Source organism: Urocampus carinirostris, chromosome 15 (genome assembly GCF_059441175.1).
Source record: "Urocampus carinirostris isolate Australia breed hairy pipefish chromosome 15, RoL_Ucar_1.0, whole genome shotgun sequence".
Taxonomy (NCBI): domain Eukaryota; kingdom Metazoa; phylum Chordata; class Actinopteri; order Syngnathiformes; family Syngnathidae; genus Urocampus; species Urocampus carinirostris.
In genome coordinates, this window is record NC_142363.1 from 26,723,012 (window position 1) to 26,779,887 (window position 56,876).

The following is a 56,876-nucleotide window of genomic DNA, read 5'->3' on the forward strand; positions in this document are numbered from 1 at the left end:
TTGCTGATTCCTTAAAAGATGGACATTGTGATGTAGCCCCACTTTTCACACTCAATCTATTAAATACTAAACTTACTTTTTATTGAAGTGGAAAAATAAACAAGTTTTTGAAAAAATTATACAACAAATTATTAACTACTCAGAGGCAGCATACCAATCACACCACAGGAGGCGGGGCTACTGACGTGATGTTAGTCTTTTGAATGAATGGGAAAATTATAGATTATTTTTTAAAAAGTAATAGAAAGACACATTAGGTGAAAGAAAGTTATTGGAATTTGTAAAAAATTAAGACCTCCAAAATTTACATGAATTTATTTTCCAAGCGAGTGTCATTTAACGGAAGTGACGACAGGAGTAGAATCTTTGGCGCCAAAGGACGATTGTGCCGACCGCGGATGTCAACAAAGATGGACGACGCACGGAAAATGAAAACGAGAATTTGTACGGACTTTAAAATGCGAGGGCTTATTCTCCGACCGTACGTATATACATTATTTTTATTGCCTGGTTTCAAATGTTTAATGTTCCTATTTTCTTTGAGTATTCTGTATTTTTTAACAATTTTCGACGGATAGGCTTTCGAGCTCTCGAACTTCATTTTTGTTTTATTATTTCTGTTAATTGCTTATTTTGTCATTGTTTTGTTACAAAAGTAGTATTTTCTAACCTTCAAACACAATTTTAACACGATTTAACTCGTGTTCCTTTTGAAAAATCTTATTTCGTAACCACAAAAACGTTTAAAACAATACAGAAACCGTGGATAACATGAATGAAAATCGATAAATAATCTGTAATAATCCGTTATTAGAGAATACACTGCGCTTAAATAGTTAAAATAAACCAAATTTATTGTCATTCAAGTGAGGCCACAAAATACTTGGTGGAGGTCCTGGAGTCTGTCAGTCCCTCTGAGCTTGATGACGTCATCGAGAGGGTTCTGGATGCAGTGGAGAAGCAACCATGTGAGTATTTATTTTCTTTTTTTTTAATTATTTTTTATAAGCTTCTCGGTGACTGCTTCTGTGCAACAGTGTCTTCAAGCATGATCGAGCTCTCCGTGGTGGAGAACGCCGTGCAGGACTGCTCTCAATCCTGTGACGAAACAATGTATGAACCATTCAATCGATTGTTTTTTTTCCTCATTTCTTTTTTAATTCCTGTTTTTTTTATCACATTTCCAGGACGAACGTTTTCAATGTCATTGGAGCCTTCGATGTACCTCGATATATTTACAACGTGGAGCGCAAGAAATTCGTCCCGTGAGTAACTTGTGTTTCTCTCTGTGTTGTTGACACTTTTTTGTTTCCTTGAGCGTTTTTTGCCCTTCTGTACACCAAAATGTGAACTGCACTCATACGGCTGCAATCTATTACCCTGAATGCATATTGCTACAAGCGGTAGCTGGCGGAGTGCGTTTTTGATGAGCCTTGCGGTCCTTTTTGCTGTTTTGTCTACCAAAAAGTGAACTGCACTTATATAGCTGGTATCCATTATCTCTGATTGGAGATTGCTTTTAGCAGGAACTGCCAGGGCGCATTTAGTTGAGTGGAAGTTCTTTTTTGCAGTTCTGTTTACCAAAAAGTGAACTGTCCTCAAGTGGCCGTGATCCATTATCCCCGAAACCAAATTGCTGCAAGCAGGGATAAACAGAGTACACTTTCGTTGAGCCTTGCAGTGCTTTTTGCAGTTTTGTCTACCAAAAGGTGAACTGCACTCATACAGCTGGTATCCATCATCTCTGAGTGCATATTGCTTCGAGCGGGAACTGCTAGGGCGCATTTAGTTGAGTGGAAGTTCTTTTTTGCAGTTCTGTTTACCAATAAGTGGACTGTGCTCAAGTGGCTGTGATCCATTATCCCCAATACCATATTGCTGCAAGCAGGGATAAACAGTACACTTTTGTTGGGCCTTGCAGCCTTTTTCGTCGCAATGTTCCTCTTAAAATTAACAAAAATTGTGTCTGGCCATTTTGTCAACCAAAGAAATTAACTGTACTGAAGCGGTTTCAATCCATTATCCCTGATCACATATTGATGGAGCGGGGGCTTAGTGGCTCTTTTTGGCAATTCTGTTCCACAAAGGGTGACCTGCATTTGTGCAACCCCAATCCATTATCCCCATTTGCACATTGGGGACCAGCAGAAGACACCTTTGTTGGTAGGCACTTCATTCAGGCCTGCCATAAAGCAAAGCTCACGGGTGTGGCTACGATCCATTATCCCATTGCTGAGACCAGGGGCTGGCAGAGCTCTTTTTTTTTTTCTCAGGGCGCTTAAGCGTGCCAATGTGGCCTGCCTTAAATGAACTTCACTGTTGTGGCCAAGATCCATTATCCCCAATCGACTATTGCTGAGAGCTTGGGACCGAATACAAATTTGATATGCGTGGCTGCTCTTTTTTTCCCCTCCATTCTTCCCCCCCCACAAAAATAGCTGCACTGTTTTGGCCAAAAGTCCATTATCCCTGATTGACTATGACATGTTTATCCCAGAAGTAATAAGTCTAACCTTATAAACAATTTTTTTATTCTTTCTCTTTGATTGTTGTCAGCATCAACATGACCAACCATCCAGCTCCGGGTCTGTGTGGCACCGCCAGGGACAAGGCGGAGCTTTTCCGGGAACGCTACGCCATCCTGCTTCAGGTCTGATCTTTTCTTGTCTCTCCGGGCGCCCTCTTCGCTCACTGCTGACGTTTTTATCCGTCTTTGTTTGCAGCGCACGCGTCGCCACGAGCTGTTCACGCCCCCTGCCATCGGAGCCGCTGTAGTGCACAATCAAAATAAATTTCAGGTACCCTCTGCTTTTTTTTTTCATCCCACAAAATTCGCAAAAATTAGTACATCGTTGTTTACATTGTAGGGATTATATTCTTTATTTTAGATTTTTTTTAAACTTTATTTTTCATATATATAATATAGATTTTTTTCCATTACTATTTTTCTGTAAATTGAAATGTTATTTTTTTCACACAGCAAAATTACCTGAAATATTAGAAAATGGTGAAAAAATATTAATGAGAAGATATTTTAAGTTGTAAATCTCTTTCCAATAAACTCGGATTATTTTTGCTTTAAGGATTGTTAATTTTTCCCATGCAACAAAATAATCTTGAAATGGCCAATCATTTTTTGCTCATTTCAGATGTTTTTCAAGTATTTACTGTTTTTTACTTGATTTATTTTTTTAATAATTTTGCTGAAATATTTTAAAATTTGTTTACAATAAGTACCATGCACATATTCATATATTTCAGTTTATCATTTCTACATTTATTTTTGACACATACATGGGAAAATATTGATCACTTGGACGATTATTTATTTACAATTTGAAGGTTTTACTGTTTTTGGATTTTTAACCTTTTCTGCACAGCACAAATAATTTTGCTCATTTTATCTTTTTTCCAATTCTCTTTTTTTTTTTAAATCATTTAAAGAATTGAGAATTATTTAAATTTTGTTAATATACTTATTTCTAAAAGTGAAGAAAAAAATAATAATAAAAAGCCTTGTCGGTTTATTTTTCAAGATTCTTCTTCTCGCTTGTTTATCGTGGTCCTATTTTTCTCCCCTGGCGTTTTGCAGCTAAAGACGATCGAAGCTCTCCTGGGCAGCTCCTCCAAAGTGGGCGGCGTGATCGTTCTGGGCATGATTGCGCAACTCAAAGAGGTGAAGCTCCGCCGCCACAGTTTCCTTCACAATCGATACATTATTGACTAAAATGTCTGCTGGATTTCGAAGGGAAAATTCTACTTGGAGGATCCGACCGGAACCATAGAGCTCAATATGTCCAAGGCAATATCCTTTTTCTTGTTTTTTATAAATATATAAGCCGATCCTTTGTTAAAAGCGCTTTATGGGGGCCTCTTGGCCACAGCTTTCAGCAATAGTCCACTGGGTGTAATGGATCGCGGCCAAAACAGTTCATTTTAGGCGGGCCACAATTTCACACTTCAGCAACTTCAACCCACAAATAAATCTGTTCTCAAAAACAGTCGATCGTGGGTAATAGATCACAGCCACAATGGTGCATTTCATTTTAGGTAGGCCAGAACAGCAAACTGTCTTCTGCCAGTCCTTGTTCGCAGTGATATAGGATTAGGGATAACTGAATGCAGCTGCGTGAGTGCAGTTTTTCATATTCAGAAATGGTGTCTTTTGCCAGTCCAGCTCATGGCCGTGCGAGTGCTGGTCACTTTATGGTGGCCATCGTGGTGAAAAACGGTCACCGTGTACGGCTCCCGCTTGCAGCAATATGCAATAGGGGATAATGGATCACAAACTAGTTTTCCACCTGTGAAGCACTGAGGCCATGAAGCAGCAAGGGATGACAGCTTTTTTTGATATTCAAAGATTCCAGGTGGCATTTCCCTTAATCGGTTCTGCACCAGTTTCATAACGGCCTTTACACTGAATTCAGTTTCGTGTTGGCTGAAGGTAAGATGAATCAATTCTTCCATTTTCAATTGGGTTTAATGTAAATGTGTTAATACAGATTTAGTCCACAATTGTTTCAGGATGGTACGAGGACTCGGTTTTCCACGTCAATGGTTTTGGCACACCCCCAATTGAACCTTCTTCAGCAACACGGTATTGTCATTTTTTGTGTAAAATATCTACTCTAAAACACACAATAATGCTGATGGATCGAAAGAAATCTGCTTAAAAGCTTGTCTGCTTTGTTCGACGTTGCTTCTTGTAATTTGTTCTTTTCGCTCCAAAACTCCCTTTTAAAAATAAACAGACTCGTAAAACTATTCCCAATATGGTAGTTAGGCTCTACCATCTGTTTGACACCTTTCTCGGCCATTAGTAGGCTTATTTTCACAGTCCACAGCCCACGTTTGCCTATACTGACCTGTTAGATAAAACGGATATTTCCTCCAATAGGTCTGAATATCTTCAGCCAATAGTAACTGATTCGAATTATGATTGACACATTAGTTTGGCAAAAATTATCCATCATAAATGTTTACTCTCTTTGTGTGGTTCATTGTGACGCGCCATTATTAAGCATGAGCGTGCACAATCATTGATTTTACTTCTGGAAAGAGAAGTCAAACATTTACAACTCTTTCACAATGTCTAAAAAACGGGTCGGAGTAAAATACACATTTGCAAAGCTTTTAGAGTAGTAAAGCAGTCCACTCCAAAGGGCTACCTTTGGAAACCCCTAGACCTACTCTTGGAAAAGAATTGTAAAATACAATATTTAGTGTTCAGATTGTGATCAAATTTGACATGGTACCAGATAAGGCTTCAAGCTATTGCCTCACCTGTTTTCCAGCTAAGATGATAAGAGCTGTTGGAATTGGCTGACTTAAACGGCTAGCGTGAGAAGTTACTCAAAAAGCCAGTAGAAAGATCCCAAGAGCTAACTAGAATGAGTTGCTAGAGAAGGAAAAACTGAGGGAAAAGTCGAAGATGACAATCATTTAGATATAATTTCCCTTGTGTGTGTGTGTGTATATAATAAATACACACACATTTGCTTACTGTCTGTCTAAATAGGAAACAAAATATTCAAATTATTTAAGCGGTTTAACTGCTAGCAAGATAAGCTACTAAAAAGCCTAGTAAATGCAAGGGCAAATTTTATTTACGAATAGCTGCTAATAGCGATGGGCTATAGCCTAAGATGAGTGACCAGAAAAGGAAGCAGTGGAAATGATGTGCTAGATGCCTGAATCACGGGACTGTGACAGTCGCTTACATGAACAGCTGTTGGACAATGCAGGAGCAGCTAACAATAACAGTAGCAGCTAGCGGCCACTGGTAGCCAACAACCAAGTGGCTAACATGAGTGAGTGGCTGGAGAAGGAATTTGTGGAAAAAAGCAGAGCATACCTGAATCACAAGGCTCCATGACTCTCAAATGTGGTCAGATGTTGGCAATCAAATATTGATTCCGATCTCTTTTGGCAACAAAACTTCTGAAGGCATAAACGTTTTTCATTTTTATCGTATTGCGGTTTCAGGGCGTATTTCGGCAACGTGAATTTTTTCGGGGGTCCTTCCTCGACGGCGGTGGGGGCGTCTGCAAAACTGAAGAAGTTGGAGGAGGACAACGAGGACTCAATGTTCGTCCTGATGTCCGACGTCTGGTTGGACAGCGCGGAGGTCATGGACAAGATCAACCAAATGTTTGAAGGTTGTGTTTTCATCATTTGTTGCTATTACTCATTGTAGGGATTTTTCTAGCTTGAATTTTGAAAATAGGATTGAAATGAATAATTCTTTCCTGAAATCAGTAAAAATTTTGCCTCTAAGGTGTTGCTTGTGCTCCAACATGAATCTTTTCATTACTCTGAATAATGCTAGAATTTCCTACACCGATTAAAAATTAATTTACGTTATTACTTTGAGTTCTGATATGAATTACAAATCCCAAGAAAATGGATTCAAAGAACCAGGTCGATTGAAATAGGACACACAATTTATTAACACAGAGAATTAATGATAGGGGGGGAAAAAGGGAAGGGAAAAGCACTGGAGAATATGGGAGTTTGACTGCTGAACGTTAACTCGGAGTTACTTGCATAAAAAAGTTTCCCGCCATAATTTTAGTCGATTTGGGGAGATTCCCCTGTACAGAAAAAAAACGCTCATTCCCAAGAACCAGCGAACATGGTGTTAAATCTGAAACCGTCCTCTTGTCGTTGCGGAGAGATTTGGACTCGTGCACCATATGGTCTCAACGTGTGGCCCACGTGTTGAACTAAAGGCCGCAGTAGAAAAGAGGATGAGCTATCGATCAGCTCCTCCTTTTATATGGACCAGGGACACTCGACCAGATCATGGCTGTATGGGTGTGGTCTTGGATATTTGATACATTCAGTGTCAGGTGACGGTGTTTGAAGTTGCTGAACTTGTTACAAAGCCATAGAAGTGATACATTTGCATAATGTTCTGTACTTGAGAATGTCCCTCCAATTGACATAATTGCGTATGGTGAAAACATCATTTTATCAATACATAGCCTTAGACGTTTTAATTACATGCAAAACTTCATGTTTATTAGTTTTCATTATGGCACATGGTGAATTGGTACGTTCAGAGACTGTCCAATAGAGGGCGCCGTCGTTCCAAAAAGCGAGTTATTTGAAACAAAGAATGTGGAAGTCAATTTTGTGCTGGACTTATTTGCTCTACATCATCAAGTCTGAAACCACTTAAGTTATTCCTGTCTATTTTGACGAGTATTTGAGCGTTTTCTCTTTTATTTTGTTTTTCAGGACTTTTTATTTTTGGTCTTTAGGATTTTCTTCTATTCCGGGGATATTTTTCTTTTTTTTCGCAATTATGTTTTCTCTGTTCTTTGAATACTTTTCCAGTTTTGGGGAATCATTTTTCTTTTGTTTTTTTCAGGACTTTTTATTTTTAGTCTTCAGCATTTTCTTCTATTCCGGGGATATTTTTCTTTTTTTTCGCAATTATGTTTTCTCTGTTCTTTGAATACTTTTCCAGTTTTGGGGAATAATTTTTCTCTCGTGTTGAATATTTTTAGAATAATTTTCTCTGTTTTTAATCATTTGTAACGTTTCATTTTCAGTTCTCTTGAAGACTTATTTAACGATTTTTTTTATTAACTGACTGCTTTAGATATATTTATCAAATAATTATATGTTCGTGTACTCCCTCTTTCCTAACCCCCACAATATCACAATGTGACCCCCAGGCTACTCGGCGATGCCCCCCACGTGTTTCATCTTTTGCGGCAACTTCTCTTCGGCCCCGTACGGGAAAAGTCGGATCAAATCACTCAAAGGTGAATGCTTCCTCCTCTCTGACGACAACCCAACCCAATGAGACTGATTTTCTCCTTTTTTCTCTCAATTTTTAGACTCGCTGAAGGCGTTAGCTGACAGCATATGCGCCCATCCTAACATCCACAACAAGTAAGAGTTTTTGCAGACTAATTTTTGACTAGGATTTGAAATATTGCACATTGGTTTGGTTGTCTTACTGTCTGTTTGCTTTCTTGGTTTTGCAGTAGTCGTTTTGTGTTCGTTCCTGGTCCCGAAGATCCCGGCCCGGGCGCCATCCTGCCACGGTAAGACTTTAACAAGTGACCTAAAACCATGCAAGTTTAAAATGTCATCTGTCTTTTTTTCTCATTATTATTATTATTATTGTCTACTAAACTCTAAACCTATCACGCAGACATTTAAAGATCACTATCTTAATGACACATTGTGCAAATAACGGAGGCTTCAACTGAGAATGAAGAAAATCTATTTTTTTTTTAAGACAGGGAAAAAAAATATATATATATATATATTTATATATTACAGATTTTATTGTTTTTTTTCTAAAGATGACCAATAAAATCTTGTTTCTGGACACTAATATTGATGGCTTGTTTTAACTACATGGTACAGACGCTGCCATAATTACGAATGAGATAGGTTCCGATCTTTCGTAATTTGTTCGTAAGTTGCTATATTTTGTATAGAAGTATCTTTACAGCTTGTATAAGTAACCTGGATTGTTTTGTACTCAAAAATAAACATTTCCTAAAATAATATGCACTATAAAGATAAATGAAGTGTTTAACTTACTTTAGGAAGACGGGCTTCAAAAGTTAGGTGACTTCCTCCACCGTGGTAGAAAGTGGCCGAGAAAGTGTTCCGACCATTTTCTCAACCGCATCAAGTTTTCTTATTCCACTTTCATTTCAAAAGAAACGGCTCGCTTCCTCTTTACACTTTACACCAACCATATTGAATGGATTCATGAGATATTAAACAATGAAAAGTCAAAGTTCTTAGGGTGCTAAAGCAGTGTTTTTTAACCTTTTTTTGAGCCAGGGCATGTTTTTTACATTTGAAAAATTTTCCAGCACACCACTAACCAATAATCTTATAAAATGACACTGGACAGTATGTTGAATTTCCCTTCGGGGATGAACAAAGTATCTATCTATCTATCTATCTATCTATCTAATTACAAAACTTGGTCGAGCAGCTGTCAATCCCAAAACTGTCAACTCTAATTACCGTATTTTCCGCACTCTAAGGCGCACCTAAAAGTCTTAATTTTTTTCAAAAGCCGACCATGCGCCCTATAATACAGTGCGCCTTATATATGGATCGATATTAAGTCGCAAAGTCTTGCAACTAATGAAAGCAGCCGCTGACTAGATTTTCCCCCGAACGCCAAGTAGTCCGCGGTGTATGCTGGGATTTATATACCGGCGTTTCATTTCCTAACCAATGTGTCAATCATCATTTGAATCAGTCACTATTAGAGGTAAGATTTATGGCCCGAGCCCGAACCCGAACCCGAACCCGAGGCAATTTCGGGCCGGGTCGGGCCCTGAAATGTCAGTCATACGGTCGGGTCGGGTCGGGTTCGGTCCTGCTTTTTTTTTTTTTTTAATTAATTAATAATGTGTTAAATGTTCATTAAAAATATATACTTAAACTATGTATGGATACTAGACCAAGGAATACTTGTTATAAAATAAATAATTTGGATAAAACGGAGAAGGAGCTGTAATCGCTATTTTTCCGACTCCTATGGAAATTCCTCCCCCCCTCCGATTTTAAATGAAAAAAACAACAATTTGTTTACACCGCGGGATCCAATGCAACCAGGGTTTCATTCACAATAAAAAAGACATTACGTACGGATATTATAGTAAATCAAATGAATATTATTTGTGTACAATTAGTTGTGGTTGCGGAAATCATAGCGTACAGTGACGTTGGTGACTTTTCCATCCGCGTTAAAAAAATGCATTTTGTAAAATACGATCGCGCTTTATTGTTTAAATAAACGCGATCTCCCAATGATTATAATTAGCTCGCTTTATTTTGTTTTAAAGCGTATTATATAGAATACGATCGCTTTTGTCGGAAGCGTACATTGACGTTGGTGAGATTTTCATCCGCGTTAAAAAACGCAATCTGTAGAATACGATCGCGCTTTATTGTTTAAATAAACGCGTTATATAGACTAGGATCTCCCAATGATTATAATTAGCTCGCTTTATTGTTTTAATAAGCGTTTTATATAGAATACGATCAGGGGGGGGGGGGGGGGGGGGGATTTGCATAGGAGTCGGCACAACACGTCAACATCCCCTCTCAATGAAAGTGCTGCGCTAAAATCTTAAAGGCGTACTACTACTGCTGCTGTGGATTATGGCCCAATGATCAAGTCGTCAAAATGACGGACGCCTTTAAATGTTTTCGCTACCTCAAAAAAAAAACCGTCAATGACAGATTGCAGTGCAGACACAGAAATATAAAAGATGTAAATGTTTATACAGTTTTATTTAACTTAGGCCTAGATGTTGTAACAAAAGGCAGAGTTTAATTTGTTATCATAAATCACCCCTCCTTATAAATAAAATATGTAATTTCGGGCCCCCTCGGGCCGGGCCAGCAAATCCAGTTAATTAGTCGGGCCGGGTCCGGGTCGGGTTTAATACCCCCCGGGCCTGCGTCGGGTTCGGGTGCTTTTTTTGGGCCCGATCTTACCTCTAGTCACTATTGGCTAAAGTTATTCGGAGGTAAAGAGGGCGGATCCTTTTTATCATTTACAGGCTGGCATAGGCTAAAGGGGCAAAACAAAGCCTGCAATTGGCCGACAAAGATGAATGTGAATAGCATGTTTGGTTGTCTACGGCATAGAGTTTTACTATTTTGTACTGTATTTGTAAATATTTTACTCTCCTGGATTTACTACACTCACGTATATAAGAGGACCATGGTTGCACATTATTATTGAACGCAACGACTTCGGTGAGCTACTCCGGCTATATATTTTCCCAGTATCTTGTTTCAGAGTGATCTTGATGTTTCTGTGATGGGTCTTTTTTTTTTTAAATTAAACTCAATTCCAAGTGTTTATTCTCATATGCACAATAAAGTTGCGAGCGAAAAAGAAAATGGAAACTAAGGAATGGTTGACATTTCTTGAATCCCAAGACTTTAACCTTCCAAATGATATTTGGAACGATGCATTTGAGTGACATCGTACGGACACCGCATCCGCACGTGTTCTCGACACGTCTTTGCAAGCTTTAGGAATGTTAAGGGGTAATAAGTTGGACTGAACTATCTGACTGTTTTGTCCACGTTCCCATTGTAGCGCCTTATAATCCGGTGCGCCTTATGTATGTCAAAAATAGGACCAAAAACTATTTTTTGGGGGTGCGCCCTATAGTGTGGAAAACACGGTAAATTAACTTCTTGTACACACAGTTCAGAAGAGGTACAGAGGAGAAACAACTAAGTGATACCACTACTTTTAAAGAAAATGAAACATAGATTATATAAGATTTTGTTTCTCTCCCAGTCCTCCGCTGGCTGATCACATCACTGAGGAGTTCCGGGAGAAGGTTCCTTTCTCCGTGTTCACCACCAACCCGTGCAGGTAAATGTGTCACAAACTAGTTTTTATACGCATTTCTATGCCGACTTGTGTTATTACGATGTTACGACCAGATTGTAAATATTATTAGGGTTTAAATAGGTCTCAGTCAACAGTGGTTCCCATAGAATTGTGAGACTGTTGCGATAAAGAATTTCCAGAGACGGTTAACTGTCAGACAAATCATCACGATTGAGAAACAAACTTTTGGAAAAAATCCCCTCTGCGTTATATGCTACTATGATAATATTAGCTTATTATTAACTATACCAGCGGCGTCAAACAGGCGGCCCGCAGGCTGGATCAGGCTCGCTAAAGGATTGAATCCGGCCGCTCAGAGAAGCGCAGGAGAGAAACGAGCTGCAGGTTGAAATATGGCGACTCGATGTAACCAAAGCCAGAGGCGTGTTCAGGAGAGTGAGTGATTGCTATCGCGAGCTATCGCTAGCTTCTGAACGGCCAGTGATTATTGAGCGCTCGCGTGCCCGAGTAATCACGGGAGAAAGACCGCTTACTTTGATTTCCAACATGGCGTCGACAGTGCAGAAGATGGAGGATCTCACCCTGACGAGTGCTGTTGGCGATGTAATATATCGTCTTACATTGCCTGGTAATGTTTGTGAACAATGCAAGACAGGTATGACCCTTCCACTGCGTTTAGGATAACCTTAACTGTGTCAATATGCGAACTGTCGCTCATATCAGCCAACTCGCTCAAAGCAAGCTGTAGAACGAAATCCATTGTACTGTCGTCGGCCATTTTGGATCAGTAAGGCAATCACAGTGAGCGATTACAAAACGTTCAGCAGTGCGCGGCAAGCGATTATCAAGAGACTACATGTCTGATCACTCTCCTGAACACGCCTCTGGTGCCTCTCACAAAAACGCTGTAGTTTTATTTTTCTCTCTTTCTGTCTCTCCCCCCTTTTTTTCCTCACTCTTTTTTCTTTCTTTGTTCCTCTATCTCTTTCTCCCCTTCCCTTTTTTCTCCCTCTTCCCATTTCTTGTTGGATTTCTTTCTCTTTCTTTCCCCCTCTCTTACTATTTCTCTATCTCTTTTGTTTCTCTCTCTCTCTTGGTCACTAGCTGTTCTGACCAACTCCAGCTTTTGGCCCCTCTCTTATTTCTTTCTCGTTTTTTTCCCTCTCTTTCTAATCGACTAGTCCGGCCCCCGAGAGAATGTTTGTTCTGTTGTGTGGCCGCCCAGAGTTAAAATGACACTCCTGACCTAATTCTAAACGGCTGCTAATCTGACTTTTTGCACTACTGGCAGTTCTTTATAGCTTGCCACTCCTTGCACATTTGCTCTCTGCACTATTGTACTTACAGTGTTATTGTTACAGTGTTAATGTTACTGTTTACATGACTTGTTAACCTGACTGCCCATTTTGCACATCTGGTTAGCTACTCCTCTTGCACTATCGGCACTATGGTAAAATACTATACGTAGCCATAATACAATACAACTTTTACCTATATCTGTACATTCAAGGAAACTGTGCGGGTCAGATGTATCGACATTTCGTTCTGTATACACGTGTACTAGAATGACAATAAAGTAGATCTGAATCTGAATCTGAATCTGAATACTGTATACCTAGAGAGCAATGGTTAAGGAATCAAGAAATCAACTTCTGTTCCTTTTCTAAAGGTCAAACCCTTTTGAGGAAGAATGCACAGGTGAGGTCAAAGGCTGTAAGGTCTTTGACTCAACTTTTCAGTAATAAAGTGGAACATTGAACAAAGTGCACTGAATGAGAAAAAACTACCCAAATTTAGACACACTCACTGTGAATACAGCAGCTGAGTAGCTGAGTGGAATAAGAATGTTTTAAGATTTTACATTTGACTCGCAGTTGCCGTTAAAAGTTTCCAGCTGCTTCACCTTTTTGCAGCGTTGTTTCCATTTAGCTTTTCGTAGTTAGCATGTTTCATCTGGCAGTGCCTTTTTGAAAACCTCTTGAAAACAGGCATCTGCCTAATTTGCCAAGCTAATTTCCACTGATCCTGGAAGCGGTTACCCTCACAGTCAACTTTCCTTTTTTTTAATTCACAGTCGCCATGTCAGAAATTGGGTGGAATACAAGTCTCACAGAAAGCCTAAGGTTTATCTGGACAAATGGTGATTTATCATATCCTGACAGGCCACATATTATTCATTTTGTGACAGAGACCGCAGACCAGTAAAACCTTTCGCACGGGCCATAACTTGCCCCCGGGCCGGACTTTGGACACACCAGCAAAATAACCATTAGCAATGAGCTATTTTCTCAAACAGTCTGCGGGTTTCAACGTGTTCCCTTTCCAGGATCCAGTACTGCAGCCAAGAAATGGTGATCCTCCGCGAGGATCTGGTCAACAAAATGTGCCGAAATTGCGTCAGCTTGCCCAACAATAACTTGGACATTCCCAATCACGTGAGTGGCCGTCCGCACCAAAGGGGCTCGTTTGAAAAACCGCTCTCACGCGGTTTCTCTTTTCTTCCCTCAGTTTGTCCGGACGGTCCTCTCGCAGGCCCACTTGGCCCCCCTGCCGCTCTACGTGTCCCCCATTTTTTGGGCCTACGACTACGCACTGAGGGTGTACCCCGTACCCGACGTCATCGTCTTCGCCGACAAGTACGATCCCTTCAACGTGGCGCACTCGGACTGCCTTTGCATCAACCCCGTAAGTAAAATCCCCAGTATGCTCTGTATAGTGACCCCTAGTGGTGTCAACATTGAAATACAACACCATGTATTTAAACTCTAAGTAAAAATGCTTTTACTAGCTCATAAACATGATTAAAAGTGACAGTGTAGTATTTGACCACTACATGTAACTCTTGTGTAGAGCAACCAAAACAGAGTGCTAAACAGCACAAGAAATAAACACAAGAAAAAAGTGACCAAAAAGTAGGGAAAAAAAAAACAAGGATGAAAGAAAAAAGGGAAAAATACAGAAAAAAGAGGGAAAGGAAAAGACAAAAAAGACAGAAAGGAAATAAAGGACAAGAATAACATCAGAATATGTAGGCAATGATTTTTTTTTTTTTTACTACTAGGGGGTGCTTATTCATACACTGTCCATTTGAGGTTAAGAATTTTTTAATTATACTACACAATTTTAGAAGCTGAACTATTGGACATCCATTTTACTAAAGAAGCTTAAATAACCTTTTTGAAAAGCTAGTTTGTCAAGGTGATGCTTTTAGTACTTACCCGTAACTCACCAGACAGCTGAGCCCAAATGTAATCCAACTATCTTCAACTATTTTCCACTGTATCCTTCTTTAGCCACGTTGCTGCAGTTTATGGTTGGCCGCTCCTGATTCGTCCTTGTCACCTTGCACAGATGGTCATGCAAATCCAGCATGTACTTTTTTTCCCTGTTTCATTCTCTAGCCACTTGGCTGCAGGCTAAGGCTGGCCACGATTGCTATTGTTTGCTGTTCCATCATTTCCTTGTTTTAGGCCCATGTTGTCTTTGCCCTCCAGTTTCCGTTTTTAGCCAATTGGCAGCAGGCTTTGGTTAGAAAATTTTGTTATCGTTTGTTTTTGGTCTGAAATATCACCTTCGACATTGGTAATGCAAGCCAACGTCAGAGTCCCTCCCTGTTTCCTTTTCTAGCCACTCATGTTAGTGACATGGTCGCTGGCTGTTTTATCGTTTCTGCTTAGTCCTTCAGTGTCAATCACCTTCCATAGCAAAAATCACAGAGTCCTGTGATTCTGGCATCATGAATTATTTTTTCTACTATATCCTTCTCTAGCCACTTACAGGGCATGGTTCTGCACTTGCCGAGGATGTTCTTAGCTGCCCAAACACATTTTTAGTATGCTTTTAGAATCTTTTACTGCCCTTTTGGTCGCTTCTCCCACTAGCTGTTCTGACCAACTCCAGCTTTTGGCTCTTTCGGACACTCCGTGTGTAACCAGCTCACTCAGTTATCTTGCTACTAGCAGGTTTTAAGAGCAGCCTTGTTTCCATTCTGAAATGAATCCATGGTCACGCAAAAAAATCTGGAAGTTAAACTTCCAAAGTTTTTCTTCTAATGTACACATCTCAGTTCTGTTGTAAGCTATAATCTCAAGTTAATTATCACACACTTTCCCTTTAATATTTATTCCTAATAAATGGTTCAAAATGTTTACTCAATCTGTTTTAATCCCTCCATCAGGGTTCTTTCCCCAAAAGCGGCTTCACATTTAAGGTCTACTATCCGTCCACCAGAACCGTCGAGGACAGGTAAGAACTTTCCCCGATGGTTTGTTTAAAACGCACTAACAAATTTTTTCTACTTCCATTCTATCTCCACAGCAAACTTCAAGCACTTTGACCTCATTTTTAAATTGTACAGGACATTTTACTCATTAATGTTATATTTTGGTTTGTATTGTTTTTAAAATGTTTTTCTGTAAATAAATATTTTTAAGAAAGGAACAGGTGTTGAAAATATTTTATCCAACACTTCATTGAAGATGCAGGTTGAAAAAGACAATAATTAAATGCACTAATAACTACTTGACAGTTTCTGATCGTATTTAATAACCATTTTTATTTATAATGATCATTTACATTGTCACTTTATAAAAATGAGTTTTGGTCATATGTTCTTTTCTTAAATGAAAATAAAATGGCAATTCTTTATGCGAGAACAATATCCCCATGAAAATACCTACTGGTAAGTACATAAGTAAATATTTAAAAATGTATTAAAAGTAAAATTGTGATCAATTTACAGTCAAGTACATATCAATGAAAGCTTAAAGATGAAATCATAATTGACACTGTCTGACTTACGAACGAGATAAGCAACTTACGAATCATGTGCTATATTTTGTATGTTTAAGGTTTATAGAAGTATTTTAAGGCTGGTATAAGTATTGTTTTGTACAGGAAAAATAAGAAAATAATATGCTATATAAAGATAAATAAACTTACTTTTGGATGATGCACTTCAAGAGTTAGGCGACTTCCTCCACCGTGGTAGAGAGTGGCCGCAAAAAAAGTGTTCCAACCATTTTGTCAACCGCATCAGGCTTTCTTATTCCACTTTCATTTCAAAAGAAATGACTTGCCTCTTCTTTACACCAACCATATTGAATGGATGCATGAGATATCGAACGATAAAAATGTCTAAGTTCTTAGCGCGCTGGAAATACAGTATAGTATGTTTACACACGAACTAGGAAGAGGAGAAATACAAATATATAACATGCATGTATTTTATGCACAGTGGATATTTCTTACTGTAAATTTCCCACCTATTTTTTTTCTTGAACTACTGTATATTTTTTTAATCTTATCATTACACACCATCGCCTTCGTTGAAGTATGAAGGAACAAAAATCCCCTTGATAAAATAAATAAATGCACGAATAATCGAACTGATTCAACTCGAATAAAAGGAAACAAGGTTCAAAGATATACAAATTAAATGTATTTTTTTTTTCTGCCTGAGAACAAATTCTAAAACTTTTATTACCTGTACAAAATATTTGTGGGACCATTTCAATCAAAGACTAAAAGGGAAAAGACACCAAAAACGTGTCCTCTTGTCTTCTTTAGTTCAAAGATTTATTTTACCTCATGAAATGAACTTATTTCCTCTTGGCGGCCAGCAAGTTAGGAGCAGACACTTTGACTTTGCCTGGCATGTTTCTGGACAAGTCGCCATCCTGCAACCAGAAACCGATTTCACCAATGCAATCCAAACTTTTTATCTATATACGGTATATAAGGGTTGGAATTTCATACCTTGACACTGCGTAGCAAGTCTTTTTCTCTCCCGGTAGCTTCTTTGGATTTCATGAAATTCAAAAGGGCCGTGCGGGCGGCTGTAGGAAAGAAATAATACAGTGCTGAAGTGGTTCACAAACCTCGATTTTCAGTGTACAGACGCTTCCCCACTTACGAACATATTTTTCGGGATGTCGAAAAATATTCGGAGATTGCTGTAAGTTATTTGGTATTTGATTGTTTAATATCTCGTGCAGTCTATATGGTTGGTGTAAGGTGTTAAGAAGAGGCGGGTCATTTCATTTGAAATCCAAATGGAATAAGAAAGTTGATGCGGTTGAGAAAATGCTCGGAACGCTTTTTTCCCCATCCACTTTACCACAGAGGAGAAAGTCGCCTAACTCTTGAAGCCCATCTTCCAAAAGTAAGTTAAACTCAACTTTATTTATCTTTATAGAGCATATTATTATATGAAATGTTTACTTTTTCGTACAAAACAATACAGGTTACTTATGCAAGCCTTAACCATACTTGTATAAACCTTTAACATACAAAATATAGCACTGAAGCAACTTGCGAACAAATTCAACTTGCAAATGATAGTCTTGTTTGTAAATCGGGCCACGTCTGTAGAGTATTTAAAAAAAAAAAAAAAAAAAAATTATATATATATATATATATATATATATATATATATATATATATATATACTGGACTGTCTCAGAAAATTAGAATATTGTGATAAAGTTCTTTATTTTCTGTAATGCAATTAAAAAAACAAAAATATCATACATTCTGGATTCATTACACATCAACTGAACTATTTCAAGCCTTTTATTATTTGAATATTGCTGATTTTGGCTTACAGCTGAAAAAAACTCAAAAATCCTATCTCAAAATATTAGAATACTTCCTCAGACCAAGTAAAAAAAATATTTTATAACAGCAAAACTAAATCAAACATTTGAAAATGTCCATTGATGCACTCAGTACTTGGTTGGGAATCCTTTTGCACGGATTACTGCATCAATCCGGCGTGGCATGGAGGCAATCAGCCTGTGGCATTGCTGAGGTGTTATTGATGCCCAGGATGCTTCGATAGCGGCCTTCAGCTCATTTGCATTTGTAGGTCTGGTGTCTTTCATCTTCTTCTTAACTATACCCCACAAATTCTCGATGGGGTTCAGGTCAGGGGAATTAGCAGGCCAATCAAGGACAGTGATGCCATGGTCAGTGCACCAGTTACTGGTGGTTTTGGCACTGTGGGCAGGTGCCAGATCATGCTGGAAAATGAAATCCTCATCTCCATAGAGCTTTTCAGCAGATGGAAGCATGTAGTGCTCTAAAATCTCTTGGTACACAGTTGCATTTACTCTGGACTTGATGAAACACAGTGGACCAACACCAGCAGCTGACATGGCTCCCCAAACCATTGCTGACTGTGGGAACTTCACACTGGATTTCAAGCAACTTGGATTTTGCTCTTCTCCAGCCTTTCTCCAGACTCTGGCGCCTTGACTTCCAAATGAAATGCAAAACTTGCTTTCGTCTGAAAAGAGGACTTTGGACCACTCTGCAACTGTCCAGTGCTTCTTCTCCATAGCCCAAGTCAGACGCTTCTTCCGTTGTCTTGAGTTCAGAAGTGGCTTGACCATGGGAATACGGCTATTGTAGCCCATTTCCCGGACACGTCTGTGAACTGTGGCTTTTGATACCTGGACTCCAGCTTCAGCCCACTGTCTTTGAAGCTCCCCCAAATTCTGGAAGCGGCTCTTCTTCACAATTTTGTTAAGGCTGCGGTCATCTTTCTTGGTTGTGCAGCGTTTCCGGCCACATTTTTCCCTTCCAACAGACTTTTTGTGGATATGCTTTGAAACTGCACTCTGTGAACAGCCTGCTCTTTGAGAAATTTCTTTTTGTGTCTTACCCTCCTGATGGAGGGTATCAACGATGGTCCTCTGGACAGCAGTCAGATCAGCAGTGATTTAGTTTACTGAACCAAGCTGAGTGTTTTTAAGGCTCAGGAAACCCTCGCAAGGTGTTTCGAGTTAATTAGATGATTCAGGTGATTAGTTGAATAGCCTACTTGTATACTTTTTCATGATATTCTAATATTTTGAGATAGGATTTTTGAGTTTTCTTAAGCTGTAAGCCAAATTCAGCAATATTCAAATAATAAAAGGCTTGAAATAGTTCAGTTGATGTGTAATGAATCCAGAATGTATGACATTTGTTTTTTTAATTGCATTACAGAAAATAAAGAACTTTATCACAATATTCTAATTTTCTGAGACAGTCCAGTATATATATATATATATATATATATATATATAATAGATAATACCTTTGCCTTTTTTTTGAGAGCCTGGTGTCAGTTTCACTTTGTGCCTGTAGGCGGAAAAAAATAAACATGAGAAAACTAATCAAACACTAAAAAGCATAAGACTTTTTTTAGTCAGACAATATCAAGGGCTCAAAACAAGCAAAGTTGGTATGTTTTCTAAGGATTTTAATTTGGACTTTAATTTGTTTCCTTAAAGCCCCCGTGTGTAATATTTGACCACTACAATTTCAGTTTCTCCAATGCAAACAGCGTAGCAGCAGGATGCCAGACAAATATGGCAGCGACTACAGGGCAGGGATTCTGTGTAAAAGAACTACAAATAATCCCAACATATGATTATTATTATTATTTTTATTTATTTTTTTTATAAAAATTGACAATGGTAATATAGTTTGTATTTTGCAGAGTATTCAAACCATCTTTTGTACCACTAGATGGCACTACATATAACACACTGCCCCTTTGATTAGATCCAATGAAATAGGCAGTTTAAATTTTTAAAATATATGTTTTTGGAACATTATGAAATATTTTTATTTAATCAGTACTTGTAAAAGAACACATATTTATAATACTTTTGTTATTGTCTGACAAGAAAACGAATCAAAGAAGAAAATGATGTCAATTATATGCTTAAGGGGTATTTCAGGGTAGTTAATTTTGTTAAAATATGAGTAAATACTAATATTGTCAAAAAACATAATTCGTACTTGAAATTACTTTTATTTATGTTTACAATTAGAAACAAGTAAATCTAGAGAAAAATAAGAAAAGGATGTAAATTACTGTGAACTACAATATTAGTAAATATAGAATTTTTTGTGGTAAACAATAAATATTTGTACAAATTTACAAATATATGAAAATGAGCTAAATTATATCCTCAGGCAGTAGTATAGGAAACTAACTTTGTTTACGTATTGGTATTAAGTAAACAAATATCTATAGTAGAATAAGAAAAGTAGTTGGAGGATGACATTTAATCTAGCGCCCCCCCAAAAAATACTGGCATTTTACATTTATATTTCCTTTTATACAAGTTTGCAAAAATTTGTGAACGGAAACTCAATTCTAGCCTGATTTCCGAATGAATATTTTTGGGGTTCTAAAATGTTTTGAAACAGTAATCGAGAAGACTGTAGATACGCACTTGCAGTTGGAGAGCGCACTGTAGGGGGCGCAAACGGGCACTGCAAACATCAGCACGTCTTCAGGGTGAGGTTGGCCCGTGAGTGAAGTGAGGAGGTTCTCTGCTTCCTGTCGTATCCAAAAAGACACTAAGTAAAGGGAAAGGAGGCTCCCTCGAGAGCACAGGTGTCGAACATGCGGCCCACGGGCTGGTTTTTAATACCGTTACTGTATATTACTTCACATGAACCGCAAGAGAACTGTTGATAATTTCAACCTTGCCCTGTCGTGGTTGGACATATTTCGAACCAGAAGAAGGAAGTGGCTTATCATCCCGAATTGGAGTTGTTACTGGTAAAAATGACACCTAGGATGAATATTTCATTGGATTTGGTGATTTGCGGTGGCGCTGATAGGATAAAGAACATGCTTACCAGACTATCTGATTACCTCTTAATATGTTACGCCGTTACTGACATATATGTCAAAAACATGCATGTACGTTAGTATACCATGATCTCCATTATATGTTTATGTTAAATCACATACTATACTGTGTCTCCAGCACGGTAAGAACTTTAACATTTTTATTGTTAAATGTCTCATGGATTCATTCAATACGGTTGGTGTAAAGAAGAGACGAGCCGAAATGAAAATGCAATAAGAAAGCTTGATGCGGTTGAGAAAATGGTCGGAACGCTTTTTCCGGCCACTTTCTACCACGGAGGAGGAAGTCGCCTAACTCTTGAAGCTCATCTTCCAAAAGTAAGTTAAACTTACTTTTATTTATCTTGATAGCGCATATTATTTTATGAAATGTTTATTTTTTAGGTACAAAACAATACAGGTTACGTTTTGGTGGACGATGGACCCACGTGGAGAGAGGCAAGAATAGGGGTGCCCAAAAATGCCCAAATGTAACTTAAAATACTGGTACTTAAAATGAGTAAACATGCTGGCAATCAGTTCAGGGTGTCCCCTGCTCACTGCCCGATGATTGCTAGGATGGGCTCCAGCACCCCCGCGACCCTACTGAGGATAAGCGGTGCAGCTAATGAGATGAGATATTATAATTATTAATTATTACTATAAATTATCTAATTGTTTTACTCATTTTAAGAATATACATATTTTAATTTTTGCTAATATTGTTTTAAATTAACCACCATCCACTGATAATTTCACATATTTAAGTATCATTTTTCTTATTTTTATCTGAGAAATAAGACTAAACGATACTTAAAATGAGCAAAAAAAGCAAACTTTCAATGGGGTGAGTTCATATTTTCTTAGTCACCTCTGCTCCAGGGTTGTCTGGATCCACGTCGTCTTCCTGGGGAACAAAACAGGTTATGAGTTTCAGAAATGTAAAATGACTTTGATTTGTGTGTGCGAATTATTTTTTCTTTGGAAATTTAAAGATTTTACGTAAAACTTATCAATGAATGCCATGAGCCTAAGACGCAGCTCATTTTTTCTATCGTTTTAAATTGCTTTCTGAATAATCCATTTTTTTTAATTATTGTTCCAGTTATGCAAAAAAATGGAAATACATATTTTTAGACTAGAAGAAGCTAATATACAATTTCATAAATATAATAAAAAACAAAGAGAAGGCATTCTATATTTGATCCTAATAATTACTTAAGGAATGTCCTTGCCAAGCCCTTTTCTCTATTATTTTTTCCACTTTTTCGAGTTATTGCTCCATGTAAGCAAAAAGTACAACAAAATGAAAGAAGTCTTTTTAGTATAGTAGTTATGATGAATATCACATTTTAATCATGTGATAATACACTAAGATGAAATAATAAAAATAGAATATAGTCCATATTTGATCCTAAAAAGGCCTAACAATGAATGTCCATGCCAAGTTCCTTGGTTAAGTTGCTGTGGAGAAATATATATTTTTTTTTTTACTAAAACTGAGTACCATAGTAGCGTTTGTTTCTCTTTTTAACTATTATAAAGACATTAAATGCCATTAGAAGCTCACAGATAAATTGATGTTAAATATGAAATAATTTAATCTCTTTTTAAAGAGATGGGTGCACTCAAGTGTATCAAATGACTTTATATACTTTTTATTGCCCCTAAAAAAAAAATCTATTTACGGAACAACGTACCTTGTCGTCTGGCTCCGCCCCCTCGGTGTCCGGTTTCACTTCCTGTTGAGGTTTAGGAGGCAGCTTCTGATTGGGCTGTGGCTTCTGAATGGGCGGCGGTTTGCGAGCGGGCTCCTCCCTGCCCTTCCCTTTTTTGTTTTTCTTGGCCTTGTCTTTCTCCTCCTTGCTGGTTCCGGACGACTGAGGAAAAAAGTTTTTAGTATTTGTACTTGTGTATCAGTGTGTGTGTGTGTGTGTGTGTGTGTGCGCGCATACCCCGAGAAGCTGCATCATGATTTCCCGATCTTCCTCGTCTTGGTCTTTGTACTTCTCCTTGATCTTCTTGAGTTTGTTCTGTTAATATAGTAAAACAGATATTTTTTGTTACCATGACAACGGTGTACTAGTAATTTTTTTTTTTTAGCATTTCTGGAGTATTTATTATTTACTCTCAGAATTAAATAAAAATAATACATCAAGTCCCTGTTTTAAGAGCTGTAGTTGTATTTTTGTAGTATTGCTCTAGGAGGTATTTCTGTACTAGAACTTTCTTATTATAGTATTACCTTACTCGTATTTTTGTAGTATTTAGTTTTCCTTTTCCAAATGAAAGCAAAATAATAAATAAGGTTCCTGTTTTAAGCACTTATTTTGATTTTCACTTTTGTAAATTTCTGTATCATTTTTGTTGTACTATATTTCTGTAGTATTACAGTAGTTGTATATTTGTAGTATTACTGTAATAGTACATCTGTATTAGTATATTTTGATAAAATATTACCTTAAGTATGTTTGTTAAATTTCTGTATTTCTTATTTCTGTTCGGAATAAAAGCAAACTAACATATTAAGTCCCTGCTTTAAGCACTTATTTTAATATTTAGTTTTGTAATATTTTTGTAGTATTTCTGTAGTCTTACAGTAGTTTGTAGTATATTATTAGTATAAGATATAGTATTTCTGTGTTAGTATTTTTGTTGCATTTCTGTAGTATTTTTTTTCACAATTAAAGCAAAATAATACATCAGTTTCCTGTTTTTAAGCACTCAAATATATATTTTTTGTAGTATTTATGTTGTATTTGGTAGCAGAACCACAAGGGGACACTGAAGTGAAATCTGACAACCCCAGCAGTATTTAATTTACTATCATAGATATGCATATATGTTATACTACTTTCACTGTTATTAATTTGGTGGACCAGATTAAAAAGCCTGACAGCCAGCATCTGGCCCACAGGCTGTAGTTTCCCCACCTCTTTCTTCCATTGAGAACTCGAAGATCTTACCTTCTGGCCTCTTTTGAGTGGCTGTTGAGAGGCTCCGCCACCAGCTTTGGAGGAGGGGCCTGCCTCCTGTTCTGGTTCGCTCACTTCCTGCTTCTGTTTCTTCTTCTTCTCGTCTCTAGACGGCGGAAATATTTTCGACGGAAAAGCAATCGAATCGTTACATTCAAGTGTTGTTAAGGGATGTCCGCGAATGACCCCGGTTAGATGAAGCTCCTCCCATTTCTATGTAATCTTTTTACAGAATTTTGAGTATTGCAGTGAATAGTTAGAAGCTCATTTTGGTAGAATATAATTCAATAGGGCGGCATTAGAGCGCTCGTCTTGGGATCAAGGGGTCGCAGGTTCAATTCCCAGCTCCTGTTATATGTAGAAGTGCCCCCAATAAGCAGGTAGGCGCCTTGCATGGCTGACTCCCTATTGGTGTGTGAGTGTGTGTATGTGTGTGAAACACATTGTAAAGCGCTTTGGGAGGTCTATATAAATGCAGACCATTTACCAATAGCACATCCCTAATAGCAGTACGTAGTTGCATCCTTACTGCAAAAATTTAGTAAAATGAAATGTCCAAATTAAGGCTTAGGGGCCAATTCTGGAACACCAAACTTATTTCCTAATTAAAATATTTACCCTTTAAAGAGTTTATCATGGAAACCTTAGAGCAGTGGTTCTTAACCTTGTTGGAGCTACCGAAAGTAAAACATATACTCACCGTCAGTGTCTCCCCTTATACTTCTTCCTCCCTCTTTCTTTCTCGCTTGCTGTTTCACCTGCTATCTCTCACTCTTTCCTTCTTCCTTCCACCCAATCTCTCCTTTCTCCTTCCAATTCTCCCCTTCCTTCTGCCTTTTCCCTCCTACTTCCTCCCTTCTCCGCAACCCCTTTCCTCCCTCCTTGCCCTCATGTAGGTTTTAGATCAGGGGATGGTGTAATAATAGTCTGTAGTTTGCAATAATCTGTTTGGCCCTTTGAGACTCTTTGTGAATAAGGGTGTCACAAATAAACATGGCTTGACTTCTCCCCAACCTCCATTCCTCCCTAATCTATCTCTCACACTTACCGTCTCTCCTTGGCAGTCATGTGTTTCCTGCCTTGAGTGTCACCGTCAGCATGAGACCCTTCTTCTTTCTTCAAGCTGACGTTCTGAGAGCTCCTGGAGGGTGGTTCACAAAAAAGGTTACAGGATTTTTCTGTTTAATTTCATACTCATATGTAATATTTTTTTCATAGAGTCGTGACCTGTTGGGCTGCAGATGAGTCAGGGTGATGGTGGTGTCAGGGTAGCTAGATTCCTCTTCGATGTCTTCCTCAATGGCGTTTTCATCTTTGGCGTCTTTACCATTTTCGGCCTCGAGTTCCTTCTCTTTCCCGTCCTCGGTTGCGTCTTCAGTGCCGCTGTCCTCACCTAAAGGCACGGAGCTCACCGTAAGTTGCGACCACGGGGAAAGGCGAGTCGGCACTTACCGACAAGCTCTTCCCCTTCTTCCAACATCTCAGCCGCCCTGGATGCCATTTCCTCCATGTCCTCCTCCAACGTCTTCACCTTGCGCTCGCCTCGGTGACGGAACACACTGTCATCGTCGACCTTAAAAAGGTTTACAATTATTATTATTGTTAAAACACCTATTGTAGTTTTTTTTGTTACCTTAAAGAGGAAGCCGAAGCCCATAATCAAGTAGGAAGGTGGCAGATAGTTTTTCTTTCCTGACAAGAAACAAAGGAACATATTGATGCTCTTTTTTGGGGGGGAAGAAGGGGATTAAAAACAAAACATATGCATTACCCATGTCTTACCTCGAATCATGAAGCTGCCAGTGGTCAGGTACTCTCCTGTAGGCGCAGTCTTGGACACCTATACATTAAACAAAAATGTAGATTATTGTGTTAGGATTCATTTAAAATGTTCTTACTATTTTAGATGTCACAATTTTAAGTAATATTTTTCTAAATTAATTTTTTTTCCAGTGATGTGGTTTTTCAACCAATGGGAGAAACACACACAAATCCATAAATATACATTTATTCATTTTATACTTTTTTTATATAATGAGCATGTCCTTAATGTGAAGTAGTATTAGGTATTATTTTCCTTAATTTACTACTTTTTGAAGTAAATACATTTAGTTTATTAAATTAATCAAATGAAAAATGGAAATCAAGGAACTAAAATTATGAATTTTATCCTCCCCTTTGTAATTTAAGTAATGAAAATTGAAAGATGATGAACATTTCTTTTTTATAACTAGTTTTTTTCTTAATAGCAAAAAAAAACTATTAGGATGACTTAGTAGATGATGCAATTACAAATAAAATCTACAATTTTTAACTAACACAACTAATAAAAATACTTCATTTTATACTTATTTTATCCTAAGGTAATACTTCAAAATGTAAAATAAAATCAAACTAATATTGATAATAAAATAAGATACAAATAATATTGAATTTGGTTTTTATTTGGTTCTGTTTTTCTTTTTATATCTTATATAAATAATAGTGTAGGTATATTTTAATTGAGTAAGTAAAATAATTCAAAATGGCAAAATGTATTTGCCTGAAATGTTACCAATATTTAAAAAAAATATTTTATCTAGTTTTTCTAGAAAAGTAAATAAAGTAAATATTACATAAAACGTGTAAAATTTTCTTTAGGCCAGAGAGAAATGCCCTTTTATCATTACATATTTAGAAATACTATATTTGATCAGTTTCATATGAATAAGACCTAAAACGACCAAAAATGTCATGCTCCAGATAAAATCACTATCATTTTTCTTAGTGAGAAAAAATACAAAATAAAATGGGGTCCCTGACTGACCTGATGATGGTGGACCCACCAGGCACTGGTGACAATTTTAGCATCCCAGGCGGCACTATAGCACACCGACATGGTGCCCGCCTCGGTTAGCGTGCGAGGGGGGACGGGATTGCCTGCAGTGGAGGGAAAAGGGGCAAAGCCTGAGATTACGACATTGCAAAATAACATGAGCAAACCTACCTGAAGGGTTTTTAATAATGCAGCTAGTGGCGCCGTGAAGGTCAGCATGGACATAAATGTCACCTATAAAAAAAAAATATATTTAACTCAGTTAATGCCATAAAGTACAATTATGTTTTCAAAAGCTTTGTCCCATTGCGCTAAAACAAAAATGTTAAAAAAAATATTTTATAAAGGGTTTGGCACAGCTTATCAGAAAGTATCAAGCCTCTGAGAATGATTTCAGTATGAGAAATCACCATTGGATAGCAGGAGTGGCTATGATCAGATCTGTGATCTTTGTCCCCCACTTCCTAGTGTGGCTTCCTGTATCCAGAGATTGAAGTGTGTAGGCACCCCCAAATGGCGAGTAGGTAATAAAACCGTGTGTAAGAGAAGAGAATACAAAGACCTATCTCTACTTCACTCTTCAATTATTGCTGGTTCACTTTATGGATTTTTAATTGAATTGTGTTTATTGTCATTGATATCAATGTACTGTTGATTTTGTTCGGACAGGGAAGACAGCTATCGCAAGGAGCAGGTTGTATTTGGGTGTGTATTGGGTGCCGTGACTGTCGGTGTGCACGGCTGTAATAGGTTGGTATATGCTGTCAGTCAAACAGTCGGGGTGGGCAGACGCGAAAGTCAACGTCTATGAAGCAAAAACAAACTAGCGACCGCTAACTTTTAGCGGCTCATTACATTGAAAATAAATTCATTAATAAAATACGATTCTGAGGAGAGTCAGAAGAGCTTAAAAAAATAGTGACCAGCAGCTTGTGCTGTGAGGATTGTTATTGCGTCGAGAAACCGACTGAGGCGCCGTCGTGGAGGAAGCAATAGCAAGGCTGCAGGTCTGGCTTAGTGCTACGGCTAGGCTAACAACTCTCGTAAGTCACCCCTGTCGAACCTCGCTAGTCACCAACGCCAGATCCATTACCCATGAAACGGATGAGCTGAAACTATAAACTCGTGGAAAACTGAAAAAGAGATAGATAGATAGATAGATACTTTTCATCCCCGGAAAAAGAAACATACTGTAGAACATATGACAAGTCAGTCATTAAAAAAATAAATAAAATTTAAAAAATCAGCAAGAGAGAAGCATGGCCTGTTCTGATGTTTGATATTGTTGATGTTTGAACCTGGGTTCGGGGCTGGGCACAAGATCTTACCTCTACCCAGGATACAACGTCCCCGCATTACGTTTTCTGCGCTCTTTATGGCAAAGTAAACCATTATATTTATAAAGAGGCCGAGCAATCTTGCTTCAAACCATTAATTTATCATTTATTGGTAGTTCTCACCGGCACGTAAATAGCGCTTGACAATCATCTCATTCTGCTGCTGATCCCGCCCAGCGATTACTAAGAAGTTCTCCGACGTGATGAACCACAGAAACTTCTCAAACCTGCCAAAAAAAAAAAAAAAAGGCTAAATATGGCTAAGATTTTTGGGGGAGAGCTTCTGAGGATCTTCTGGCCACCCACCAGTAGACCTTGCGGGCCTTTTGAATGGTGGTCACCGTCTGGACCTCCTTCAAAGTCTGATGGGTTTTTTTCTCGGCTGATTTCATGGCCTTGAAACAAATTGGAAGCGTTTTTTTAAAAGAATTCAGTGGTTTTGCCAGTCGAAAGGACAATCTTACCTTGTCGGCAGCTTGAATGGTCTTCTGCTCCTTTTTTTCGGCGCTGCGCTTGCAGTCGTAGTACCTTCAAACACACAAAACTGGGGTTTGAACCTAAGAGAATCACACACTGGCCCCACTGTCAATTTATTAATTTTAAGGAGGGATGTTCCTTATTTTACCATACAGTACTTTAATTATAATCAGAGAAAAATAGTGAACCTTAAAATTAGGGCCTTTATCGGCCAATAAGAACGGTAATTCCATCATTATTTTTTTTTCTTATTTTTATTGAAATTGGGCAGCACGGCGGCGCAGTGGTTAGCGCTTGTGCGGCACAGTTCATGTCATGGGAACCTGTCGTGGGTTCAAATCCAGCTCCAGACTTCCTGTGCGGAGTTTGTATGTTCTCCCCGTGCTTGCGTGGGTTTCCTCTGGGCACTCCGGTTTCCTCCCACATTCCAAAAACATGCATTTCAGGTGAATTGGCCGGTCCAAATTGTCCATAGGTGTGAATGAGCGAGTGAGTTGTCTGTCCCTGTGTGCCCTGCAATTGGCTGGCAACCAATTCAGGGTGTCCCCTGCCCACTGCCCGGAGATGGCTGGGATGGGCTCCAGCCCCCCCGCGACCCTAATGAGGATAAGCGGTACGGCTGATGAGATGAGATGAGATTTTTATTGAAATTATCGTTTTTTTAAATTTTGATTGAATTAATATTTTTCTTTTTTGACACGAACTTGTATATTTTTTTAGTAACATAAAAAATATATTTTATGGATTTTTTCCCCTTAGTTTATTCTAAACAGTTTTTAAAATTTATACATACAGTATATGTGCCCCATGGTAGTGAAAACAAGGTATTTGACACCATTTTTCTTGCCTTACTCACTTCTTTGCATTGGCGTAGGCTGACAGGCTGAGATCCACGTCCACAAGCATGGGCTTGTTCTTCTGCAACTTCTTCTTCTGAACTTTGTCTTTATTTTTGTTTTTCTTTCCCTTCTCCTGCTTGCCCTCGTTTACAGCCACCGCTTCTTCCTCCTGCTCCTCCTCTTCCTCGGTGATGTAAGGATTCCTACAAGAATTCATAAATAAAAATGTGCAAATGTCCATCAGTCTCCACGGTGGTCCTTACTTGAGAAGCATGGTGATGTGGTTGGTCTGCAGCTTGAGGTCTTTGATGGCGCTGGCTACAGGATCACCGGCGGCTTGCGCCTCCTTGACCAGAATGCCGATCTCGGTCCAGTCCACCTGGTTAGCTAACGCGCTGCGGATCACCTGCAGGGCCCGCTCCACCACCGGTAGATTCATCTCCACTAGCTCGCCTTTCGCTCGGTCTACTTCCTGTCAACGGCGCCAGACATATACATTTTTTTTGCCATCGATTACTGAAGTGCTTCTCAATTTTTTTCTGTCATGCCCCCCTCGGAAGAAGAAAACCTCTCTTGCCCCTCCCAAAAATACTCACACATCTTATTACCATGATGTTGGTGTTATGTCCTTAACTGACAGCTGAATATACTTCATGCTGTCCACTGCAAACATTTTTAAACACAGCAAGCACATTGGTATTTTATCGTCTAACAAAATGGTCGTAGTGAAGCTGATTGTTCCATATGCTTCATTAAATGTCCTTGTTTTAGATTTGGGTAGACTTTTATTTTCCTCTTTATTTCTGTCTTTTTCTGCCTATCTTCTCATCTCATCCCTGTTAAACATTTTTTCATGGAGTCACCTCCAACTCATTTTCTCTGCAATGCATGTGCAAAGCGCGGATGCTTTCCACGTTGCCAATAAGAGCGCTGCTGCCCCCTAATCTAGTAATGGTGCAATTGCACTTTATTCTAGGACATTTTTTTTTTATGTTCTTTTTGGAAAATTTGTCCCTCGCGCCCCCTCCAGTTTGGCCTACCCTGCAATTTGAGAACCACTGGATAGAGATGCATGATAGTTATTGGGTGTATTACATCCCAAAATGACTACAGTTATCGACCCAAAAGGGAAAAAACACCCAATAATTAGTTACTTGAAGCCAAAGCTACCAAATATTGCAAATTATATTTCAGAATGGATAAAGATAATTTTAAGATTTGGAAAACCATCTTAGTACAATTTCAAAGTGACATTTTAGGTTGACAGTGGTTCTTATACAACATTATAAGTTGAAAGGAAATTGTGTATTGTTTAGAACATCCATGTGGTTAACAAAAACAGTACTGATTTGAATAATGGGCAGAAATAGATGTACTATCATATAAACGCGATTTAAAAAACAAACTTGTAGGTCGAGAAGTTTGCATCTATTTTACATAGCATGAAGTTCCACCATCACGCTGCTACAGTACCCCAAAAATCAAAAACCTTGCGAAAGGCTGGGCAAAAAAAGTGAAAAGAATAATGGTGCAGTTTTGTTACTTTGAGTATTCATAGTTTGTATTCTTCCTAGTGCTTAGTAGCACTACGAAATACAGCGACATATAGTGGCCAAATAATGCAGACACAAACCCACGCAGGAGTGGCACAATATAAGGCATTCAATAAGGCGAAAGTTCAGAAGCCCGTTCAATTGCAACATTCTGAGCAATGCAACTATTTATGTCGGAGTTCACCAGTGCCTCACAAGCATTAAGAAGAGGTGCAATGAAGAGAAAATGAAAATATTCTACCAGAAATTCTTAGAACCCTTACCGATTACGGCTGAGCTCTGTAGCTCTCACGCACATTAAGAAGAGGAAGAGAGGGGACACGCATTGTAATTGCAAACAAAAATTAAAACACATATAAGAATAATTGGATCCGGCATGTGTTATCGGTTTTCATCTCCAAAAGGATTTTATAAGTTCTTAGGCGGAAAAAAAAACAGTTACCATGCATCCCTAAGTATTTTATTTTGTCAGCGTTTCTGCTCGTCGAGCTCCTCACCTGAACTTGATGCAAGGCCTCCAGCCTCTGCTCGTGGTCCCGCTTGACATTGTCCAGCTTCTTGAGGGCCTGTTTCTCTTGCTGCAAAGCTTTCATGTCAATCTTCTGGCTTTCCATCTTGGAAAAGAACTCGTCCACCGCCTAATTGGACCACATCGTGAGGTCCAGAGTGCGAAAGGAAGATACCATGAAGGACGACGGACAGGATCTACCTTGTTGAAGGACTCAAACTCCAAGTGGGGACTTTTGAGATGCTGAGCAAAGAGGAATGGGTGGAATTCGTCGTACCTGGAATTGCAAATTTGTGCATTTAATTAATAGAAAACAAAAAACATTTCTGGATGTATTTTCTGTTCTGTCCGCAAATTTTGACAATACATATCATAATACAATACTATACATATACATTGACAATACCTTTGATATTTATATTGTATAGTAATAATTTCATATAACAAATTAATAAAAAATAAAATAAAGAATAGAGGGAAATTATAATAATAAAATTAAATACTACTTTTATTGCACTAATTAGTATGTTTGATATAATTATTAATATACTTTATTAATACTTTATTCAAAAGTTGCTAAAAATGTTATCAACTTTATTATTGAATTTTAGGGATTAATCTTTATTCTTTAATTAATTAAGGTAACAAAATGTATTTGGTAAAAATAAATAATGTTTTTCTGACGTATACATTTATTCAAAAATGTCTAAAAAAACGTAATATTTTTTAATTACCTAACAATATTTACTTGGTCAAAAAAATTGTACCTTTTTTACGAGTAGCATAATATATCAATTCAAAAATGCAATAAATATGATTAACTTTATTTTAGTCTCTTTTAGAGTAGTCTATTTTTTCCTTGAAAATAGCAAAAACAGTTATTAGTGAAAAAAATATGTGGATTATATTTTAAAAAGTCTACTGGTAAGTATAACTGTTTTTTAAACAATGTTTTAGTATTTTAGGTTAGGTTAAAACATTTAATGTGTAAAAATAAATAAAACCTTATATGAGTACCATAATCTATTCATTTAAAAATACCAAATAAATATAATGACCTTTGTTTCAGTATTTTATGATTATATCTGTTTTTGTTTAAAATTATAAACAAAAAAATAAATACTAGGTAAATTGCATATTTATTTAACAATACATAAAAATATAATGAACTTAATTTCAGTTTCTTGTGTTTTTTTTTTCAAATCAAAGTATGACTGTTAAACAAAAACAAGAACTTATATAGACACCTACGTCAGAAGTTCTTCGTTTTCTTTCCCAGGCGTTAAACTTGCTTTTTTTTCACTTTTCTGAATAATGAAACCCTTCGGAAAAAAAAGAAAAAGAAAAATTGTTATATCAGAATACAACAACGAAAACACTAAACTTGTCCTACTTTGCCGCTAAAGTTTTCCGTTTTCTCCATGTACATCTCTGCCATTTGCAAGGCTTCCAGGATTTTCGGTGCAACTGAAACACAGTGAATCCCATTACCAGACGTACATTAAAACCCCCCAAAAAATTACCTTGAGATGCATCTACTCGACTGTCCACTTTCACTGATCCCGACAATCCAGCTTCTATAAAACAATGTTCCAAGAGAGTGGCTCCGTAGGCTGTGCAAATTTTAAAAAAAAAACAATTATCACTGGCGTGTAAAGCGAGGGTGGTGATAATGATTTTGTTTTCAGTTTGTGTGTCTGTCCACCAAAAAAAGGGGGTAGGAGTTCAGATATGACCACCCTCTTTCACAGGAAGTCAGGTAGGTTTCCCTACATGTGAACATTGCAACAACAACAAAATGATGACAGTCTCGGTTTTCTCGACTGAGCATTTTTTCTCAGAAAGACATTCCACTCCCCCAGTGTAAAAACATTAAAATATCAACACAATTTTTACAGGCAGTCAAGTAAGTTTACCCGAGATGTGTAAAATCCCCCCAAAAGATGACTTTTTTTCAAGGAAAGACATACCACTCTACCGAGCCGGAACGACATTGAACATCAACACCATATTTTACAGGAAGTCAGGTAGGTTACCAAAGATGTGAAAACTGCCCATTTGGCATTTTTGGTTTTGCTTACTCAGCAGCTCTCAGAACGACATTCTACCCTCCCAGGCCAGGACAGGTTTGTCCAGGATCACAATCTTTCACAAGCAATCGGGTAGAGAAAAGAAAGAAAGAATTTCCCTTATTCCAGGCCAGAAAAACATTTCATTTCCCCACCATGTCTTGCAGACATGTAAAAAGGTTGACCTTTACGTGAAAAAAATTCCCCCCCAAAAAAGTCAACTCTTTTTGTTTTGCTGACTTAGCATTTATTTCTCCCAGAAAAACATTCCACTCTCCCTTGCAAGAATAGATTGATAGATAGATAGATAGATAGATACTTTATTCATCCCCGTAGGGAAATTCACACTTCCAGCAGTCTACCCTGTTGTTTATTAACAGATGAACATGATGCCCTAGGGGTGCTTGTAGCGAAGTGAATGACGTCACGCCAGTCCAAAAATTCGACATCCCTGCGGCAGATGGAAAACTTTTCTTTGTGAAAATCCAGGGATACACCACCTCGTGTTAGCAAGTCCGCCTCCTCTCCGATTCTCCCCGGTTTTCGTGTCTCTGTTTAGCGGCGTTGAAGCCGGATTGCTCCGGGTAGCTCCGGGTGGCTACACGTTAGCGTCCGGAATGCTAAACGTGAGCCACGTTTCCGCAAAACACAGCAACTGCGCTCCCTGTGCGCTTCGATGTTTTCCACCAGCACTCGATGATCTTATTTGGTCGTGAGTTCGCATTTACCATGATTACGGATGGTACCGAAGACTTATAACGCCGCTAGCCGCTTCGCTAGCTCCGGCTTTTCCTCCACCATAGGCCCCTTCATCACGCCGGCACGAGAAATCTTCAGGGCAAGGAGTTGAAATTCCTTGAATAAACGCATTTCTTGTGCGTTAAAACCCATGTCCATAGGATAGAAGTAATCCATAGTGTAGTTGTCAAAACGGGAAGAAAAAAACACCGAAGATAGGAGCAGACAATAAAACAACAGGGCAGCTGCTGCTGGAAAAGGCAGCCGCTCGTGGCCGCAGAAAGACATTGTACAAACACCATCTTTTAAAGGCCATCAGGTAGGTCAACCCAGATGTGAAAACTACTTACAAAAGCTGACTCAGAATCATAGGTTTGGCTGACTCAGCTTTCCCAGGAAGACATCCCCTTTCCAGACCAGAACAAAATTCAATTTCAACAAAATGCCTTGCAGACGGCAAGATGGGTTAAACTTTTTTTGAAAAAAATGCCCAAAAAGTCCACTCATCCCTTTTGGTTTGCTCTCAGGCTAATGCAATTTTGACAAGTTTGGCCAGAAATTTTTAGAAGTAATTAGGCAGGTCGGTCTAGAGGTGAATGACCCTGCCAAAATAGGAAAATGCCACCCAAAAATGCTTTTACGTCTCAGCGCGGGCGATGCTCTTATGGAACATTGCCATTCTAGCGTCTATTGCATCTGATGTCATTGGACAAAGCAATGTTAAATTCATTGGCATATGGTGACTTACTCAGATGAGGATTCAGCACCCTTTTCACTTGATCTCCATTCTGTGCTTTGCCCAGGATTTCGGTGAGTCTGAGGTGAAGGAAATGTGGATTTAAAAAAATCAGAATGTCCAAAACCTCAAACAAATACACATGGCTCAAATCGTTTTACTTTTCTAAAGTGATAAGGGGTTCCGGGGGTCTGGCGCTCTCCACGGGGTAACGTTCCCTCACGGCGATCTTAACGTCTTCCGCCTCGGCCGTGCGGAAGCGCAACAGGTTGAGGATGGTGTACTCATGGTCCGTTAGGATGATGTTCCCCTGTTACACATGTCAGGCTTTTTGATATGTATAGCACAAATACGGAAAAAGAAGAAAAACAAATGCAAATTTGAGAAGTACAATGTTGATTCCTTTTTATTCATATACTAATGAAGTGTTCCTCAACCTTTTTTGAACAAACGCAATATTTTTTTTAACTATGTTTTAATATTTTACTTTTTTTTTTTTTAGAAAACAAATAAAATGAGCAAAAATATTTGCCATCAGAACATTTTTTTGATACATTCGAAAAAAAAAATATATATATATTATTAGATTAAATTTTTTTTTTAAAGATTTTTATTTTAATATATTGTATTATTTTTGAACTGGAATCTTGAACCACTTCATCAAACAAAACAAGTTATCAAATGTAATTCCCTGTACTACCTCAACAGAAAAGAATTAGTGTATAAAAAATAAAATAGTCATCTACTGCCACCTACTGATATGGATGAATGTTACATTTACTCGGTTGATCACTGAAAGAAAGCCAAGACACTGAAAAAAATGCAGCTTTGTTTTTCTTTGCAGAGATAAAATTGGGAATTTTTTTGCGGAACACTGGAGAAGTTCTCCTGGCACACTGCTCGGAAAACATGAGACTAATGTATACATTTAGAATTCGAACCATTCCTTCCGAACGGGAATGAAAACAATTGAAGTCACCCAAAAAAAAAATTGTAAATGATCATTTTGGATATGCACAAACAATTTCTTTCTGAAAAAATATTATTTGGTGAGCCAGAAACTACATTGCACCCTAGATTGAACGCCCCACTCTTACCCTGTCGTATAATTCAATGATGAGGTGGTAAGCCGCTTCATCTGAGCCAAACTGGAGGTCCACGATTCTGTCGATGCCGAGCTGCTTCACATGCGCCAGCCGCCGCGTTTTTAAGTGCTTACGACACTGAAATCACATTGGGTTAGAGATTTTAGCCCCCCAATAACAAAAAAAAAAATCCCCATATTGATGATTCAAAATTCATTCAAAATAATGTAGACGCTTACTTTCATGGCGAAGCCCGACGGCATCATATTTTTGGGCCATTCGAAGTCTGTGGAGTGAATCCGAATCCCAGATTCCAGCAGGATGATGGCTTTGCTGTCAGGCCTATTGGAACACAAAATGACATTTTACCAGCAGCATGCCATGGATTTCACACTTCAAGTGTAGGATAAACCGGTTGCGGGTGAGGTGCAATAAATATCACAAGCTTCTAAACACAACTACCTGTCTGTTATTCTCTATTCGACTGATTCGAATGCTGCTCAGAAAATTACAAGGACTCCTTTTTAAAGCAACGGAAATAATTTATTTCCCTGGTAACTGGTTACTTTCACTATAGAGTAATTCAGTTACTAATTCGGTTACTTTTTCAAAGTATCGTGCCCAACACTGTAGATTTGTCTATCTATCCACCATGGCCAACCCAAATGCCCAAACACCCAGACAGGTCACGACCTCGGCACCTAAGTTGGTCATGCTTTCGTCCCTCCAGATGAAACGGGACACAAGAAAGCGGCCATGTCACTCGGGTCATGGTGACAGAACACACTCTTTTGTTCAACAGCAGGGCCTGACAGCTTTCACTGGTTTACCCCTGCTGCATCATACAGGTGCCCTGCCCATCCCTTACAACGCGTCCAAACATCCCACTATCCTTTTACAACACCTCTCCACTCATTCCCATCACCAACAAGAGCTCTAGCTTCCATTATATTTAGACCTCTTTCCTGCAGTGCACTGATAACACCATCCATCCATGTCAATCGCGGCCTTCCTCTTGTTCTCCTTCCATTGACTTCTGCTCTGTAGATCCTCTTCAACATTCGCTCCTCATCCATCCTCTCCATGTGTCCAAACCAACAGAGTACTCTCTTATCCACACGCTTGCCTGGCTGATACGAAGGAGAAGGACGATTTGAGATGAGTCAGCGGACCAGCGTCTGACCTGAAGCATGTCAACCCCTGCACTTACCAGCTGGCAGAGATGGGAAGCTGCGTCGTGGCCGTCATAGACTTTCTGGACTAGTTTACAGGCTGGGGGCATCGTTGGTTTCATGCTCTTTTCGGACATTTTCAACATCTTACCTAGTGTTTACTATTCTGTGTACAGTAATGCTAATTGTAATTCACTCTGGTCAATCCTGGAAGGGGGATTGCCACGTGTGGGGTCCTTTCTCGGGTTTTTTTTTCCTCGCGCTCAGGTTTTTGAGTTGTTCCTTGCCCGTGTGCTGGTTTGGGATCGGGTAATTGTGCAACTTTGTAATTGTAATCCTGTGCAGTCCTTCAAGACATTTTTGTGATTAAGGGCTATATAAATAAATGTGACTTGACTTGCTCAGTTCCACTACTACTCCAGGTCTGTCTCTCACAATTTAATTAGATTTGTGAAGAAGCAATAATACGGGTCATTAATGACATCATCGTTTTTTGTTCCCCTCCAGTCTTTGATGACGTCACACAACAAAAAATATCCAGTAGTAAATTTAATGCCAGCACGACTTGGTAACCATGTTTGGAAAACACTGCTTACTTTTGTAGCCGGATGAGGTACGTCTTGTTGTCTATGTCGTACACGTTGTTTACTCGCATTCCAATGAAGCTGTTGCCAAAAGTGAAAAAAATGAACAAATGTACACAAGTTAGCATTTTGGCTAGCAAATAAACCAATGTAAACAAGTTAGCATTTTGGCTAGCAGACCGCAGGTGAGGCTTTAGCGAGCGTAACATACTTGGCATTTATTTCGGCGATAGCAGCCCTGATATCCGCAGTGGTGAACCTCGTTTTCATGATGATTTTAAAAAATTGGACTAAAGGGAAACAAACATTTATTTGAAAAGTCTTGTGGCACGGCGTGGATAATACGCATGCGCAGTGCGGAACGCATCTGTAGGGCCTTAGTACACATGCGCAATATTTAGTAGCCGGAAGTCCACCTTTTCGACTTTACATTTTCTTCATTAATTAATTATAACAATAACAACAAAAAATAACAATAATAATACTAATAATAATGATAAAACATTTAGGGGGGACAAAATATCACATATTTTTCTCCCGGAACTGTACACGGTCGACGCAGCTGTTGGGCCTCAGTACGCATGCGCAATATCTAGTAGCCAAAAGTCCACCTTTTTCACTTTACTTTTCCTCCAATATTAATTATTATTATTAGTAGTAATAATAATAAAAATAATAAAACATTTAAGGTTGGATAAAATATCACTTATCTTTCCCCTGGAACTGGTCGCGGGCGCAATGCAGGAGACAGATTATTGCAAACCACAGACTAGTATTACATCATCCCCTGATCTAAAACCTACATGAGGGCAAGGAAAAGCTTAATAACCTCAACATGAGGAAAATGAAGGGACCGCACATGAGGTAATCCCCCTTCCAGGATGACCAGGCTGCAATGGATGTTGCAATAACAATTAATACACAGATATTGTTAACATGAGATATAGGTCATTCTTAAGCTATAGAATAGGAGTGTGTTTTATGCCTTGATTTAGTTGCAGATCAAATCACAGGGGGAGTAGCATTCCACAACACCGGGGCCCGAATGGAGAACGCTCTCGAAACTGCAGTTCTCTTCTTGGCTCTTGGGATCACTAGTAGACTAGGATTTTCAGAGCAAAGGCTCCGGACCGGAACATAGGGGGAAATTGAATCTGAAAGATATGAGGGAGCATGTCCATGCATGATTTTGTTTACTATCAACAGAACCTTAAAATCTCATTTTAAGCCAGCAGGGAGCCAATGCACGTTAGTTAAAATCGGGTTCATGTGTTCAAACTTTCTTGTCTTATTTAAAAGCCTCGCTGCAGCATTTTGTACCAGCTGAAGGCACTTGATGTTGGACTTTGGGAGACCGGAGAGTAGTGCATTACAGTAATCGAGACAGGAAGTAACAAACGCGTGAATTATAATCTTTGCATCCGACTGAGACAGCATAGGGCGAATTTTAGCAATATTGCGAAGATGGAAAAAAGCTGTTCTAGTAATTTTCATAACGTATGTTTGGAAGAACAGATCGAGGTCAAATATGACACCTACATTTTTTGACTGAGTCACTCTGGGTGATATTACATTTGTCAATGTTCAGAGCCGTTTTTTAGAACAAGTCACGGCATTTAGATGGACTAATAACTTATATTTTGGTCTTTTCAGAGTTAAGGCGCAAGAAGTTGAGTGACATCCATTCTTCTTCTATTTAATTTGATTTAAAGTTGCCTCTTTGACTCAATGCTATCTCGGTCATATAAAATGTATTTCTCTCATAATATTGTCATCGTATTTCTATCGTAAATATTTCATGTATTAGTAGTACTATCTTGTATTACTGTAGCATTTTTTTATTTTTTCTGTAGTAATATTTCGTAGTATCTTGTAGTATTTCTATAGTATTTTGTTGGATTTATGTAGTTAATTTTAGTAATACTGTAATCGGATTTTTGTAATATTGTTATGGTAGTGTTTCTATCATAGTATTTGTTTACAGTATTTCTCCAGTAAATGTTTAGTGTTTCTGTAGTAATAATTTAATATTACTGTTTTAGGATTTTTGTAATGTCCCTGTGTTGTTATTTTTGGAGTATTTCTCTCATAGTATTTTTATAGTAATTTCGTAGTAAATGGGTATTATTTCTGTGGTAATAATATAGTATCGCTGTAGTGTTTTTCTATTATTTCTATTATTTCTTACTTTGTAATATCTTGTAGTACTTTTTCATAGCATTTTGTTGGATTCATGTAGTAGTACTTTTGTAGTATGTGTGTAGTAAATGTATTATTACTGTAGTATAAGCAATGGGATTTTTGTAATATTCTTGTGGTTGTATTTCTGTAGTATTTTTATTGTAGTAATTTTATAGTATTTCTGTGGTAAATGATTAGTATTTTTGTAGTAATATTTTAGAATTACTGTGGTATTTTTGTAGTATTTCTGTAGTTATTTTCCCATTACTGTAGTAGTGGTTTTATAGTATATGTTTAGTATTTCTGTATTAATATTTAAGTATTTTGTTGGATTTATGTAGTAGTATTTTTGTAGTGTGTATGTAGTAAATGTATTATTACTGTAGTAAATGTATTGGGATTTTTGTAATTTTCTTGTGGTTGTATTTCTATAGTATTTTTATCGTATTTCTGTGGTAATATTTTAGTATTACTGTGGTATTTTTGTAGTATTTCTGTAGTTATTTTCCTATTACTGTAGTAGTAGTTTTATATTATTTTTAAGTATATGTTTAGTATTTATGTATTAATATTTAAGTTTTTTGTTGGATTTATGTAGTATTGTTTCTGTTGTATTTCTCTCGTAGTATTTATTCTTTAAAAAAAAAAATACTGTATTGGTACGGATAGCGAGGTTCCGCTCCGTTGTATTTAGTTGTCTCATTACTCACCACTAGATGGCAATCAGGTCAAACTCGTTGTAATTATTGCAATATTAGTGAGTAAAAATAAATTCATAACAGTTCTTGCCGTATTCTATTTTATGTGTATGGATGAAGACCTAGATGCACGTGAATTTAATACATTTGCTACTAAGGGGAGGGGTTTTATGATGGTGACGGCTGCATTTTTCTCCCCCCTCACGATCCCTGCACACTTGCTAGTCTAGATTTCTCGGCATTATTCCAGCTTCATCGTGCATTCATGATGCACTATTCCAACTGGCTTATTGGCGTTAAAAACAGGGCAAACCTTCGCAATGCGTGCAAGTCGACAGCCAACGGCGACTGGAGCAATCGGAACCGGGAGCCCAAGGGAGGAGAACTCGCGGTCACCGCCCACCTCTGGAAAAAAGGTCAGAAAACGGGGGGACGTTTTAATAGCTGTGTGGAGGGTTGGTTTCGACTATTCATGCATTATAAAACACGTATTCGGTACAAAAAGGGAACTGTGAAAGCGTTTTTCAGATCCAGGTGCAGGATTTTTTTATAGCCTGTTGGGTCAAGAGGGGAGAGCAAAGGCGTGCTCCGTTGCCAGGGCAACGGTCAAGCTAGCGTCCGGGAGAGTGCAGCTAAGCTAATGTGGCTAATGTAGGACTCTAATTTGCACAAAATCTTGTATTTTTTTTTCAACGCGTTGGAGTTTATAGTCGTTGCAAGCATGAGCGAGACAAAGAAATGTACAGTGAGTCGACAGTTTTTTTTTTTAATTTAAAAATCGAGTTGCTTTTGTGCGTGTCATAATTGCTTCGATGCAAGTTTAACACCCACATCAAAAGGAAAAACACAAATCTTTTATTATATTTTTGAAAATTATGTTGCATGTTACAAATATTAATTTTAAATTTACTGTTAGTTGTGTGTATGACATAAAAAATAACGGTGAATTAATATTTTTTAAGCACAGTTTGAAAACATTCATCTCTCATCTCATTAGCTGCACCGCTTATCCTCAGTAGGGTCGCGGGGGTGCTGGAGCCCATCCTAGCAATCATCGGGCAGTGGGCAGGGGACACCCTGAACTGGTTGCCAGCCAATCGCAGGGCACACAGGGACAGAAAGTGGTCGGCGGCGCCCTCTGTTGGCTGCGGCTGCATCGGCTCGCTACAACGGGTCAGGTGCAATCGACATTTCGTTCTGTGTACATTGTTACACAGAATGACAATACAAGGAAATTATTATTATTATTATTATTATTATTAGAAACTCATTCACACCTAGGGACAATTTGCACCGGCCAATCCACCTGAAATGCATGTCTTTGGAATGTGGGAGGAAACCGGAGTGCCCGGAGGAAACCCACGCAAGCATGGGGAGAACATACAAACTCTGCACAGGAAGTCCGGTAGCTGGATTTGAACCCACACAGGAGGTTCCCAAGACCTTAGAACTGTGCCTGCACACGCGCTAACCACTGCGCCGCCGTGCTGAAAACAAATATTTAAAATTATGTCTCAACAGAGCAAGAACACGAAAGTTAATGATTTTCTTATTTTACATTTTTTTATGTTTTCCTTGAGTATCTGCCGTGTTATTGATTTAGTTTCCTATGCTTGCTAGGGGAACGGCAACTTAAAATTTTGAAAGACCCCCCCAAAAAATATAAATATGTTTTGAGTCACAAAAAAATAAAAGCCTCATAAAAAACCTATTTTCAAATTAAAGGAAAGGGTAATTCCTACTTAAAATTCGTCAATATTCAATACTTATTCTATAGAAAAAAAAACACAGGAAATACATATGTTACACATCTTTTTTATTTTCAAATATTTTTGGAAAATCTCTAGGGAGCCACTAGGGCAGAACTAAAGTGCTATATGCAGCCCTAGAGCTGCAGTTGACCTCCAATAGAGCATTTTAAATAAAGCCTAAATGTGGCTATCTTTGCCCAAATGGAAGCTAGAATTATCATATTGGCAGAGAGCATTTATGACTACCATCATAGACGCTTGCTTGACTTGAGTATCATTTGGAAACACTGTTGTCTTGTGATATTTTCCTGCCATTTTTTAATTTCCCATTTTTAATCAAAGCTTCTCTCATGGCATTTTATGTAAAGGATGCTAAAACATGTTTGTGAGTTCTAGGCTACAAAATAATCAAGAAGATTGGCGAGGGCTCTTTCTCTGTAGTGGTGAAAACTCAGAGTCTGAAGGATGGAAAGATGTATGCATGCAAGACAATGAAGCAGACCATGACCAGGTGAGCTTATAATCAATCAACGAATCAATCAATTATAAAAGATTTGGTCGACAAAACTATCAATTTTTACTTTGTCAGTAATAACTATAATGCTAAGATATTATGAGCACCAGAAATTGCATTTACCATATTTTATGCACTATGGGTTATAAGGCGCACCCCCCCAAAAACTATTTTTTTTGTCCATATTTTCCATACATAAGGTGCACCGGACTATAAGGCGCTATAGTGGAAGTGTCAACAAAACAGTCAGAGTTCAGTCGAACTTATTAACCCCTTAACATTCCGACAGCTCCAACATAGTCATCATAGTGCAGAAAAAAGAAATGGTCAGACATTGTGCAAGGTGAGCAGTAAACATAGTGCAGTCGACATGTGCAAGAACATAGACATGAGTACCATTATATTCGTATGAGGTAGTGTTGGCAAGAGTTTTCAGTTTTTTGTGCGGTGTCTGTTTACAGTGAACAAACATAGTGCAGTCAGCATGTACGTGAGTACTATTTTACATTCGTGTGAGGTAGTTTTTTGCAAGAGTTTTCAGTTTTTCAGTTTTTTTGTGCGGTGTCTGTTTAGGGTGGTAATGGCTGTGGGGAAGAAACTGTCTCTAAGTCTGTTCGTTTTTGCTTTGTGTGACCTGTAGCGCTTGCCGGAAGGCAGCAGGTCAAAGAAGTGGTGGCCGGGGTGAGAAAAGTCCTTGATGATGTTTTCTGCTCTGCTGAGGTAGCGAGAGCAGGCAATGTCCTCCAGACTGGGCAGAGAGCAACCGATGATTTTCTGGGCTGTTTTGATGATCCTATGGAGCTTTTTCCTGTCTGCTGCTGTGCACCCAGCATACCACACCGTGATGCAGTATGTTAGAATGCTCTCCACTGTGGCTTTGTAAAAGGACACCTGCAGCTGCTGTTTTAGATTATTTTTCCTGAGCAATCTCAGGAAGTGCAGTCGCTGCTGGGCCTTCCCTACCACCGCTCTGGTGTTTGCAGACCAGGAGAGGTCGTCGGAGATGTGCACACCCAGAAATTTGAAGGAGTGGAGAAGCATCTGCATCGATGGACGTTGCCTGTTGCTAGCTGTCTGTTTAGCCCCATTATTCCTGTTTACAAATACAGACTAGTAAAAATGTTTTCTCCATGCCGTAGAGCAACCTAACGCAATTCTAGGGTTTCTAACTAAGGTTTCAAAGTAGGGTTTTGGCCCGTAACTATGGTATTAAAGCACAGCTAGGTGTGTCAAACTGCCTTTAAAGTATTGTTTTAGCCTGAAACTAGGGGTTTAAAGCGCAGCTTGGGTTTCCTACTAAGGTTTGAAAGTTGGGTTATGGCCCAACCTTGAGATTTTTATCGCAGGTAGGGTTTGGACCCGAAACTAAGGTTTTGAAGCACAGCTAGGGTTTCCACCTGTTTTTTTTAATGTAAGGTTTGGACCGGAAACAAAGGTTTAAAATGGTAGTGAGGGTTTTGACCCGATTTAGGGTTTTTAAGAACAGCTCGAGGTTCAAAGTACGGTTTTAAAAAAGGGTTTTGGCCTTTGTTGAATATTATAGCGTGGAGTCAAGTGGCTATCGGCTTTTTCTTGTTTGTCCATTATTGTTTCAATAACTATGATCCCAAAACTCAATATTTTCAGCACGGAACAGGCCAACAACCTGCGCGAGGTTCAAGCCATGAGGATGCTGAGCCCGCATGCAAACATTATCCACCTTCAGGAACTAATTTTGTAAGTCCTTTCCGGTTTTTCTTAACAGGAAAATGTGAAATTTCATGACTTTCACTCCAAACTATATTACGGGAGCAAAATAGGATCAAATTTGGGACATTTGGCTTGCATCACCTTGATATTTTTTCCTTGCTTGATCATTTAAGTGACAAAGAAACAGGCACCGTATCTCTGATCTGCGAGCTCATGGAGATGAACATTTACGAGTTTATCAAAGGTGAGGCCATGACCCAAAAAAGAGACTTTTTTTTTTCTGAATGGTGCTGTGTCGCCCCGTAGAGAGGAAAACGCCGCCACCCGACCACATGGTCCGGCACTACATGTATCAGCTGTGCAAGTCGCTGGACCACATGCATAGGTTGGAAATGAATTTCAGTCATTTTAGTAAACAGGAACGATATTACCGGAAAATAACGGAAACCTTTTTACCTTTCGCAGCTGCGGGATCTTCCACAGGGACGTGAAGCCTGAAAACATTCTCATCAAAGTGAGGTTCTTTGCTTGAGACGTATTCAAATACTTGGATTAATGAACTGTATTTTGTCTTTTTGCCCTGCGACATTAAGTTAATAACCATTTATTTCTCCCCCTCTCACCCTGCACACATTTTGCCCGAATAGGCTTCTGTAATTTGATTCAGAATAGCAGAAGTAACCCCACACCATTAGCAGCTAGCTTCAACATCTTGGTGTTACATCATGGCTATAGCTATAGCACAGGGGTCGGCAACCTATGACACGCGTTCCAGCAGTGGCACGCGAGCTCACGGCAAAATAATGATTCTTCTTTAAAAAATTAGCATTTTTACCTGAAATTCAGTTGTGTTGTTTAGAGGCTTTACGGTAGCGCCCCTCCTCCTCTGCTCGGTGTGTGTCTGCGCGGCGCCGAAGACTGGAGGAGAGATCCGTCTTTTAACCCAGCCAATCAAACACAGGCGCTCTGTAAACGAATGAATCATCACCGCGCCTCCAGCGATAAAATGTCGTTCTTTCCAGCCAGCGCAGACAGATGACAGGGGCTTTGTGCAGAAAAATGACTGTGCTATTTGTGCATTATGCCTCGAGAGCGTTGTACCTCGCACATCAAGTGTTAGACATCATTATGAGACAAAACCTGAACATGAATTCAAGGACGAGTCTGACAAGGCAGAGACATTAAAACGCGCTGTGTCCAGGTACGGCAAACAAACACGGACCACGAAAACTTTTGTCACTGCTACAAACGCCACCACTGAAGCAAGATATCACATTGCTCAGTGCATGGCAAAGCACAGAAAACCATTTACTGATGGCGAATATAGTAAAGAAGCGTGTGTGTGCGTTTCAAGTTTTGATATTTTCTCCAATAAGATTTCATTGATGAATAGTATGGTAGCTGTCCATATCACTTGTTTTTTGAATGTAGTTCATTGTTGATGAAGAATGGTTGATTCTGGTCGATTCTTGTGGTAAAAAAAGGAAGTCATGGATGTATACAGGGCTTTCCACGTGTTGCTCACATTCTTTTTTTGAGTTGATTGATGAACAAGAATAGTGGAAGATAAATTGGTCAGTTATACGATTCCAATGTTTAGCCATGTTGTATATTTGGACTGTTGAAAAATTACAGCTCTTTTAGATCTTAAAAAAAAATGTTGTGCGAGTCATTAATCTTGGTGTGGCACACTGAATTACAAGGACACTGAAAAGGTTGCCGACCCCTGCTATAGCAGCTTGCTACACTAATTAAAACATCTACCATTATGAACACTAATTTTATTAGCTAGCTTCACTAATACAAATACTAGCATTAAAAGTTAGCTTAGCTTCATTCAAATGGCTGCTAGCATTAGTGATTAGCATCATGTCCAGGAGCATTAGCGGCTAGAATCATAGACGCTGGCTCTAATTGCTAGTGATTAGCTTCACTAACGCTGCAACCATTGTTAGCATCTCAAAAGATCTACACTTTGTATTGAGTTGAACATGTCCTCATTTTTTATACTTCTGAAGCATTTGCACCCTTGAAAATTGTTAATTTTGTATCCTTGTTTGATTGTTTCATGTCAGTCCTGTTTGTAATGATGCAAATTTCAATGAAAAAGCCCCACCCAAAAAATGATTTTAGCATTTAGCATGGAGCCGTGAGCTTTGCTAATACTAGCTAACATTAGCGTCCAGCACGAAGAATAATTGTCTTAGCGGCTAGCTGCGCTAATACAGATGCTACCATTAGCATCATGTTTTAGCGGCTAGCTTTGCGATGACCGCCCCTTGCGTTAGCATTTCGCATATTGCACACTTGCTTTGGCAGCTAACTTCAACAATAATTCACATATTTTGTTAAAGGAATGTGATTCGCTTTTCTTTTGTTCTCTTTAGCAAAACGTTCTCAAGCTGGGCGACTTCGGCTCGTGCCGTAGCGTCAACTCCAAACCGCCGCACACGGAATACATTTCAACGCGCTGGTATCGGGCCCCTGAATGCCTCCTCACCGATGGCTACTACAGCTTGAAGATGGACGTGTGGAGTGCCGGATGTGTGTTCTTCGAAATCATGAGGTGAGAAATTTGGGGGAAAGTTTTCCTATTTTGAGCTAAAGGAAACAGGATAGGCCTGATAAAAAATGGGGAGAATTGTATTATATAGCGACCCCTGGTGGTGTAAAATTCATAAACAAAACACTATTGATTCGAATAAGCAAATTTGCTTATACCGAAGCCCATATGATCATTTTTCCAAGGTAGTTTGTTGCTTTTAGCATTTAAAGATGACTTACGCGACACAGCTGAACCCTGGATGTGATGGTCACAGAGTCACGTCATACAGGCATCTCTTACTTTTTTCCCCATCGTTTCCTTTTCTCGCCACTCATGTTAGCCACTTGGCTGTAGGCTAGGGCTTGCTGGTAATGTGAGCATTAAGAGATTCCGTGCGTTTTGTGGTTTATGCGTCTGGTACCTGCCATCTTTTACTTTCTTCCACAGTTTCCTTCTCTAGCCAATTGGTTGCAGGCTATAGCTCACCAGTAAGATATTTTTTATTGTTAGTGCCTCTTGCTTCATCCTTCAGATGTCGACAAGTTAATTTATTTAGGCATCTTGGGATTTTTCTCCTGTTTCCTTCTCCAGCCACTTATGTCAGCCCCTTGGTTACAGGCTATAGCTTCCCACTTGCTGTTTGTTAGCTGCCTCATGTAATTTAAGCTTACTTACCGTACACAGCTGGGCCCCATCATGCAGGAATCTACTTTTTTCCACTATGTTTCCTTCTCTAGCCAGTCATGTTAGCCACTCGGCTGCAGGATATGGCTGGTTACTAATGTTAGCTGCTTTGTGTTGATATATTTTGCTTTGTGCTTCACTATAACTTACCTTCCACAGCTGAGCCCTGCATGTGATGGTCGTTGAGTTCCATCATTCATGCATTTTGCAGTTTTTTTCCACTGTTTCTTTCTCAAGTCACTCATGTTAAACATTGAGCTACAGGCTATGGCTCGCCGCTTTTGTCAGTTGCTTTATGTAAATAAATGTTGGCCTGGCAATCTTTTACTAGCCTTTTTACTAGCTTCTACCAATAATCGCTAGTTAGCCACTTACACCAGTTTTGACCAACCTCAGCTATTGGCTCTTTTTAGTCTCCCAGTGTGTATCAGTATTTTGTTGTGTCTTTCAAGGATTAACACTAGGTCTTATGTTCTGTCATTGGATGAAATTCACTGACTCATGCAAGAAAATCAAGAAGCAGACTTCCGATTTTTGCAAAAAGAAATTGTTCTGGGGCGGCACGGTGGTTGAGTGGTAATCGCGTCCGTGGCACAGTTCTGATGTAATGGGATCAAATCCAGCTACCAGCCTTCCTGTGCGGAGTTTGCATGTTCTCCTTGTTCTTGTGTGGGAACCTCTGGGCACTCTGGTTTCCTTCAACGTTCAAAAAAAAAATGCATGTAGGTCTAAATTGTCTCTAGGTGTTTAGGTCTGTCTCTGTGTGCCCTGCAAACTGGCTGGAGACCGATTCAGGGTGTCCCCTGCCCACTGTTCGAGGACAGCTTGGATGGGCTCCAGCACCCCTGCAACCCTACTGAGAATTAGCGGTGCAGATAATGGATGGATGGAATTGTTCTGGCTTTTTTAGTAGCTTCTTCCGATGCACAGTTACATTTTAATCTACAACGGCCTTAGACATTGTCACTCCAAAATAAAACACCCAAAGAATCTGAGTTTCTCAGTGTTGTCGCACGTGCTAGCTTTAGCATCCACCTGAACCTGTCAATCATCGTTTTCAGCTTGAACCCCCTCTTCCCCGGCACCAACGAGCTGGACCAGATTGGCAAGATTCACGACGTGTTGGGCACTCCCGATCAAAGCGTCCTGCGCAAATTCAGACAGTAAGTTCTCTTTCTCGTAGCCCAAAGCTAATGAACTAACGCTTACCCATAATGCCTTTCACCCAGGTCCCGAGCCATGCACTTCAATTTCCCTGTGAAAAAGGGAAGCGGCATTTCTCGTCTTTTGCCAAAATGCGCCGCTCCTGCCGTGTCCTTGCTTTATCAGATGCTAGCTTACGACGCCGACGAACGCATCACTGCCGCTACCGCCTTAAGGCACACTTACTTTAAGGAAATCCGGTAAGCGTTTCTTTTTTTAATAAATTTGTCTAAAAAAAACACACACAATGGACATTGACCTGAGTAAGATTTGTACAGGTTGGCGGAGAAAAAATGTGAACGTATTCCCGGAGTATGCAGGTTGTTTGACGGCGCGGAAAAAAAAGCTCCTCACATCACTTCCGATCTCCTGTGCCGACCTTCTCGACTTAGCAAGCAAATGAGAGGGAGACACACAAGACCCACCCCTTTAATTACTGTAGGTACACAAAAATTGAAACTGGCAATAATTGTTTTAAATGCTAGCTGCTCCAAGTATCAGATGTGTCAACGACACTAGCTTAGATAGCTTTTGCAACATCAGAGCTGCAATTTATGTCCTTACTGGGTGTCGGTAGATGCTAAGGCTGGCTGTAAATTTTGATTAACAACATTAGCAGTGACACTTTTTAGCCCCTACTGAGAGTCGTTATCCTCGAAAGCTTAAAACATTAGCTGAGCTTGAGTTTCAATAATTTACTACCCTCACTTATACTGAGCATAGCTATTTTTTAAAGCTTCCAACACACCAGCAAAGCTAGCTACATTAGCAACACCTGAACTGCAACTTATGTCACTCACACTAACTGGGCAATGAGTCTCTAAAGCTATCTCATTAGCATGAGCTGTGCTCAGACTGCAAATATTTAGCACTGACTGAGCATCATCCTTTGATGCTAACAACGTCTGCATTGAATGAAATGATCGCGCTTTTCAAGTCAATGAAGACTTTCCAAAGCGCTTTACAATGTGCTTCACATTTACCCATTCACACACACACACACACCAATTGCGGCCGTGCAGCCATGCAAGGCACCAACCTGCATGAGCTGGGATTCGAACTGCGATATCTTAAACCCAAGATGAGCGCTCTACCTCCTGAGCTTTCACAATTTATGACAGCTACTCATACTGAGCATTGTTAGTTTTTTTTTTTTTAAAGCATCACAGCTAACTACATAATCTTTTGCAGCCCCTGAGCTAAACTTATTCAGTGGGTGTCACCAGTTGCTAAAGCTAGTTTTAACATCTTAAAATCCAACAATTTATTCTGTATTAGCATTAGCTGAGTTTTAACTATGTACAACCATACACCTGATCATTCTCTAAAGCTTAAGCTAAAAACATTGTTTCCACAATTTAGTTTGATCACTTACCGAGGAACAGTATTCTCAAAAGCTGGCTTCATTAGCATTTGCAGTGCCCGAGCTTGAATTATACCCATATCATTTAGTTGGTGGCCGCAGTTGCTAACGCTAGTTTTAACAGCTTAAAATGCAACAATTTATCACCTACCAAGTGTCTGTATTCTCCAACGCTTGCTACATTAGCTGAGTTTTAACTATTTGCATCCCTATGACCACCTAATCATCAGTATTCTCTGAAGCTAAGACCATTAGTTTTAGCTGAAGATTCCTCAAGTTATATCACCTTCAGAGCAACAGTTTTCTCAAAAACTAACTTTAGCCACTTAATAGGCTGCGATAATTTACGACTCATGTTGAGTATCACTAGTTTAAGATAGCACCACCCTAGCGACACTTTTGACATTAGCATTTGTAGTCGCGTAATAACTCACAGCCCTCGCTTTCTGAAAGGCACTTGTCTCTAGATCTAGCCACATTAGCATTTGGAATGCTTGAGCTGCTATTTACAGGCCTATCACCCACTAAATGGGTCTAGTAGCTAAAGCTTGTCCATTAGCATTAGCTGCACTAGAGCTGCAACCATTTAAAGCCTTATCACCTACTGAGAGTCGGTAATTCCTAACGCTAGCCACATTACCTGCGCTTGAGCTACAATACTCCTAATACAGAGCATCGCTCGTCATTGAAGCTAGCAAAAGTTCCAGCAAAGCTAGCCATAATAGAATTTGTAGTCCTTGAGCATATATCTAATAGCCCAAGTCTCCGAAGCGAGTCACGTTAGCACTCACAATGCTTTTACTCGTAATGATACTTAGTGTTGTTACATTTAAAGCTAGCAAATGTATCAGCAAAGCTAGCCAGGCTTGAGCCAATCATAAGTTCCACACCTTCTGTGCATGACTAGTCATAAATGCAAGCAACCACATGCATAAACTAGCTTTGTACCATTAGCCACTAAAGCTAGCTATTAATCAGTTTCACTAGCCATATTAGTGCTGTCCACGGTTTAATTTACATACATTTAGTATCGTCATTTGGTTTTACCCCCTTTCTCTAGCATAACACAAAGCACGTGGCCGAGCCGCTCGGCCGACGCAACGCTAGCCACTACGAGTTGCCCAAACTCAAGATGGCCGCCCCCGGGCCGCAACGCTCCTACCCGGGCTCCACGTTGCCCGCCTTTGCCTTTTCCCACCGCGGCATCCTGCCCGCCATTGCCGCCAAAAAGTGCCAGTCCCGGACGGTCAAGGTAGGAAACAATTACTATACATTACGGACTCCAAAGCGCAGCAGATTAAAAGCCGCATGCGCAAATTCAAGAAAGAAAGATTTTTCGCTCTGCTCTGTTGTTCATGTCACATGATTTCAGATCATGTGACCATTCAAGATGGCGTTTACAAAGCTGAGCACATATTTACTAGTGCACCGAAAGAAAAGACAAATGAGGGCTGCGTCGTTTAAAATGTGAGCCATATATTTCCTGACAACAGCGCTAGGTTAACCATACTGTTGAAAATGGTGCCAGATTGCAACACAGACCCGGAGGTTGTCTTTTTTGTGTTGTCATTGGTGGTTTCTGTGGTAACAGACCAAATTGCATTTGCTTGTTATCGTTCGTTGAATACTAGAGGAAACCAGCCGAAAATACCCAAAGTGTAGCGTTTTTAATCGATAACTTCCACTCCTGTTCAATTTGAATGCAAAACTACTGGTTTATGTGTTAGACTACTGCTTTTCTCCCCTTAAAACACTTGTAGATTTTTAAATAAAATCTACTACTTTTTCAAATTAAAACAACAAAAGTCTTGACTCGAGTGGAGTATTTTTCTTCTACGGCTTCTTTAATTTAAAGCTAGACTCTTAAGGTATGAATAAACAGCTCCAAAGATCAGAAGCGGACACCCTGAACTGGTTGCCAGCCTATCGCAGATTTTTAATATTCTGGAGACAAATTGTGTTTAGCGCGTATAAGTAGAATGCACAATAAAATCGACCCCCCTTTAATGTCAACTTAGAAGTTTTTGGGGAAATTAGACATTGGAGTCTTATAAATGCATAATTGAAGACTTGATTTGTGGGTAAAAAGTAGCAATATCGGGATTACATTGTAAATAATAATAAAGTACTGTCAAACCACCCTTTTTGCTCCTGTTATGTATCGTTTTAAGCACGTTACTTTGAAAAAAAGTACAGTATTAGTTATTGTTACTCATTACTTCTTCCAAAAAATAACTGAGTGAGGAACTAAACTACTCTATAGTAAATGTAACTAGTTACCAGGGAAAGTAACTATTTCCGCTACCTACAAAAAGATTTTTAGAAAAACAGCTCAGCTCAGGTTGTTATTGTTGCTTATACTAAATGTCATTGTCACTGGGGAAAATAGAGAGAAAGAAAAAAAAATACAAGAAAAAGTACAATAACAAAAGAAGAAACTTTAAATTTTCATATAAACACAATAACACAGAAAACACATTGAATATAAATAAAATATTCATAAGTCAACAACACATAATCCACCTAAAATGCATATTGACCAATCACAAAATAAATAAAGGCGTCTCGGAGGGAACCAGCTGTTGATTGGTGGGGAGCCGGCTCCCTTCCTTTACTTCCAAGAACCGGCTTATACAGACGTTTTGTTCGTGAACGACATAAGACAGGGCGCTGTGAAATATAGGGCTCACATTTTTCACCAATCAGCCGACGTTCGTCTTTTCTTTCGGCACAATAGTAAATACTATATTCGTAATCGCCATCTAACTATACAGTATTTGCAATTTCGAATGGTGATATGATACCAAAAGATGTGACGTAAACAACTCAGAGGCGTGTGGATAACTTTGCAGCTGAAAACTGCATCAGATTTGCCGCCATTGGCGTTCTGCAGCCAAAGTAACGCACCCCTTTTGACTGTCAGTAATGGTTATGGCGTGTCAACGGGGGTCAAAATAATCTATTAGATAACCCCATTACAGCAAAAATTCCGAACACTGTTCTATAAATGTTGGCAGAAACGGGGACTTACTTCTCTAGAAGGGCATATAAATGTTTCCAGACGTCACAGCAGTGTTTTGGATCTAGAGTGCATTCATCGTGGAAAAGAGCAGCTTGCTGTTTTCCTCGGTGCCACCACGAAAAAAAGAGAATAAGCGGCACACTATTTAAAGCCGCAGTGTTTAATAGACTGGAATTTAATGTAATACTTGAATATGTCCGCTTAGGCTAACGAAGAGTCCCCTTCGCCGGGTAGGAAGACCAAGCTGATGCCGCCTCTGAACAGGAAACATGGAGGAGGCTACTGACAAACATCAAAAAGCAAAATTGCAGTTTGTTATTCTGTGAATTTCCATGTTGCAAATGCCACATAAAACCTAAATTATGAAAAATAAATGTTCATTTAGAGGCGTTCTTTTATTTAACCCTTTGAACCCGGTTGGGATATCAATAATGTTCAATCATCTTGAATTTATTATAAATATTAAGGAAAAATATGATTTTCTTAATCGTAATAAATATATAAAAATTAAATTCTGGATTGTCTCAAAATAAGAACAAATAATGTCAATTAATTTATTTAAATATGAATTTTAACATCTTGTTTTCCACAGCAGCACTTGGAAAATACAATTTAAATTGATTAAAATATAAATTAAACAACTGTAAAATATAATTTTCATTAAATATAATGACATAATTGTGAATTGTCTTAAAGTAAAAACATTTTGAATACATCATTATATAGTAAAAATTTTGATTTTTTTTTTTACCACATTTAAAAAGAAAAAGAAAAATAAATGATTTTAGTTCTTAAAGTATTGTCTGGAAAAAATCTGAAACGTATATTAAAAACAAATCATTTAATTAAATTGGAATTTAAAAATCTCAATCATTTTACAGTGAAGTAGTTGATACAAAACAAAAAATAATTAAAATGTAAAATTAAAAATCCAGTTCGCGAATTGGAGAAAAAAAGATACCGGTAAATTTAAAAAAAATCTGAATTGGTTTTCTGTAAAGTACTTGAAAAAAATGATTAAAATTTTTTAATTAAAATATAAATGGGAAAAAAATTGTCTTAAAATAAAAATAAATCATTAAAACATGACTAAATAAAATAGAATTGCCTTGCAGTATTAAAATAAATTGTAAAATTTCAAAACATCAATGTCTTAAACGTAATACACTTTGATGTTAAATCACTCAAATATATCCAAACGTTTCCTACATTTATTGAGTTTTGATTTATGAATTGATCAAAAAGAAATCCAAATCTTTGACAGCAAGTTTTTGCGTACAGAATTCTTCATAAAAACACCTTCATAAAATGAGTAAATTTAAAATATTTATTATTAAAAAAAATGATTCGAAGTAAATCCAAGTAAAAAAAAAATGTATATGTATAAAATATTGAAAACATCAATACCGTGTAACTTCCCAATATATGAAGTCAATTCACTCTTAAACAGACAAAGAGCCAAACAGGGCATCCAAGATTAATTCTTTTAATATTATGTATACTTTAGTCTTTAGAAATATAACTATCCATGACAAAACCTCCCATTGGGGGAAATGCCAAATCCGCTTTCCCCATCTCCAAATCAATTACAATATACACAGTATGATACGGAGCACATCTAAACACAATATTAAAATAAATGCTCAATATTTCATATTTCTCTACTGTATAAGCTGTTTGTGAATTGTGAGCACAAAAACATGTAAAGCCATTTTTTTTTCATAATCTAATAAACTTATTCAAGTGCAAACTTTCTTTAGAAAGACTAATTGCAGCATCCGTTGTTTTTCTTTTGGGGGGGTAGTGGAGGGAGGAGGGTTATAACAGTTCCCTGTCCTCGTATGTTCCGATATAGTAGTAAAACAAGAAGAATCAGTGCAAAAAGTCATTAAATTGGACATAATATCGAACGTGACGGAAGAGGAGGGGGGAAACAAAGAAAAAAAAGAAAACAATTCACTCCATTTTAATCCCCTGAGCAGTCTAAGCTACACTTAAAGTAAAGAAATCCTCTAAGGCAGGCATAGGCAACTCTTTCCTATGCTTGGGCGAAAAATATATTTTTTGTGATTGCATGACAGGCTGTAACCGTTTCTGCAGGTTCTATGGCGCAACTTGACTCTGATGCAGTGATTCCCAACCGTTTTCTGATTTTGTCTAGGAGAAATGTTTTTTTTTCTCCATGTCACATATTCTAATTACAGAATTCCCTCACTTTTTGTGGTTAACCTGTTTGTATTAAGTGAATTTAATAAAGGTATGAGAAAAATACATCTTAAAAATAAATTCCATTGCTGTAATAAGTCTAGCGGAAGACAACCAATGACATTGATGGAAATGTTTGTTTTATTTTGGAAGGGAACGGATGATCACCGATTTCCCAAAATGCAACCATCGATTACTTTCAGAATGAAAAAAAAAAAAGACTACCGTATTTTCCGCACTATAAGGGGCACCTAAAAGCCATTATTTTTTTCAAAAGCTGACCATGCGCCTTATAATACAGTGCGCCTTATTTATAGATCAATATTAAGTTGCAAAGTCTTCCAACTAACTTGCAGCCGCCGACTAGGTTTTCCTCCGAAGGCAAAGTAGTCCGGAAGGGATTTATTTATTTACCGGCGTTTCATTGGCTAACCAATGTGTCAATCATCATTTGAATCGATCACTATTGGCCAAAGTTATTCGGAGGTCAAGGGGCGGATCCTTTTTATTATTTACAGGCTGGCATTGGCTTAAACGTCAAAACAAAGCCTGCAATTGGCCAAAAAAGATTAATGTGTATAGCACGTGGTTGACGGCATACAGAAAGCATTTTTTACTATACTGTATTTGTAAATATTTTATTCTCCTGGATTTATTACACTTACAGATATAAGAGGACATTGGCTGCACATTATTATGAACACAACGACTTCGGTGAGCTACTCCGGCTATATATATTATCCCTGTATCTTGTTTCAGACTGAACTCGATGTTTCTGTGATAAGCGGATCAGATAATGGATGGAATGGAGTGTCTATTTTTAAATTAAACTCAATTCCAAGTGTTTATTGTCACATGCACAGTAAAGTTGCGAGCGAAAAAGAAAATAGAAAATAAGGAATGGTTGGCATTTCTTGAATCCCAAGACTTTAACCTTCCGAATGATGGAACGATGCATTTGAGTGACATCGTACGGACACCGCATCCGCACGTGTTCTCGACACGTATTTGCAAGCTTTCGGAATGTTAAGGGGGTAATAAGTTGGACTGAACTATCTGATTGTTTTGATGACGTTACCATTGTAGGGCCTTATAATCCGGTGCGCCTTATGTATGTCAAAAATA

The 56,876-nt window shown here is 38.5% G+C and overlaps 3 protein-coding genes across 7 annotated transcripts; 2 read left to right on the forward strand and 1 right to left on the reverse strand.

Annotated features, from left to right (window-relative positions):
* Positions 1–338: 338 nt before the first annotated feature.
* On the forward strand, positions 339–15,811 carry pole2 (polymerase (DNA directed), epsilon 2). The gene is made up of 19 exons (XM_088354834.1): positions 339–481; positions 868–968; positions 1,038–1,113; positions 1,188–1,265; positions 2,557–2,650; positions 2,724–2,798; positions 3,593–3,676; positions 3,749–3,805; positions 4,396–4,444; positions 4,525–4,597; positions 5,986–6,158; positions 7,686–7,775; positions 7,851–7,905; positions 8,001–8,060; positions 11,315–11,392; positions 13,698–13,806; positions 13,880–14,056; positions 15,549–15,616; positions 15,689–15,811. The coding sequence occupies exons 1-19, from the start codon at positions 399–401 to the stop codon at positions 15,705–15,707; spliced, it is 1,599 nt and encodes a 532-aa protein (XP_088210960.1). The 5' UTR covers positions 339–398; the 3' UTR covers positions 15,708–15,811.
* On the reverse strand, positions 1,040–38,267 carry nemf (nuclear export mediator factor). 4 transcript variants are annotated; one of them, XM_088354832.1, is made up of 32 exons: positions 38,108–38,267; positions 37,909–37,977; positions 36,380–36,482; positions 36,153–36,278; positions 35,217–35,365; positions 35,068–35,135; positions 33,036–33,125; positions 32,906–32,979; positions 32,764–32,834; positions 31,714–31,789; positions 31,502–31,642; positions 29,715–29,923; positions 29,469–29,654; positions 28,600–28,663; positions 28,442–28,530; positions 28,259–28,362; positions 26,970–27,032; positions 26,790–26,902; positions 25,766–25,823; positions 25,617–25,675; positions 25,436–25,556; positions 25,211–25,376; positions 25,032–25,124; positions 23,975–24,089; positions 22,964–23,041; positions 22,709–22,888; positions 21,880–21,915; positions 20,605–20,711; positions 19,455–19,498; positions 17,129–17,208; positions 16,958–17,049; positions 1,040–1,098 (listed from the first exon to the last, which is right to left on the reverse strand). In XM_088354832.1, the coding sequence occupies exons 1-31, from the start codon at positions 38,164–38,166 to the stop codon at positions 16,972–16,974; spliced, it is 3,069 nt and encodes a 1,022-aa protein (XP_088210958.1). In that variant the 5' UTR covers positions 38,167–38,267; the 3' UTR covers positions 1,040–1,098; positions 16,958–16,971. The 4 variants fall into 4 exon arrangements, with proteins under 4 accessions (XP_088210958.1, XP_088210957.1, XP_088210956.1 ...); XM_088354831.1 differs by lacking the exon at positions 1,040–1,098 and adding an exon at positions 2,496–2,769; XM_088354830.1 differs by lacking the exon at positions 1,040–1,098 and having other exon boundaries at positions 16,789–17,049.
* mok (MOK protein kinase) lies at positions 37,801–55,315 on the forward strand. Of its 2 annotated transcripts, none has more exons than XM_088354836.1 (13): positions 37,801–37,925; positions 41,082–41,191; positions 42,923–43,037; positions 44,667–44,756; positions 44,903–44,973; positions 45,036–45,114; positions 45,195–45,243; positions 47,117–47,295; positions 49,020–49,121; positions 49,188–49,361; positions 49,440–49,599; positions 51,585–51,776; positions 53,752–55,315. In XM_088354836.1, the coding sequence occupies exons 1-13, from the start codon at positions 37,921–37,923 to the stop codon at positions 53,830–53,832; spliced, it is 1,407 nt and encodes a 468-aa protein (XP_088210962.1). In that variant the 5' UTR covers positions 37,801–37,920; the 3' UTR covers positions 53,833–55,315. The 2 variants fall into 2 exon arrangements, with proteins under 2 accessions (XP_088210962.1, XP_088210961.1); XM_088354835.1 differs by having other exon boundaries at positions 37,840–37,925; positions 41,026–41,191.
* The last annotated feature ends 1,561 nt before the right edge of the window (positions 55,316–56,876 follow it).

Excerpts from the sequence above, each read along its gene's own strand:
- pole2 (XM_088354834.1), top strand. The coding sequence starts at position 399 with ATGTCAACAAAGATGGACGACGCACGGAAAATGAAAACGAGAATTTGT. Across the intron at positions 969-1,037 it reads TGCAGTGGAGAAGCAACCAT|TGTCTTCAAGCATGATCGAG; the intron begins GTGAGTATTTAT and ends TCTGTGCAACAG. Across the intron at positions 4,445-4,524 it reads CAGTTTCGTGTTGGCTGAAG|GATGGTACGAGGACTCGGTT; the intron begins GTAAGATGAATC and ends CAATTGTTTCAG.
- mok (XM_088354835.1), top strand. The coding sequence starts at position 41,041 with ATGATGCACTATTCCAACTGGCTTATTGGCGTTAAAAACAGGGCAAAC. Across the intron at positions 45,115-45,194 it reads TCGCTGGACCACATGCATAG|CTGCGGGATCTTCCACAGGG; the intron begins GTTGGAAATGAA and ends TACCTTTCGCAG. Across the intron at positions 47,296-49,019 it reads GTGTTCTTCGAAATCATGAG|CTTGAACCCCCTCTTCCCCG; the intron begins GTGAGAAATTTG and ends CATCGTTTTCAG.
- nemf (XM_088354832.1), bottom strand. The coding sequence starts at position 38,166 with ATGAAAACGAGGTTCACCACTGCGGATATCAGGGCTGCTATCGCCGAA. Across the intron at positions 35,136-35,216 it reads CCCCTTATCACTTTAGAAAA|ACTCACCGAAATCCTGGGCA; the intron begins GTAAAACGATTT and ends CCTTCACCTCAG. Across the intron at positions 28,664-29,468 it reads GCCTACGCCAATGCAAAGAA|GTACTACGACTGCAAGCGCA; the intron begins GTGAGTAAGGCA and ends GTGTGTTTGAAG.